Consider the following 72,089-nt stretch of genomic DNA (forward strand, 5'->3'; position numbering starts at 1 on the left):
CGGTGCCTAAATAGGATTACATGATACCACGCAACGAGTTCGTCTGACCGTAAGAGACTTATCCATATGGTCGTCCAAGATACTTCAGCGACGGTTCGTAGTGGTAGGGATGTTATTCATATTTTACGTGATAATGTAAGATCGGGTCCCACAAGAAGCATTCCTTTGAGAGATGTCTTAGGATGGACCGATCGATATAAAAGAATCATTAAAAGATTTAATCGGCTAACCTCGGTTAGTGTGCATACTCATTATAAACAACAAAGTAGTGGAGAGGAAATTTACAGGAGACGAACGAGCCCCATGATGTTGAGAGGGGCGGTGATGACAGTGATTCGTCAACAAAGTCTTGAGGGTGATTCTATGTGAGACGAGTCCCTTGTATTCCTGGGTGAGGTATTCTGTTGGATTGGATAGCTCTCATAGCGCAAACTAGACGATCTCTCACAATCTCTCTTTGCAATTAGGATCGATGAGAGGGATGCCCAGAAAGTGTTTGATACGACACCATCCTAAAATAGACAGTTCTTCGGAATAGATCGATCATATATCCTTGCAAGGAATATTTTTGGTGCGTTCAAATCGGTTTATTATGGGATCTGCACTCCCGATTATTTCTGAATAGTTTATTGGGAGAATATGGGTGTAAGGATGGATGAAATAAACATAACATTCATACATTGAGTTTATGTATATTGATTCTCATAGTTTGAGATATAATATCATTCATCATTTGCATTTATGTATACGGAATATATTGTGTATATTATGCGTGTCTATGTGGATGTAATATTCTGTGTAATTTCATGTCGTCAATGAATAATATTCAATAAAAGTCTTACTGCCTTTTCTTTCTGCTTGTTTTTGGTTCACGTTCTCATTTTGATGGACCATACCGCGAGGATTTGGAGCTACCGATTCTCGATGTCTCAAGAGGGGACATGGAGTAGTGAAGGACACTGGTATACCTACACAAACCTTTGTGCCTTAGAGCTGCACCATTCATTTAGTTTGTGATTCCTCACGGACCCAATACTGCAAGGCCATCTACTAGGAGACGGAGTTGGGACGACGTGCTCAATTCCCTACCATGGAGGAAAGCTGCTCGACGGACGATGCCCAATCTTCAGGCAGATACGGGAATGAGGAGTAGGTCGTAGGGTGCATCCAATGACCCAAAAGAGGAGATGGAGGCTGAAGAGGAGGAGCTGGAAGCCGAAGAGGAGGACTTTTTGGAGTTAGTCTTAATAGAGGACTCCATTGAGGTGGTAGACCTCTCATCCGATTATGAGACGGAGGAGTACCCAAGCGAGTGCCCTAGCGCACTCACGAACACTGGAGCTAGTCACTAGTAGCCATTTCCATTTCCATTTTGTATGTTTTCAGTTTAGACAAAGATTTTATTCCGCCTTGTTTTTCGTACAAACTTTTCGTTATTTGAATGAAGAATTATTCTACGATATGCTGAGTTATTTTTTATTACCATCAGATAACGATTGTTGTCTTTTCCGCAATTTAGGTTACTTAACGTAATTTCCCGAGAAGGAATCGAATGTAAGGAAAGGAATTTTATATTACAAAATTTTTTTACCCATTTTTTGGGTAATGTTGTTGGAGTAATTTTCGGGGCGTTACACAAGTGAGTTTCCATGACCATACACCATTGATTCTTTCCCCCAACTCATTGATATATGCATCTTTATCAATAGTCACTTGAAATAGTCTAGGGAGCAAGGTCATGAAACTTATTTTATTTATATTTTTTCTCATAATATATCATATTTTGTTTAACTTAATTATACTCATTATTTTATTTTATTTTAAAAGATCACACTTATCTTTCTTGAATCAGTGTAATTATGTATATAAATTATGAGTAATTTATGTAAGTACAAAAAAAGGATTTAGTATGTATGCACCAACAATGTAAGTATTTTTTACATTGTAGTAAATCATCCGCCATTCATATGTGAGAAAGACTTGTGTGGAGATGAAACCATGTAGAGACAACCAATAAGATCATGACAACACATTAATATTTTAATTTTAATTAAATTTTAGCTTAATAGCATACTAAACCATAAAATGCACTTGTCTTCATATGTTAATCATCATGGACTCACTACATTAGAGTTGTAGTTCAACAACGCTTATTTTAGATGTATAACAAGACTTTCATGCACTTTGTGTTTGAACGCAGTAGTATTGTCATCATTAACAACGTTTCTCAAATGTTGTTGTATTGAATATGTACCATATCGCATTACACAAAAAGTGTTATCATATAGTGCATAAATACAAGAGCGCATCATCCACAAAACGCTATCATATAGGTCTTACATGAATAACGTATTTTATAGGTATTATTAACAATGCTTATTGTTGTGTTGTTGTAGTGCATATATATAACAGCACATTATCAGAAAAGCGTTGTTGTGTAATTCATAAATATTCTCAAACAACACCTTAATACAATAGTGCACAACACACATATTGCGTTGTTGTATTAAGTATGTACAACAATGTTGTCTATACAAACGATGTTGTATTAATCCTTTACAACAACGCATGTCAGGGATTCCCTAGAATTCACTGTTGATTTGTATAAATAAATACTTGTATGTACATTTATTAGCAGAACAGACATTCTCAACAGCATAACATTTATACATTCTAAACAGCACAGACACATTAATACAGGCCGTAAGTTTGTTTTATTAACATCCATATAATACAAACTATAAACAATGAATATCATGACAATTATATTTTGACAGAGTACATAATTACAAATTAAAAAACTAAGCAAATTACAAAGAAACAAAATTATACAAATTACAAACAATCAAAATTAAGCTATAATTATACAAAGACTACTTGCATCTACTTTTTCCTTTTCTTTGATTGTTTTTGCCTTGTAAGACCATCCTTGTTTGGAAGAACATATTGATTCACTCAAAGTTCTTCATCGTGATAATCTCTTGTATATAAATCATCATCCGTAGTTGGTCCGCTCTCACGCAACTGATATGTCCCACAAAAAGGATCATCTTCATCAATATCATCATATTCTTGGTCATCAATATTATTGATGATTATTTTGTTCATTGAAAGAACAATGAACCATTTCATATGAGCTGAGCCACTAACATAGAATATTTGTTAAGCTTGTGATGCTAGAATAAATGGCTCATCTTTATATCCTGACATATTAAGATCCATATGCATGAATCCTAATTCATCAACTCGGAAATCATTGTTGTTATCAACTCACATACAATAAAAAATCGGTATCTGAAAGATTGAGTAATTCAATTCTCATATGTGTTCAACCACTCCAAAGTATGACATGTTCGCATATATTGAGTTTCTATCTTTTGCACTTGACATGTGTAAAGTTCGAGTAACAAGAGTCACACTACTATTTTGCATTTTACTTTGATCATCTTGTTTTTTCGTATAAAATGTGAACCCATTAATTAGGTAACCAATGTAGGATAAGACATGAATACTTGGACCATTGGCTAATCATTTCAATCTTTCAGAAATCGAATGTGCATATATATTCAACTCATCATCAATGTGATTTTTTAGCCACTTTATGAAACATCGATTATTCGCTTTGGAAATCCAATTTTCAATCTTACTTTGGTAAGACTTCCTTAGCATCTCCTTGTGTATTTCAACATATAGTTCAACCTCATCGACATTATGTAAAACATATAAGCAATGTTATTAAAACCGGACCGGTCATCAAACCGATGAGGGTACTGGTTTAGTGGTTCAGTAATTAAACCGCATGGGATTAAACCGGTTAAACCGGACGTACATGCTTATATATATATGTAAACCTATAACAAAAATTATCTAATATGTAGATACTCAAATTTATAATCCATATTTATAGTCAAAGTAAGAATTGTCATAAACAAACAACTTTAATAAATCCAAAGTCTAATTCTATGTGGTATGTGTCTATCTGGTGTTCTTTAAAATTACATGTAGGAACCGGCCGGTTCAATCAAATTCCGGCCGGTTCACCGATTTTGACACGGTTCACCGGTTTTTCTTCAGTTTACACCAGTTTTGATGCTTAACCGGCACAACACTTGTTTCGTACCGGTTATGAGACCGGTTGGCCGGTTCTCCAGTTGAACCGGCCGGTCCGAACCGGTTTTAATAACATTGTATATAAGTGCACTTGCTCCAATTCGGTTCTTGTTATAGTCAATATTTATTCCCAGTAATACATTCACCAAATGTTTTTTTGCACATCGAGACTTTGGAATGCCCATGAAATCACCATCAGTAAGGTATCCGGTGCAAAAATTAAGAGCTTCTTCAACAACATATCGCTCGACAATACAACCATCTGGTCTTGATCGGTACTTCACATACATTTTAATTCTTCATATAATGCTCAAAGGGGTTCATTCATCTCATATATGAAAGATCACATAGTTGTGTCTCTTGAACAAGATGAATGCTTAGATGAATCATTATGTCAAAAAAGAAGGTGGAAAATACATTTCAAGCTCACACAAAGTCAAAATAATTTGTCTTTGCAATGTAAGTAATTTCTCAAGGTGGTCAATCACTTTGCTAACAATTGCCTTGAAGAAGAAGCATAACCTAGTTATGGTTCCTCAACTTTTTTAGGTAGAATTGACCGCATTCCAATAGGCAAGAAATTCTCCATAAGTACATGACAATCATGAGACTTAAGACCTTTTAACTTGAGGTCTTTCATTGATATGAGGTTCTGAATGTTGGAATAGTACCCATCTGGAACTTTAACACCATGAAGAAATTTACAAAATTTCATTTTCTCCTTCCTCGACAAAGTATAAGCTACTGGAGGTAGAAATGTACATTTTCCCTTCATTATCGGTCCCAGTTCCTTTCTTATTTCCACACTAACCAAGTTCAACCTTGCATTCAAGCCATCTTTGGTCTTACCAAAGGCATTGAGTAAGGTACCAATGAGACTTTCAAACACATTTTTTCAATATGCATAACATCGAGGAAATGTCTTACATATAATGAACTCGAATATGACAATTCAAAGAAAATTGACTTTTTCTTCCACCTTTTGTGACAATTTCTTTTGCAAAAGGTACCAAAATTATTTTTCAAACCCTTTAGCTTTTGAAATAATTGGTCACCCATCAACATCAAAGGAACACGATCTTCTTCATTATTTCCATCAAATACTTTTCTCCATCCTTAATAGTAATGATTTGAGTGCAAAAATCTACAATGACCAAGGAAAACATTCTTCTTATAGTGTTTCAACCTCATTGAATGAGTATTGTCTTCACATAAAGGACATACAAAATGTCATTTTATACTATATCCAGACAGATTACCATAGGTAGAGAAATCAGTGATTGTGCCGAACAACAAAACCCTCAAGTTGAATATTTCTTCCATATGCGCATCATACACGTTTATGCTCGTCTCCCACATTTCCTTCAAGTCTTCAATTAATGAAGCCAAATATATGTCATTTCCTCATTGTTTAGGTCCAGAAATTAACATAGATAAAATCACATATTTGCGTTTCATGCATAGAGAAAAAGGTAGGTTGTATATCACCAATAGCAGTGGCCATATACTGTGGGAGTAACTTTTAACACTATGTGGGTTAATTCTATCCATTGACAATGCAATGCGTATATTTCTTGATTCTTAACCAAAACTATGATAATCATGATCAATTTTTCTCCATTGAGGAGAATCTATAGGATGCCGAAACTTGTCAGTGTAAAAAAATTGATGTTTAAATTTTACACTGACAATGAGAGCAATAGTGATGATACACTGATAGTATAAATTTTTTACGCTAATGGTGCATAAGTTTTAAAGTAAAAAAAGAATGATGGTGTATTAATTTCAGTAAAATTAAAAAAAAAAATACAGGATTAATGATAAGTTAAAGTAAAAAATTAATTTATAACGAATTTAAAAAAAATATTTTAACAAACACAAATATCAAAAGATATTTATTTTATAAGGCTAAAACCATATATTTACAATTAAAAATTCATGGAAGATCTTAATCATGAGTTTTTTGGTGGGAAAAATAATCGAAAAAAATAATCAAAGTACGAATAATCGGAAGAAATTTATGTAACATAATGGAAAAATCATAAGATAAAAAAATACTAAATTTTCCTAGTTAGAATATCATGAGTTCCGTTCTTATCATATCTTCATAAGAAATATATTTAATTCATATCACATTTATGATAAATAATTAAATGAGTTTGATTCTAATTATTTTATGAAAAAATATTAAATGAGTTTGAATCTACCATGTTTATAAAAAGTAATTGGTTGGGAAATAGTATAACTAGTTTAAAGTTTAAAGATATTTTAGTCATTGAACATGTGATAAAAAGTGGTTTTACTTCTATGCTTAATGATTGTTTGATATTGAAAGTTTGTATATTTTGTTTGTTTATTTTTTTCAAAGAAAAAATAATTTAAAGTTGAAACACAAATATGTTGATTATAATCTCAGCTTTATTTATGAAAAATTAAGTAAAAAATGATATTATCTTTTATGATGGATTTTTTTATTACTTATTTTAGACCAATTGCACTTCTTATTTTACCTCCCATAGTTCAATAACACTTCATCCTTTTCTGATTGATTTTTCATTGAATTGTTTATTTTTTCATTAGTACACTATTTATTTTGTGGATTGTCTTATTTAGTAATTTTTATTTATTTTTGTGTCAACTTGTTTTTTAAATATTGTTATTTGTTTTTATATTATTTTTACTAGCGTGTTGATCGATACTTTGTGTCTATCGACCCGCTTTCTTATTTATTTTTTTGATATGTATCATTTTGTGTTACATTTTTTAAAGAAAAATAATTTAATATAAAAAATGTTACATAGAAACTTAATAGACCAAAGATGTAAGAAAATTAAGCAAATATAAAATTGAAGAAGAAAAGATAAAATAAGAAAAGGTGTGGAAGAATAACAATGTATTGTGAAAAAGAATAAAAGTAATATTTGGAAGTTTAAGATGATTATTAATGGAGGAGTTACAAAAGGGTAATTTTGGATGTGAAAAATTATGTCATGCTAGTTACGTGTAGTTTTGGCTTTATATACAGTAAGTATATAGATTTTAATATTTTTTAACATTTGTAACGAGACATTAAAAGTTTAAAAAATTATAGTAAAAATATATATGATAATAAATATTAAAAATGTATACTTTAAAATTAATATGAAACAATCAAAATAATCATAACATAAACAAATAACTTTATATTATTTTTTTATTATTTACATTGTAAAAATAACCTTTCTACTTTAGCTAAACAAAACATTATTTCAATTTCAATTTTCACCCAAATAACCAAACATAATATCTAACAAATGAAAGGTTACTGTCACAAGATTTGGTGGACCAATATAAGCTAATTATGCTTCTATTAATTGTATTTAAGGAAGTGTAGGTAACTGTCCCTATTCATCACAAAATTATCCTTTAAATCCCTTAACATCATAAAATATATATACACATGTTAGGTATAAATTAATTATTACAGAAAAATATATATACTTGAACAATTTAAGAATACACATTGATAGTGTAAAAGTTTTTTATGTTATTAGTGTATTATCTCAACTTTAAATTATTATTGATTTTTAGATAAAAATAGTATAAACGAAAGATAGATAATATATTGCTTATATATAAATCATTTACACTATCAATATATATCACGCTCTAATTATTAATAAATAAGATAGTACTATGTGACATTTCTAATGGTGTATGTAAATTTGTAAAAAGAATGTAGAGAATAAAAGAAAAAGATGTATATAGTGACCATATATTAGTTTTATGTATTATTACTATAATATACTAGCGTGTTGATATGCATTGTCGTACCTGTCAACCCGCTTTTCTATCGTTTGCAATGTATAGTTTGTATTTTATAAATTCAAATATAATTTTTTGCGCTAAATTTACGGTAGAATTTATTCAATTAGTCTAATATTCAATTTTTTAAATACACTTTTAAAATAAGAAGATATTAAGGATAAAATAAGAAAATAATATTATATAGTTTTTTGGTAGAAATAAAAAGATAGTGATGGCAAAATAGGAAAACACAAATTACACCATGATAGGTAGTTATTTTGTGTTTTCCTTTTATTAATAGTATAGAAGTATAGATTAATAGTATAGATATAGATATTATTCATATTTAATTATCATTGACTTTTTTAAAATATAGTTTAAATGAATGGTAAATAATATAATCTTCACACTAACTATATATATATTATACTCATAATAAATATATTTTTCATTTATCAGATTTTTATTTATTTATTACACCAATAAAAAATTTATGTACATTTAAAATTTGAGAAAAATATGTAGTACTAACAGCATAAAAGAATTTTGTATTATCATCCACAATTTGTCAATCATTTTTTATTAAATAAAAGTAATACAAATGAATGATGATAAATAATATATTGACCATATATCAAATTTTGAGAAATTTTTTTTACTCCGTGACTACATCATCAACCATTAATTTTTAATTCTTATTGACTTTTAAATAAAAGTAATACAAATGAATAGTGAATAATATATCATATAAATTTTTACACTGTCGATATATAATATTATATTCTAATTTTGTACATTGTTACTGGTATTATTTTTTACTTCGTTACTGGATAGATATTTTACTTTTTAAATTTTTTTATAAATTATTATTGCATCATATTGATATTTAATATAAGAATAGATATTATAATGTTATTATATTATGAATGATATAAGTAAAAGAAAGTATAAATCATAACAAGATGATAGACTATGAAGAATTGGGCATGAATTAGGCATTGGGCAATTTGTTTCATTTTCTTAATAAACAGCATTCCCCACTTCTGACTGACGGTTACTCCTTTTTTTCATGGCTTCCTCCCCTCCTACCGCCGACACTTCCGACGCCGACCGCCGCCTTCGCGAGGCCGAGGAGCGCCTCCGTGACGCAATCCACGAGCTTCAGCTCCGCCAGCGCCGCGCCGCCGCCTCACAACACCACCATAACAAACTCGACTCTCCACCTTGCGATCACGGCCCTGACGAGTCTTGCGTCGCTCACGCCATCGGTAACCTCTGTCAGACATTCCTTCTCTCCTATGGCGTTCGCGTTGGAATCGGAATCCTCCTTCGCGCTTTCAAACTTGCTCGCAGACAATCCTATTCTTCACTCCTTGATCTCAAGGTTAGTTACTCGTTATTCGTCAAATTTAGTCGAATTCGGGTTCTGATTTTCCGGTTTTTTATGCTTATTTGTCGCATTTATATTTTAATTTAATCACCTCTTTGCATATGTTAGAATTGTGGTTTTTCTGTAAAATAAAATGTTCTCTTTAACGCGTTGTTCTACTGGTGGTGTAAGAGTTGGACTCCTTATAGTGACACTCCCCAAATGTGATTACTTCCTTAACCATATAGTGAGGGATACCCTTAGGCCTTGGTTATACCAAAAAATGTACTCCTTAAATTCAGTGATCATTTTTTAATTTTGTACCTGGAGTAAGTATGGATTGAAATAATCGTCTTCGAACGGAAGAAAGCAGAAATAGGGATTTTGTGGAACAATTTAGTGCTTCATTGTTGGGTTTTTTGTTTAAAAAAAATAGTGTTTATTTTATTTTATTTCATTTATTTATTAAGAGATTACTTTTAGCATTCACATGCTTGTTTTGTCTGACTTTCACTAGAAAAGATTATCTGGGAAAAACAAATGTTGAATATGCTGAACTTTTTAGTTTCTCACATAAATGTTTCTGCCGAAAAAACATTGCATATTTTTAATTCCATAAACAAGCAGACCCTTAAAATATTGCGCATTTGAATTTGTTAATGTTGAAATCGATACACCAGGAATACTATCCAGTTCAGTTTCAGTCAATATTTTTGTAGCTAATGGTCATTCAATGGCTTGGTTGGTTGCAGCTTTATAGCTTTTCATTTGTTGTTAGGTAATATGTATGTTGCATGAAGGTATTGATCATTATCTATTTTACGTTTTTTTGCTTTAAAACGAAGTGGAGAGAGCATATGATATATTATTTTGTTTCTAGCAACTTGTTTCAGAAAAAGATCTAATAGTAAGGGAAGAAGCGTGCCGGATTGGTTTACTTTTTGGTGGTTTCACTGGATCCTATCATGCACTTAGATGCTTGCTAAGAAAGTGGAGAAAGAAAGAGACACCGGTGAATGCGTAAGTTGCAACACAAACTGTCTTTCCTGATTTGTTTTTATAGCCATTTCAATTAACCTCTTTTTTATCAAATTTTTGTTCTGCTGTATATGTATGCTTGGATGTTGCTTTATGCTGTTGACATTTGCACACCTTGCTTATTTATGACTTTGTTTGAGGGGATGATGGAGCAGAATTTTAGCAGGTTCAATTGCTGGGTTTTCAATTCTTGCATTAAATGATAAAAATAGGAGGCGCACACTGGCTTTATATCTGTTGGCTAGGCTAGCCCAGGTATTAGAAAGCATATCCCCATAACAATTTCTAAGCACTCTGATTTAGATGGACATATCTAACACATTTTTATTCTCTTCAAAATGTTCTGCATACACCAGTCTAATACACATTCCTATATATCAGTGTGCATATAATTCAGCAAAATCAAAAAACAAGTTTCATTTCTGGGGAAGTCATTGGAGACATGGAGATTCTTTGCTTTTTGCCGTAGCCTGTGCACAGGTATTCAAATCTCATTCTGAACTTTCTTGCTGGGATACTATTCTTAACTTATCTTCCTTGTTATCTTTATGTGTCTAATAATTGACATCGGTAAAACAACCATGAAACTCGGGGGAATAATCTTGTCAATAGCCTTGACAAGCTACATGGGAATGTTTATTCTATTTTTATGTTAAAATTATTGTAGCTAGTATTGGCAGTAGATTAGAGCAGTGATGACTTCTTAGTATATTTCTTTATTTTTTTTATCAAAAATAGGAAAAATATCCATCTTAGTGAATATGTTCACATCCTTGTAGTATTGATTCGTAAATTTGAATCTGGTTTACACTGTATATTCTTTTTTACGAATACCTTGTGACCTTTCTGTGTTCAAAATATTGAACTCAAGTTTCTTTATTTATTAACTTCTCTCAGCATTTAGATTGCTTTTTAATCAATCAATTCTCTAGGTTCAAGAGTCACTAACTCCTCTATTGAAAGATCCTGAGTTTTAGGATTGGTAGTAACTAAATGGAAAAAGGAAAAGCCAATGGCTGTTTATTATCCTCTTATCTACTGTTATGTTCCATTTAATTATTTCTTATGGTTATATCTATAAAACTATTATTTCAGGTTATGTATGTCTTTGTGATGCGTCCTGAGAGCTTGCCGAAAGCCTATCAAGACTTCATTCAGAAGACAGGGCCAGTTGCAGAGCCTGTATACAAGGCTGTAAGGGATAGCTGTAGAGGCAATTCTGTTGATGTTGCTTCGTTGCATGCTTACCTATCTCACATAGGAAAATCTGACTATGTAAAGCTGGAAGAGTTTCCCTCCATTATTCCTTGTTCCATTATTCATCCAGGAACAAATTCATGCTTAGTTCACCAAGGAAAAGCAACATCAGCAACATTCAAGAAGACATTCCCACTTTACTTCTCTTTGACTTTTGTGCCTTTTGTTGTCCTGCACCTACAGAAGGTATTCCCTTACTGTTTTTTTGTCACTAGTATATCAGAAAATCAAATGCTTGCATAGAGTCCCCAATGGTTAGCTCAGTTGGTAGAGCTGCCGCAGGAACATTTAAGGGTGAGCACCTGAGTTCAAACTTGGCAGCTGCGCTCTCCCCCCACTCCTTAAAAAAAACTCCTATAAAACAATGCTTGTGTAGATCAGCAAAAAAGAAAAAAATAATCTTGTGTAGAAGGAGCATGTCCATAGCTTGTAAGCTTCTATGGGAATTGTCCCTTCTATGTATTCTGGAAGATTGCTATGGTAAATCTTGATCAAATAGCTTGTTGGAAGCTTCCATATAGTTGACTGTTTCCTTTAAGTGTAAAGTTCTTAGGTGCTATTTGGCATATGGAATTGAGCCTTGAAACTGGGATTGGAAAACAATTCCGATTGTTTTGTTTGGTGTGTACATTAGAAATAAAATTTTAATTTTGTCCTATTCCATGGAATTGGGAAAGAGTAATGCTTGTTGGTATGAAAAGCATTTCTACAAATGTGTATAAACAATATGGGTGAGAGAAATGTACTTTATAAAGTGTGCTTTAGTTGTGGATGAGAGTGTGGCTTCAAATTTACAGGGATGTGATTTGAAATCAATTCATGTTAAGATTTTTCATACTATATAGCATCGTTCCTTGGAAAATAATGATTTTATACTATTTTCAATTCTTTTCCAAGGTCCTAGGAATTACAAGCGAAGCACAAAAGTTAAAAACAATCTAAGACTGAATTGTTTTTGTACCAAGAATAAGATTATTACCCTGATAAGTGATTATATGTATATTGTCTTCGGTCTATGTCAACCAATGCTACAGCCCCTGGCCATTGTTATTATGGACATTAATTTTTCTGATGATGATTCTATTTTCAGTTCACTGCTGCTCCTTTCCGGACATTCTGGTTTGCCATTAAAGGCGCTATTCGCTCAACATCGTTTTTGTCTGCTTTTGTTGGACTCTTTCAGGTGTATATTTGCTGTAATTGTTATTATTATTGTCACAATATTTACATTTCTATTTGATAAGTACATCATTGATGTTCCTAATCTCTTTCTGGTTTTGCAGGTAGTCATATGTTTACATAGAAAAGTTGCTTCAAGAGATAACAAGTGGTAGAATTTATTCAATTAGTCTAATATTCAATTTTTTAAATACACTTTTAAAATAAGAAGATATTAAGGATAAAATAAGAAAATAATATTATATAGTTTTTTGGTAGAAATAAAAAGATAGTGATGGCAAAATAGGAAAACACAAATTACACCATGATAGGTAGTTATTTTGTGTTTTCCTTTTATTAATAGTATAGAAGTATAGATTAATAGTATAGATATAGATATTATTCATATTTAATTATCATTGACTTTTTTAAAATATAGTTTAAATGAATGGTAAATAATATAATCTTCACACTAACTATATATATATTATACTCATAATAAATATATTTTTCATTTATCAGATTTTTATTTATTTATTACACCAATAAAAAATTTATGTACATTTAAAATTTGAGAAAAATATGTAGTACTAACAGCATAAAAGAATTTTGTATTATCATCCACAATTTGTCAATCATTTTTTATTAAATAAAAGTAATACAAATGAATGATGATAAATAATATATTGACCATATATCAAATTTTGAGAAATTTTTTTTACTCCGTGACTACATCATCAACCATTAATTTTTAATTCTTATTGACTTTTAAATAAAAGTAATACAAATGAATAGTGAATAATATATCATATAAATTTTTACACTGTCGATATATAATATTATATTCTAATTTTGTACATTGTTACTGGTATTATTTTTTACTTCGTTACTGGATAGATATTTTACTTTTTAAATTTTTTTATAAATTATTATTGCATCATATTGATATTTAATATAAGAATAGATATTATAATGTTATTATATTATGAATGATATAAGTAAAAGAAAGTATAAATCATAACAAGATGATAGACTATGAAGAATTGGGCATGAATTAGGCATTGGGCAATTTGTTTCATTTTCTTAATAAACAGCATTCCCCACTTCTGACTGACGGTTACTCCTTTTTTTCATGGCTTCCTCCCCTCCTACCGCCGACACTTCCGACGCCGACCGCCGCCTTCGCGAGGCCGAGGAGCGCCTCCGTGACGCAATCCACGAGCTTCAGCTCCGCCAGCGCCGCGCCGCCGCCTCACAACACCACCATAACAAACTCGACTCTCCACCTTGCGATCACGGCCCTGACGAGTCTTGCGTCGCTCACGCCATCGGTAACCTCTGTCAGACATTCCTTCTCTCCTATGGCGTTCGCGTTGGAATCGGAATCCTCCTTCGCGCTTTCAAACTTGCTCGCAGACAATCCTATTCTTCACTCCTTGATCTCAAGGTTAGTTACTCGTTATTCGTCAAATTTAGTCGAATTCGGGTTCTGATTTTCCGGTTTTTTATGCTTATTTGTCGCATTTATATTTTAATTTAATCACCTCTTTGCATATGTTAGAATTGTGGTTTTTCTGTAAAATAAAATGTTCTCTTTAACGCGTTGTTCTACTGGTGGTGTAAGAGTTGGACTCCTTATAGTGACACTCCCCAAATGTGATTACTTCCTTAACCATATAGTGAGGGATACCCTTAGGCCTTGGTTATACCAAAAAATGTACTCCTTAAATTCAGTGATCATTTTTTAATTTTGTACCTGGAGTAAGTATGGATTGAAATAATCGTCTTCGAACGGAAGAAAGCAGAAATAGGGATTTTGTGGAACAATTTAGTGCTTCATTGTTGGGTTTTTTGTTTAAAAAAAATAGTGTTTATTTTATTTTATTTCATTTATTTATTAAGAGATTACTTTTAGCATTCACATGCTTGTTTTGTCTGACTTTCACTAGAAAAGATTATCTGGGAAAAACAAATGTTGAATATGCTGAACTTTTTAGTTTCTCACATAAATGTTTCTGCCGAAAAAACATTGCATATTTTTAATTCCATAAACAAGCAGACCCTTAAAATATTGCGCATTTGAATTTGTTAATGTTGAAATCGATACACCAGGAATACTATCCAGTTCAGTTTCAGTCAATATTTTTGTAGCTAATGGTCATTCAATGGCTTGGTTGGTTGCAGCTTTATAGCTTTTCATTTGTTGTTAGGTAATATGTATGTTGCATGAAGGTATTGATCATTATCTATTTTACGTTTTTTTGCTTTAAAACGAAGTGGAGAGAGCATATGATATATTATTTTGTTTCTAGCAACTTGTTTCAGAAAAAGATCTAATAGTAAGGGAAGAAGCGTGCCGGATTGGTTTACTTTTTGGTGGTTTCACTGGATCCTATCATGCACTTAGATGCTTGCTAAGAAAGTGGAGAAAGAAAGAGACACCGGTGAATGCGTAAGTTGCAACACAAACTGTCTTTCCTGATTTGTTTTTATAGCCATTTCAATTAACCTCTTTTTTATCAAATTTTTGTTCTGCTGTATATGTATGCTTGGATGTTGCTTTATGCTGTTGACATTTGCACACCTTGCTTATTTATGACTTTGTTTGAGGGGATGATGGAGCAGAATTTTAGCAGGTTCAATTGCTGGGTTTTCAATTCTTGCATTAAATGATAAAAATAGGAGGCGCACACTGGCTTTATATCTGTTGGCTAGGCTAGCCCAGGTATTAGAAAGCATATCCCCATAACAATTTCTAAGCACTCTGATTTAGATGGACATATCTAACACATTTTTATTCTCTTCAAAATGTTCTGCATACACCAGTCTAATACACATTCCTATATATCAGTGTGCATATAATTCAGCAAAATCAAAAAACAAGTTTCATTTCTGGGGAAGTCATTGGAGACATGGAGATTCTTTGCTTTTTGCCGTAGCCTGTGCACAGGTATTCAAATCTCATTCTGAACTTTCTTGCTGGGATACTATTCTTAACTTATCTTCCTTGTTATCTTTATGTGTCTAATAATTGACATCGGTAAAACAACCATGAAACTCGGGGGAATAATCTTGTCAATAGCCTTGACAAGCTACATGGGAATGTTTATTCTATTTTTATGTTAAAATTATTGTAGCTAGTATTGGCAGTAGATTAGAGCAGTGATGACTTCTTAGTATATTTCTTTATTTTTTTTATCAAAAATAGGAAAAATATCCATCTTAGTGAATATGTTCACATCCTTGTAGTATTGATTCGTAAATTTGAATCTGGTTTACACTGTATATTCTTTTTTACGAATACCTTGTGACCTTTCTGTGTTCAAAATATTGAACTCAAGTTTCTTTATTTATTAACTTCTCTCAGCATTTAGATTGCTTTTTAATCAATCAATTCTCTAGGTTCAAGAGTCACTAACTCCTCTATTGAAAGATCCTGAGTTTTAGGATTGGTAGTAACTAAATGGAAAAAGGAAAAGCCAATGGCTGTTTATTATCCTCTTATCTACTGTTATGTTCCATTTAATTATTTCTTATGGTTATATCTATAAAACTATTATTTCAGGTTATGTATGTCTTTGTGATGCGTCCTGAGAGCTTGCCGAAAGCCTATCAAGACTTCATTCAGAAGACAGGGCCAGTTGCAGAGCCTGTATACAAGGCTGTAAGGGATAGCTGTAGAGGCAATTCTGTTGATGTTGCTTCGTTGCATGCTTACCTATCTCACATAGGAAAATCTGACTATGTAAAGCTGGAAGAGTTTCCCTCCATTATTCCTTGTTCCATTATTCATCCAGGAACAAATTCATGCTTAGTTCACCAAGGAAAAGCAACATCAGCAACATTCAAGAAGACATTCCCACTTTACTTCTCTTTGACTTTTGTGCCTTTTGTTGTCCTGCACCTACAGAAGGTATTCCCTTACTGTTTTTTTGTCACTAGTATATCAGAAAATCAAATGCTTGCATAGAGTCCCCAATGGTTAGCTCAGTTGGTAGAGCTGCCGCAGGAACATTTAAGGGTGAGCACCTGAGTTCAAACTTGGCAGCTGCGCTCTCCCCCCACTCCTTAAAAAAAACTCCTATAAAACAATGCTTGTGTAGATCAGCAAAAAAGAAAAAAATAATCTTGTGTAGAAGGAGCATGTCCATAGCTTGTAAGCTTCTATGGGAATTGTCCCTTCTATGTATTCTGGAAGATTGCTATGGTAAATCTTGATCAAATAGCTTGTTGGAAGCTTCCATATAGTTGACTGTTTCCTTTAAGTGTAAAGTTCTTAGGTGCTATTTGGCATATGGAATTGAGCCTTGAAACTGGGATTGGAAAACAATTCCGATTGTTTTGTTTGGTGTGTACATTAGAAATAAAATTTTAATTTTGTCCTATTCCATGGAATTGGGAAAGAGTAATGCTTGTTGGTATGAAAAGCATTTCTACAAATGTGTATAAACAATATGGGTGAGAGAAATGTACTTTATAAAGTGTGCTTTAGTTGTGGATGAGAGTGTGGCTTCAAATTTACAGGGATGTGATTTGAAATCAATTCATGTTAAGATTTTTCATACTATATAGCATCGTTCCTTGGAAAATAATGATTTTATACTATTTTCAATTCTTTTCCAAGGTCCTAGGAATTACAAGCGAAGCACAAAAGTTAAAAACAATCTAAGACTGAATTGTTTTTGTACCAAGAATAAGATTATTACCCTGATAAGTGATTATATGTATATTGTCTTCGGTCTATGTCAACCAATGCTACAGCCCCTGGCCATTGTTATTATGGACATTAATTTTTCTGATGATGATTCTATTTTCAGTTCACTGCTGCTCCTTTCCGGACATTCTGGTTTGCCATTAAAGGCGCTATTCGCTCAACATCGTTTTTGTCTGCTTTTGTTGGACTCTTTCAGGTGTATATTTGCTGTAATTGTTATTATTATTGTCACAATATTTACATTTCTATTTGATAAGTACATCATTGATGTTCCTAATCTCTTTCTGGTTTTGCAGGTAGTCATATGTTTACATAGAAAAGTTGCTTCAAGAGATAACAAGTTTGTATATTGGATAGCAGGGGGAGTAGCTGCCCTTTCAGTGCTATTGGAGAAAAAAGCAAGGCGTGGTGAGCTAGCTTTATATGTTCTTCCCCGTGCCGTAGATTCATTATGGTATATTTTGGTGAACAGGCACCTGCTTCCACATATTAGGAATGCTGAGGTATGCCTTCAAGTAACTTTGCATTGCATTAACATATACACTTGTTGTTTTTGAAATTGAAATATCTACCCAAAATATGTGTCTGAAACTATAGTGCCAACCTGACATGTTATGAAATGAAAGTCAGTTTTACTTTTTAGGCCTCTTTTATGTCCATCCATATAATCAGAGAATGTGAGAATATATAAAAAGAGATAGGAACATGATGAGTCAAAGGAACTAATGTTTCTAACTTGTTTTCTTTTTATATGACAAAAATGTAGAAAATGTCTGATCTCATGCATTGAACTGGTACAGGTATTCTTGTTCTCTATGTGTATGGGAGGGATAATGTACTACCTGGAACATGAGCCAGAAACCATGGCCCCATTTCTTCGGGGTCTGATCCGCCGCTTCCTTGCTAGCAGAATAAGCAATCCAAGCCCACCATCTAATACAACTGCTACTACATACCTGCAAGCTCTTGATGACATTACAAAGCCAAAATTGCAAGAGAAAAGGAGTACTGAATCTTCCTCAGAAAAGTTAAATCTTGAATCTATTCCTGGGCTTTGACATTGATTTTGAGCTGGACAGAACTCTCTCCCTGGACTTCTGTTTCTTAGGTTACAGGATATTTTTGCTTATTTTCAGATTAAAAGGGAAGCAGATTCTATATTTAATTTCACCATTGGTTTTACATTTCTTTATTGATTTTTAATGAAGGACTATATTAGTTTTGCACTCTACATTTCAATTGTTTATGAACTTATAATTTATATGGAACAGAACGGAAAACTGCATACAATCTTGTTAATATTGTACTTTACTTGGTCTAACCAGTGTTTTACTAATTAAATTACAAACTAGTGAAATTATATATATATATATATATTATATTAATATTAATATTAATGTCAACAAACTTATAAAGAAGTTGATAATACTTTTACTTACACAATTTGATAAAATAAAATGTGATTTTATGATAGAACACTTTTTAGAAGTATAAGAAAAATTAGTGATTGTATTTGATCCTCTACCATAACACTTTTTGATAAAATTTTGTTTAATAGAATATTGTAATTTTAAATGAAATTTGACCAATGGGTACGATTTAATTAGAAATAAGTAGGTATAACCGTTTTTGACATGTTTTAGTCGATTTGTATTGTTGCATGGTTGATATAATTATTTTATCATAGTGTTAAAGAGATATAGCTGGAGTTCACTACTAGAGCAAGAAAAAGGAAATGAGGCATGCTATGGAATGAAGATGAAGATCACATGTCCTAAAATTATGTCTCCAACCATATCTCATCCAATGAAATTTTAACACGTAATAAAAATAATATATAACTTTAATTTTATTTCCCACTACTCAAACTTTTGTAAGAAATGTCAAAATTTTATTAGATATGACATGGTTAGGGATAGTTTTGGAATATGTGATCTTTTGAATACATGATGCCCCTACGGTATTGAGTGGTCATGTGTGAAAAGAATATAACCGTGAACAATGTACATCTTATAAATATGGTTGAAGCTAAGTGAACTAATCCATCTGAATAAGTAAGCCTCACAATTCTTTCTACAATAGGATTACACATGCGGTCTCTAGGATAACCCTATTGGATGAACTTAACTGCGATCTTTGAGTTCAATCTCAAAGAAAATATGATGGTAACCAGAATCAAAAGCCAATTCTAGAACATAAAAAGCAGCCCATAATTTAACTAAAGAAATATAACATATTCCTAAATTATTTGTGAATCCATAAATAAAACCATTACGTGATTAGCAAATGAGACCACCACAGGAAGCCTTGCCATTATGGGTGATAATAGAACCATCAACATTTACTTCTAGAGATTGTGCAGACAGAAGAGTATATGGGTCTGCTTTGGTGCCTATACAGTTAGGCAGGTTTAGTTTTTTTCATTTTTTTATAAAAATCTGAAAGATTGGATCAGTTGGAACCTCACAAATCACGAATTCTAACTATACAATTTAATTTGAAATCATGCAACTAAGTTCGTTCATATGTCATAAAAATATGTGTAGCCGATGTATATAGTTAAGATAAAAATTGATTTTGTCATAAGTTTAAATGTTAGAAATCTTTAATTGTGTCAAAATATGGTGCTCATGCGGATCAAGAAGACATAAGCAGGATCAAGATTAAGAAGACATAAGCAGGATCAAGATCAAGAAGACATAAGCAGGATCAAGATTAGTGACCCTGCTGGCCAAAATTTAAGTAGCAGAGTTCACTTAGGCATTACATCAAACACTTCTCACAAATTTGACCATATTGCTTGGAATTCAAGCAACTATAATCTCACGTGACTAATTGTATTTCTGCTTTGTCATTTTTAGTTAACAACTTTTAGTTGTGTTAGTTATTAGTTTATTTTAAGAGGATGGTGTATTTTTCATCCTATAAATGTACATTCTAAGTGATTTTTATTCAATCAATGAACTACATGCAATTTTCACTCTTCTTTTGATTCTATTCTACAAATTCTCTTGTTCTTCTTCTATATTCATCTTCTATCATATCATTATGGATCACCATGTTCTAATATGGTATTAGAGCATCAATTGACGCTCTGCTGTGCATGAACAATCTTTTCCTTCTCCTTTTCCTCTACATTTCTTTTTGTACCTCATTTAGAATGGTCCAATACATTAACCATCATGAATTCTCTTGCTGATCCTTTTAGTCATTATTTCTTGCATCCAAATGAGAGCCCATGATGCAGTCTGGTCAAGGACCACCTAACAGGAGCAAATTATCATTCCTGATCAAGGGACATATTAATGGCTCTTAAGACAAAGAACAAGCTACAATTCGTGGATGGTACCTTGCCCAAACCAAGTCCTTGATGATCCCAATTTTGGAGCATGAGATAGGTGCAATACCTTGGTAATGTCTTGGATCAATCACTCCATGGATCGTTCTATTGTGCAGAGTATTTCATGGCTTGAGACTGCATATGACATATGGAAAGATCTCAAAGAAAGGTATTACCAAGGTGAAATATTTCGCATCTATGACTTACAAGAAGAACTATACACTACAAGGCAGGGGAATCAGTCTATAGACAAATACTATACTCAATTGAAAGGCCTTTGCCAAGAATTAGACAACTTTAGGTCTCTCACATCATGCACTTGTAAAAGCAAATCCTACATGGAAGAAGACTACGTGATAAGATGTCTAAAGGGACTTAATGAGCAATATTCGGGTGTAAGATCTCAAATAATGTTCATGGATCCCCTACCAAGTATAAATAAGGTTTTTTCTTTGCTTATGCAGCAAGAAAGAAAATTTGCTCTCCCCTTGGATGAACCAAAAATCTCCAATAACACCACTAATAGCTTTGTTGGAAGAAGAAGATAGGAAGAAGTTTACGGGGAAACATCAATCAATCAGGAATGGGAAGAAGCTCTAACACTGGTAGCATAAGAGGAAGAGGATCAAGTTCAAAGGTATGTACATTCTGCAATAAACCAAGCCACATCATAGATGTATGCTACAAGAAACATGGCTTCCCTCCTCACTGCAAGTTTAATAGGAATATCAACAATGTAAATAGCTCTGCTGATAATGATACAATAAGTGCACACAATGGAGAAGGCAATCACATTAGCTTTACCCCTAATCAACACAAAGCCATATTGGCTATGTTAAAGGAACTTTCAAATCACACCAATAATCAAATCAATACTGTTTCTTTGGGTGACTTAGGTAAGCAACAATTTCCAGGTAATCTTCACAATATAGCTAATACATTACATAATGATGATTGGATAATTGACACAGGAGCAACAGATCACATCTATCACTCCTTGTCAAGATACCAATTATTCAAGAAAATTGATCCTATTATCATTAAAATGTCTTATGGAAGTCAAATTACCACCACAATATCAGGAACTGTCATGTTCTCTAGTGATCTCTACTTGACTAATGTGTTTTATATACTTGAGTTCTCTTTTAACCTGATTTTTGTTTTCAAGCTTACCAAGAACCTCAATTGCTCTATGATTTTCTCTAAAACCAATTGCAAAATATAGGAGAAAATGACATTGAAGATGATTGGTGCAGCTGAAGAAAATGGAGGACTATATACTCTTAATTCTGAAAGTCTATCTTCACTGCCTAATTAGTGTGTAAACATAGTGACTTCTATGAATAGTGATATTTGGCATAATATGCTTGGACATCCCTCTAGTGCTAAGATTTATACTCTCAGTAAACAATTCTCTTTCATTCATCAGGATTTTGTAAATAAACCCTGTGATGCTTGTCATTTTGCTAAACAAAAGAAATTGACTTTTCAAAACAACACTAGCATGTCTGAGTTTGTTTTTGATATTATCCATGTTGACATATGGGGACCTGTTTCCATTCCCTCTACATTAGGCCAAAGATGCTTCTTAACTATTATAGATAATAAATCTAGACATACTTGATTGTTTTTCATGAGAAATAAGTCTGAAGCTGCAACCTTCATAAAATCTTCTGTTACTCTAATTGAAACTCAATTTGATATTGTTTTGAAGTGCATAAGATCTGATAATGATATGGAATTCAAAATAAATGAGTTCTATAACTCAAAAGGGATTCTACACTAGACTAGTTGTGTTGAGACTCCACAACAAAATGGTGTTGTGGAGAGGAAACATCAACACACTATTGGTGTTGCAAGAGCCCTGATGTACCATTCTTCTATGCCTAAATGGATTAATCGTATGAGGTTGTTGACATTACTCCCAATGAGGATTAGAGTAATACTGTTAGGATTTCTAGCCGACAAAGAAGACCTCCTAGACTTAGAAGACTATCGTTGCACTTTGACGAACTCTTGCAGTAATGACACTCATATCAGATACCCTTTGTCATCTGTCATGTCTTGCCAAAAGCTATCTGCTACACATAAAAGTTTCATCCTTAACATCTCATTCATATCTGAACCTAGTGATTATAATGAGGCCACTCAATACCAACACTGGATAAATGCTATAAAAGATGAATTACAAGCTCTAAATAAAAATAAGACCTGGATCATTATAAATCTCCCTGAGAAGAAAAGAGCCATAGGGTGTAAATGGATTTTTAAAACTAAACACAATCCTGATAAAACCATTGATATGCATAATGCCAGATCAGTGGCTAAAAGTTATACTCAAATAACATGCATAGACTACTTAAACACTTTTAATCCTGTTGTAAAATTTACTACTATTGAAGTTGTTGTTGCCTTAGCATCCATCAAGGATTGGTACCTTCATCAACTTCACGTTAACACAACCTTCCTACATTGAGATTTACTTGAGGAAGTCTACATTAAAGTCCTTGAAGGCCTAAACATTGCTAATAAAACTAAAGCATGCAAACTTCAAAAATCCTTATATGGATTAAACAAGCTAGTAGGCAATAGAATATTAAATTAAGTGATGTTTTGATGCAGAATGGTTACACTCAATCTAGAGTTGATTATTCAATGTTTATTAAGAACTCACACCATTCTTTTACAGTCATACTAGTATATGTAGATGACTTAGTTTTATCAGGTAATGACCTGAAGGAAATTCAGTTTGTTAAGCAACTTCTTGACAAGAAGTTCAGTATTAAGGATCTTGGAACTTTAAAGTACTTCCTTGGAATGGAAGTTGTCAGGACTAAAAGAGGGATTAATCTCTGCCAAAGGAAGTACACTCCTGATATTCTTCAAGATGCGGGGCTACTTACAGCCAAGCCTGCTCCTACACTTATGGACAATACTACAAAACTTCATAGCAATTTTGGACCCAATTATCACAATCATATTGCTTATAGGATGTTATTAGGAAGACTAATCTACCTTACTCACACTAGAAGTGACATATCCTTTGTAGTGAGTCACCTAAGCCAATTTTTATCCGAACCCACCATGGATCGCTATAATGATAGGCTAATAATTCTTAGATACCTAAAAAATGCTCCTGGAAAAGGGTCATTTTTACCAACAACACATAAATTAGCTTGAAGGGCTTGCATTGCCACCAAAAGATCTATAATTGGTTTCTATTTCTACATTTGTGAATCCCTCATTTCATGGAAAAGCAAAAGGCAGAGGACTGTTTCAAGATCCTCTGCCAAGGCTAAATACAGAGAGCTCTTGCTCTTGTAGTCTGTGAAGCCCAATGGTTATCTTATCTTCTCACTGGTGTACTTATCTTAAACACTAATCCTATTGTTTTGTATTGTGATAATCAGTCTGCTCTCTATATTGTAGCCAATCATGTGTTCCATGAAAGAACAAAACACATTGAAATGGATTGTCACTCAATTAGAGAAAGAGTTTTGGATGGTATTACTCACTTGATGCTTATTTCTACTAAATTTCAGGTTGCAGATATCTTCACTAAGGCCATTGTTCCTACCAAATTATATCCTCTATCATCCAAGCTTGGCCTTCATGACATATGTAATCCACCTTGTAGGGGATGTCATAATATGATGCTCATGTGGAATTAGATGTGGCTCAAGAAGACTGCATCAACCTTGGACAAAATAACCAAGCCAACTATGCTCAGAAATCAAGGAGACAAAACATCAATTGTGACCCAGGATTGGCAAGGCTGATTCAAGCATTGGAGAAGCAGACTCAACCATACAAAAGGCTCATGACCAAGACAATTTTACCTTTGATCAAGAGGACATAAGCAAGATCAAGATTAGTGACCAAGCTGGCCAAAATTTAAGTAGTAGAGTTCACTTAGACATTGTATCAAACACTTCTCACAAATTGACCACATTGCTTGGAATTCGAGCAAATTTGCTTTGTCATTTTTAGTTAACAACTTTTAGTTATGTTATTTGTTAGATTGTTTTAAGAGGATGATATATTTTTTATCCTATAAATGTACATTTTAAGTGATTTTTATTCAATCAATGAAATACATGCAATTTTCACTTTTGATTCTATTCTACAAATTCTCTTATTCTTCTTCTATATTCATCTCCTATCATATCAATATGGATCATCATGTTCTAATAAATTGAGTTGTATTATGTTAATTAGTTAAATTAAATTGATATAATTCAAGTAAAATTTATGATCAATGAACATAATTGTGTCTTAAAAATTATTATGTATATAACAAATGTCTAATTTCTATTTTCATGATGAACAAAATTATAAATAAGAAAAGTGTGGAACATCAATCTTCATTAAATAGTTTGAATCTAAAGGAAAATACTTTACATGAGTGTAAATTCAGAGAAAGTGAATTCAAAGATATATCACCATTCATGAAAGAAGACATACTTCTCATAAATAAGGTTATGGTCCACAAGTCATATGCATCAATTAATTTTTTGTTCTAACATCTCATCTTAGAGATGAGAGAACTTAAGTCATCAATAGCAATTATGCCTAAATAAAACTTATATGTTCTAGACAAAATTTGAAGTTTATTCTTATATTTTCTATGAATATATTCTAAGTATACTTTTACTTTATTAAATTATCATCTTGATGATTTGAGATGAATAATATTAATTGAAAGATGATAGTATTTATCTTTAAGTAACTTCCCCATCTTTAATTTTTCAACATAAAAAACTTGGTGTGGAGAGTTCTCAATAATGCTCTTCAGGTGAGAGCGAACCTGAACCAAATAGGTGTTTATGTTCCCAAAGAATGCCTGCATGGCTGCATTTCGAACCTGAACCTGAGACCATTGAGCACTTGTTCATGATATGCAATTTATAAAGTGAATGTTGATATTGCATGTTTCTTGCGTTAAGTTGAGGAATTCATATTGCAGTGGATAAAGACTTGCTAAATCTACATGTCAAAACAAATTATCTCATTTTGTGTAATGCCAGCCTTCAATAATTGGTACAAGTCTAACAATTTTGGTGGTTGTTGCCCTAGTTTGGTTGGCCTTGGCTAGTAAATTTAGCACTTGTAGTATATCCATGAACCAACCCACTTCATTGCTTCTTTAGCTCTATGTCTCTATTTAATCAAATTTATAAAAAATTAATTTATATTTTTAAGAATTTTTTTTAATTAAATCCTCACTCAAAGACAATTAGAAAGTCATGAGCTAAAGCCATTGAAATAATAGATCATACTTTAAGTTTAAGAACACATCTATAATAATCTAGAACCTCTTTGTGGTGGAGAGGCCAACACCTTCCAAGATGATAACAAATGACAAGAGATAAAAATCAATGGTTATTATCAGTGTTGTTAAAACCGTACCGGTTATCAAACCGGTCAGGGTACTGGTATAGTGGTACAGTGGTTCAACCAGTGGTTCAGTAATTAAACCGCATGCCGGTTAAACCGGGCATACCTACTTATATTTATATATATAAACCTATAACAAAAAAAATTCCAAATAGGTAGCTCAAATTTATAATCAATATTTATAATGTACTCAAAATTCACATAAATAAACAACTTTAAGTCTTTAACAAATTCAAAGTCTAAATTAAAAAACATATATCAAACCAAAAGTATCACTTAACAACCGCAAAATATAAATAAATGACATAAGTTCACAACTCATTCTACAAAACAAATAAATTTGGAGTTTTAACATTTAACACCAATGAGTCAAAGTTGTCTCATATGAATATTATACTTTTTCTACTAAATCCTATCTTCAGACAGTACTCCAAGATTACACAAATGTCACGTTAGGAACCAGAATGTGTAATCTAAGTATGTCTTGGAAGTATGTGCCTTGAAGGGTTGAAAAATGGTTGGAAAGATGTGTCAATTGTAATGAATTTTTAAGTTTTTAAGTTTTTTTTTAAAAAAAAAAAAATATGTGTATAAACCGGCCAGTTTAGTAAAATACCGGCCGGTTCACCGGTTTTGATATTGGCCGGTTCAACACCTGTACCGTACCGGTTAGAGGCTCGGTTCACCGGTTTTCCGGTTGAACCGGCCGGTACGATACAGTTTTAATAACTATGGTTATTATTCTACAACAAAAATAAATTCAAATTTTAATTAAAAAAATAAAAAATCCCTAAATCACTTCCTCATTTTCTTCACATCAACACTGAAAGTGAACTTACTCTAAAATTCCTAAATTCCTTCCTCAGTACCTATAGTTGCAAAGGATTTTTCATGAAGTTCACTTTCATTGTTGAAGATAAGGAAAAGAGAAAGATATTTAGGAATTTTTTATTTTTTTTTATTAAAATTTGAATTTATTTTTACTATAAAATCATAATCAATGATTTTTTTTCTTAACATGTATCACCATCTTAAAAGGTAAGTAAATCCAGATTCATCTACAACACTATCGGTGCACACATTTTACACTCTTTCTTTAGGGAAAAGATATATACATTGACAGTGTAAAAGATTTTTATACTGTCACTACATCATCCACATTGATTTTTAGTCATCATTGACTTTTAAATAAAAGTATTGCAAATGAATGATGGATAATGCACTGACTGTGTATAAATCTTTTCACTGTTAGTACACAAATTTTATACTCTTTCCTTAGGTAAATTACATTTTCCAGAGAGTAAAATACAATGTAAAACTCAAATAAAGACTTCTCGTATTAGGTTTAACCGGTTAAACCGTTTGATCTGACCGAATGATTTTACACATAATTAATACTTTTTATCTATAGATATATAATTATATATAAATGTAAAATTTTATATAATTAATAATCATGTATAATAATTGAAGTAATGTCTCTTCTTTTTTTGGACTGAAGTGAAATAAAATATTAGAGTAGAGTTCAATTTTTTAATTTTTAAGTGAACCGTCCGGTTTACTTCCAGTGTTAATATGGTTTAATTGGGTTTAACACGATTGAACCGAAATTTCTCCGGTTCAAAGTGGTTCAACTTTCACTCGATTAAGACGATAAACCAAGTCGTTTTCAAGTCTGGTCAGCGGTCAAACTATCGGATTGTCCAATACGGTCCATTTCTTACAACACTGGTAAAATAGCCAATAAATTAACAATAAAGGATAGTTACTAATTTTATATTTTCATATAATTAAAATATGGAAAAAAGTTTTTCAGAAACCTATATTTTGTTATTGTCACTTATCATTTTACAAATCATTTAGGAATTGATTTATTGAATAATTAATTATTTATTATAGTTCTATTATTCCGGTAATTGATTTATTGAATAATTAATTATTTATTATAGTTCTATTATTCCGGTAATTGACCAGACTGTTGTAACAAATAAATAAGAGATAACCACGTGTTGACCATGTCATATCCACATCACAGTTTTCTTATTAGACCATATCTGCAGCCGTTGTTAATGACATGACGTCACTTCAGTTGGTGTTTATAGTAGAGTGTTGTGAGAACGGGACTGGACCGGACGGTCCGACCAGTCTGACTGCTGACTAGACTTGAAAACGGCTTTGTATTGCAGACTTAACTGAATAAGAGTTTGACCGCTTTGAACTGGGGAAATTCTGGTCCGACCATGTTAAACCGAATTAACCCGAGAAGTTAACCGGACATTCACTTAAAAATAAAAATAAAAAGGAACATTATTATAATATTTCTTTTATACATAATTATTAACTATATAAAGTTTTACATTTATATATGACTATATATTTATAGATAAAAATTATTAATTATGTATGGAATTACCTAGTCAAACTAAACGATTTAACTGTTTAAACCTAATATGAGACATCTGCCGGTTTTACATCCGGCTCGGATTTTACAACCTTGCATAATAGAATTCTGGAAATGAAAGGTACCATTACACGAGAATTTACAATTAATAAAAATGTCAAAATGCCATTTTAAATAAAAAATTAAAGCTAAACGTAGTGAATGAATTGTCAAATTTACTGTATACAAATTTTATTATTATGTAATGATTATTTTTATATAATTGAATATTACCAAGTATACAAGTATATAATTATCTTTAGTTTATTGGGGTATGCGTACACTACATGATACACACAAATTGATGTGAATATGGATATGAATAATAAATCCTAAATGTTCCATCACTATGGATTACTATTATTTTCTAGTAATTTGTAAATAATATTACTTAGACTAAATTGGATAGTTCAACTATTCCAATCGGGACCAAATAGGGAAAGGACTTTGTAAAGTCCAAAATATTGTCCTGCTAGTCGATTTACTTAAACTATTAAAAACTCAGTTGAACTGCTTCAAAACCAGCTAGTTGGTTCAACAATTTTGCTCATATAAAAAAGTCAAAAAGAACAGATATATTAAAATCAATCGCTCGTCTCAACTCTCATTCATTATTTACTTAGAATCTTAGGGGTGAACATGAGTGTGGTTGAGTCAGATAATGTTTGTTCCTTATTCAGTCCTAAATATTTATCGAGATATTTTTTAAAAGTCTGATCCCAAATATTGATTGGATCTTTGTACTTGACTCTAGAACCAATGAAACTAACTATATTCAAATCCGACTAGTTAAAATATTAGGGTCAAATTATGCTCACCAACCAAAAAATAGTAACTAGTTAAACTAAGATAACTTATATGAATCCTCTCTATGATATGATGATGTGGAGTTCTCAAAAATATTTTAGTAAATAGTACATTCCGAAGGAGGATAATGGAAAAAGGTTTTTGAACCCTAAAAGTAAAACCTATAAATAAGGAAAAAGAGATTGAACGGTTGTGATTGAAGAGATACGCCAAAATAGGGAAAAATCAAAACCCTCTTGATAACCCAGATCCACCAATCACCTCTCTCATTCTCAACGCGCCAAATACAAACCCACCACCACCTTCACCATTCAATTTCACCCATCAATTTTCATTTCAGGTATCACCATATTTTAATTTCCATCTTTAATTTCATGCATCAATTTACTATAAAAATCATTTCTTTATCTTCATATTCATGATTTCTAATTTGAATTGATTTTAGGGTTTGTGTTATGGCGGAAGCGACTAGTCCACCACACGATGATCACGAAAGCGGAGGTGATCAGAGTCCTCACGGTTGTTCCTCCGCCGCAAGGGAGCAAGACCGGTTCCTGCCAATTGCCAACATCAGCCGCATTATCAAGAAAGGCCTTCCTGCCAATGGAAAGATTGCTAAAGATGCTAAGGACACTATGCAAGAATGTGTTTCTGAATTCATTAGTTTCATTACTAGCGAGTCCGTCCCGGAATCTTTCTTACTCGATGTTGCTATAATTGTGTGTTAGTGGCATGATATGATGTTTGTTTATGTTAATTGGTTTGCAGGGCGAGTGAGAAATGCCAGAGAGAGAAGAGAAAGACTATAAATGGAGATGATTTGCTATGGGCTATGGCCACTTTAGGATTTGAAGACTACATTGAGCCACTTAAGGTGTACCTGCATAGGTACAGGGAGGTAATTTCTTATATATAACCTTTCATTATATAGATACTGCATAAATTAATATGAAAATATTTTCTATGGTTTTTTTTTTCCTTTTCAATATTGAGGTGGTTAATGGGGGAATTTTCAATGAAAGGATTCATCAAGCTTTCTTTTTTTATTCTCTCATTGTAATGTTGAAGTTCTGATAGTGTTTCTTATGGCTTTATTTTTATGTGACTGTTTCCTTTTCCTTTTTATCCGGTTGGTGATTTTGACATGTGTGCGATTATCACAGATTGAGGTTAGTTAATCCTCCCCTTTGCTTAATTGTGTTTATTTATCCAATATAAATGGCAGTGTTGATAAACCATGAATTTTGATAGGGTGATACTAAAGGATCTGTGAGAAGTGGTGATGGATCTGCTAGACGAGATCAAGCTGGCCTTGCAGGTCAAAATTCTCAGGTGTGATAGCATAACCTTCATGGAATCTTTTTTGGGCTTAAAAATTTGTATTCTGGTGATTTTCAAATAAGGTTTAGTTCATTAATTAGTATGATTTCTCTCGATCTTGTATATTATTACAGCTTGTTCATCAGGGTTCACTGAGCTATATGAATAACCAGGTACTACTCTCTCATTGTCTCTCGTGAGTGCATGCATTTTCAATTTATTTTATCTTCAGGACACATGCATTGTCATTCATGGAGATTCAAGAAATGAAATGAAATGAAGACATGTTCATAATAAAAAAACAGCCAAGTATAGTGTTATAATATCAGGAGTGTAATGTTTTGTTGGTTTTATTGGACTGAGCTTGTAGTAGTTGTTCTACAGTAGTACTTGACCTAGATTAGTAGTAGAAATATGTTTTAGTGGTTTATATGTAATATATAACACAATTTCTTTCAAGCCTTTCCTTTCTCTCCATCACCCTCCTAAAACCAACTCGCAAACAGACCCTAAGCATTACTATCCTTATTTTCTTTGAAATGCATTGATTCCTCATTTTGTCTTCTATGTCCATTTATTCTTTGCAACTTCCTCATCTCTGCAACACTGAGCTTCTGCCCTCCTTAGCTCTTTAATGCTCAACGTTCATTACCATAAGCATTGCATGGCTTATCCTTCAAGCTTGAGTCCTTTGGTTTTGAATTTTGCCTTATTTCTCTATAACTTTGTATGATAAACCCAAAATACCTAAATTGTTAACATGTGTTATGGTATCCAATCTTTACCTATAAGCTAGAGTTGATATGCATCTTGCTAAATTCACATTCTAGACGTAAAATGCATGAGAGCTAATTGGAGTCTGTGTGACAATGTAAGGTTAGAAGATGGTTTGTTTCTATAATTTTGTCATGTTCAAACCGAGAGGTGAAACATAGCTATCCTTCCACCATTAATAAGGCATAAATGATTTCAGTTTTTTGATGCTGCCCAACATTGGACCATGTCCTGCCAACAACCTAAACATTTTCTTTGTGTTTATGTTTGTCCTTCACCAAAAATGATAGCTTTCTTGCATGAGCTGAATTATATTTCATAATGAGTAAAATCACATGACTTAACAGTTAACATTGCTGTTTCTGCATGTTTTATTGTTGGATCCCTCTTTTTAAGATCATAAATATGCTGATGTCTTTGTTTTGTTGATCAGCATGGTTTTTAGTGTAATGGTCATATGTTGTTCAACTGAATGAGCTACCTATGTTTTCTTTTGCTTTCAGATTTAGTGAAAGAACATCTTTGTGACTTTGTCTATTGGGGTATGAAGGTGAATTCACATATGGCTATTCCTTCAATGCAAAGCCATGAATAAATGGTTCTAGTGATCTACATAAAGGTTTTTACACCTGGCATGGACGGAAATAATAGTTTGATGTTTTAAAATTTAGGTTCTTACTTAGGGTAGAAGTCATGAGTCTTAGAATTTTGTGGTTGATTTACATATATCAAATTTAACTACTTGAAGGGAAAGAAATGTGTGGGGTGCATGCCATGTAGCTTTATTATGGTGACAAGCAATTTATTTGAGAATTAAATCATATAATCTTTCCACGTGCTGCATTTATTTGTTTGTTATATAATATTTTCACAAACTACTTTTTATTAATTTATTTAAATTAGGGTAAGTAGATGGTTTATCATATCGTTAGTGACTCACCGGCATTCTTATTTTTTCTGCTATAGAATGTATCATCTTCATATTATATTATTTAAGAAAAACAAGTTAAATATAAGAAATGTAATATAAAAACTCAATAGAGAGTGGAGATTTAAGAAGATAACTTGTGATAGTTGATATGATATATATAAAACTTATCCAGATTTCTCATTTTGTGCCTTTAATAATCATTACATAGTTGTTAGATGTTTTTTTATGTTATTGTGTGTTCTTCTTAGCTTGAGAAAGATAGAATGTGTGGAAGATTAATGATATATTAAATTATTAATATAAAAAATCATACCAATAGAAACAAGAGTTTAAAATCTACGTACTTACACTGTCAGCATATCATCCATTATTGATTTTTATTAATAGTATAAGTATAAATAAATATAGATTAAGAGAATCAATTATGGTTATATATAACAAATATCTTTATGAATCTCATATCCCCTGCCTCCATCAATGAAGATTTTTGGAAGGTAACTAAGATAACTATAATACAAAGTCTCTCTATATATAATTTGTATTATACATATAAGTAGATATCCAATTTAAATAATATCGAACTCTATTTCATAAACATAGAACATGCTTTTCACCCCAAGATGACAACTTTTAAGTAATTATATCCCATTTAGTATACTATTTCTCCATTGAAAAATGGAAAAAAGAATGTTAAATTAGAAGACTTATTTGATGACTTATTATATTCATAAAAATAAAAAAGCATTAAAGTCGTTGGTTGAGAAATATCATACGTGCTAAAGTGTAAATGAATAAAACCCAGTTGAATACTTTAAGCTCATATTTAACTTATCTATAGCATAATACTTAATATTAACAAACATTATACTAGAAGACCACATAAAATTAGAAATGATATATAATTTGATATTGATAATTATAATACAATACATAAACAATTAACAACAATGTGACACTTCCTGGCATTAAAAAAAATAAAGAAAATTAAGATAACTTTTACACTCAACAAAGTCCTTTTAATTTACTCAAAATAAAATAATAATTGATATAATATATATGCATATAATTTAATAATACATATATGAGTTATTCACGAATCCTTAACGTCTAGCCTATAAAGATCAAACATAGTTCAAACTTGTTAATTTGATCCAATATTTAGCGAATCAAACTCAAATAACTCACAAATAGTTTAGCTTATTTACACCCTTAATTGATACACCAAAAATTACTGATTACTACCTCATCATGAAAGTATTCTAATTGAACCTAAAAGCAATTCAATCCAACTGCAATTCACAACAAAGGTTACAGTTTGTACTTTCTTGCTTTAACCCCTTTAGACCTATAACCCCACTGTTCCCATTGTCTCTCTCACTTTACTTAGATGCTTGCAGTTTATGAGGTTCATAGTGCTGCACAATGAGACTGGACATTAGGTTGAGCAAATATGTTTTAACATGGAATTCTTATGAAGATTTTTTAATATTTTGGCTAGAATCTAAGTAATAATGATTGTTATTCCTGGTTTGACTATGTATTGAATTATATTTCTGACGTTAAATGATTGGTTTCTTGATATTTGTTGGTTTAATTGACATGAGAAACCAAATGATTGTTAAAGGGGAAGGAAAGCACCCATCTGAAATTTTAATGGCAGCTTATTCTTTTTAAAAGAATTGGACTAATTGCTAGAGATGAACATGGCTGTTTACTTAGCTGTGAATTCTTTGCCCTGTGGACCTGTTATTCCCCAACTGTAATTGAAGCTCTTGTTGTAGAAGGACTATGTTTTGGTTCTCATCACAATTGGAAAAAGATCATTGCAGAAGGTGATTGTGAAAGAGGAATAGAGGATTTGGCAAAGATGTGTCAGATATGTCTGAACTAGAGGGATTATGATGATATTAGTCTGGTGAAGACCATGTTTGATGAATGCAGGTTCTGTTTTGTGCCTAGAAAAGGTAATAATGCTGCTAATAGTAATAGTGTAATACTATTGCAAAATAGGCAAAGCTTAGTTATGAAGGTTTAACTTTGCATGAGTTGATGTAATTTATGGAGATTTAAGTTCTGTTTGAATGAATGAATTTCATCATTCCTTGCAAAAAAAAGCATCTAACTACGTCTGCAATCTTCTCTGGTCCTTGTTCATTTAATCATAGTTTTTTTTTCAGAGTTTGATGTTGTTGCCTCAACATCTGAGCAACAACTGAATGGAAAATTTCTAGTCAGAAATTCTCAATAATTATCATAGGATAGAGCAAGGAAATAATATTGGGGTTGCAACCAGAAATTGTGGATGTGCTTGCTACCTTTGAGGAGATCCTGAACTGAACATCATACATGACATGGAAATGAACACGATTATGGAAATTTCAGAGGAAGGTGGAAGTAGATTAGGATAATATTATCAAGAAGAAAAGCAGTAAACCTAATCTAACTCAGAAAAATCTAACATGGTAAACAAAGTAACTCAGAAAAATCTAATCTCATATAAGGCCACCATACAAGAAACCAGCTAAGCAACATGATATTGAGTTGTTAGACATGTATGTGTATTCAACAATCTTCATGACTGCCATTACCACATTGGATCCGAACTGTTTTAGATCATTAAATGGAAATTTCCAAGACCCCTAGCATAAAACGTAAAACTGTAACATGTGACAGATTTTCACAAGATGAATATTTAACTTCAATGACTATTGTACAAAAGTGTCTAAAAAGCATGGCAAAATGGTTCTCTGGCCTGGTACTACAACGCTCCAGTTAGCACGTAATGTTTGGTGACAGTATCTTGATGAACCATAAAAGTGAAATATCAGGATAATATTCAATCAAGACATTGAAATGTCAACCAATGGAAACCACATCGACAAGAAAATTCAGTAAGTTGGTACTCCTTTTGCGGCCGAGCAGTGTGTATATACTCCTGCTTCTCCCAACTCATCCCAGCAATGGGCATCATTGGACAGGAGAAACTAATCCCTGCAAACCAACATAAAGACACAGGCCTTAGTAAACACTCATATTCGGAAACTAGAAAGTTAAATCAAGACAGTCAGTTGGTATAGATTTATAAAGAATAAAAGCAAAAGGCGTGTATGTGTGGAGATATATGACTACTAGATGTCAGAAAGTGGTAACAAAGCTGTTGGAGGAACACCCTAAGCAGGGATCAATATGTCAAATCATCTATCTTATTGTGTATCATGATTTTTCAGTATCATGGAGTATTAGACAAATCAAAACATGTGCCTACTCACTGCAAACAAACTTCTATAATGACAAGTATCACTACTCCTATTTTATATCACATTGTGTTTTGCTATGTATTAAATATCAAGATTAATTAGTACTATAGCATATAGGACTATATGATTCTCAGCCGGGATTTTAAATTTTAAAAGTAACATTCTGAAATGTAAACTAAAGGGTATGTCAATCAGCCAATGGTAAAATAAATACAGCCGATGATGATACACGCTACTTGTGGTCTATTAATTAAAAGACAAATAAATCAGAAGCAGTGAGCTCAAACCTAAGTTATTTATGGCACACAATATGCTGGTGCAACAAGAGCTGACAGCGGTCACAGCGCTGTTGCACACTGTGAAGCAAGTGGCAACATTGAAGTGCAGGTGTGCAAGCACACAGTATATTAAATATATTTTAACAATCAACAAAAATTCAGATGTATTAAACGTAAAACATAGAAATGTCAAAGTTGCAAGAGTTCAAGTATTAAGAACCTACATATACATTTATACACCCATCATAAGAGTTCAATAGTCATTACACTCATCATCATACCAGTCAAAAGACACAATAGAAACATAGCCTTATTTTCTACAATATGGGTACATAGTTTTAAGCCCTTAGAAAAACCATCTACATCAGCCATAAAGCACACCTGCTTTCACATTCATAGAGAAGAGACAACAAAGAAGAAATGAATAAAAAAGAAGAATAGAAGATGAGACAGATTACACAAATACCTACATAAGTGTAGAATGGGTTAGGGGTTGTGCTCCTAATGGCTAAGTGTTGCCAATGTGAAGGTGGTCTAATGAGCTACTACTACTAGCCAGGTGATTAAATTTACTTACTATAGGTTTTAACAGATTTCTTTAACATTGATGTCATTTTTCATGTTGCCACACAACATACAATATTACAATGGCACATGTTGCATGCGCTAAACAGAGGCAACATGAACCCTGCACAACATGAGGTTTTTGCTGCCCTGTGGCAAGCACTATTGCATGTCCAACAGTGTGTCATTAACAACTATAACCTAACATGAGAAGGAGGAACAGTTTGAGTATGACAGGAGGACCACACAAGTTGAACAAGGAGAGATTTTTCTTCTGTGACCTCACCCAGTAAAATATTAAATATCTCTATTCAAAGACCTTCCCAAGTCTCCTACAGACTATTTGACCAACAAGCTGATAACGACCATTCTGGCCCTATTATCATTCAGTACTAATAAATCAAAAAGAGATATCATAAGGAAAATAAAGTCTAAACTTGAGAAAGAGTATATAATTAGCTAGAAAAAACAGAAGAATGAAATTCTAAAGTAGACAATAGAGAAACTGGCATAAATGAAGCAACTATGATAGCATAGTATATCTAAAAGAAAACCATACAAGATTCTGTAATTAAATATGGCATAGCATGAGAGATAACTTACCAGTACTTTATCAACCCATCCCAGCCACATGTTGCTACCTTACTCTGCTCTAGAGGATGCCACTGGGAACCAATGCAAACACCTTCATGACACTTCAGAGTTCTGAACACTTTGCAACTCTTCCAATCCCAAAACCAACACTTGCCCTCACCATCTCCCGACATAACAAAGCGTCCATCCGGTGAGAAATTGACTTGACATGCATAACCAGCCACGATATGTCCAGCAAACCTCTTCTTCTTGTTAAGTTGGAACTTCTCCCTGGTACTATAAATAAGTATCTGGTTATCTAAGCTCTGCGCAGCGAGCCAATTGGAGTTGGGGTGAAGTGAAATGGCCGGCATAGAGTGCATGTGTGGCTCACTAATATACTTTATAACAACAGGAATACCGAATTCCCATACCCTCAAAGACTTATCATCACTAGAAGTAACAAATCTTCTGTTGTTATCAACAAAAGTAATCGTATTCACAGCCCCTAAATGTTGATCATACTCCTGAGTAATTTGTCCCGTATTCATATCCCACTGAACAATCTTTTTATCACTCATACCAGCCAGCAACACATTCTGCTTATCATCATCCGGATTAAGCTTCACCACATAAGGAATCTTCCCTGTCGAGAAAGTCGATATCACTTGCCCAGTTTCAGTATCCCAATACTTGATATTCTTATCATAACTCGCACTCAAGAACTTAGTCCCATCATTACTAAAACAAATGTCCCTAACTGCTTTTGAGTGCCCCATGTAAGTCCTCATACACTTGCCCGAGTTAAAAACATCCCAAATCTTCACTTTGGTATCCATGCTTGCTGACAGAATCAAATTCCCATACTTAGGGAAAAATCGAATTGCGGAAACACCCTTAGTATGTCCACTCCATGTATGAACCAATCTCTTAGGTATATAACAATGATCATTACTCGCTTTTGCATCTTTCGGCGGCGCAATCCAAGACCTACCTTGATAATCCCTTTCTTCCTTCCCATGAAAAGTACTCTGATCCTTAACAACCTCACCCTTTTCACCTCCAAATCCACTCTTCTCTTCTCCCTTCTTCTTCGCATATTCTTCGGCGTATTTCTTCTGTTCCTCACTCAATTCACCTTGCAATCCTTCTTTCTTCCCAGCCCAAGGACTCTTCTTGTTCTTCAATAACCACGCTTCTGAAGCCGGGTTATCCATTTCTTCTCCAACATCACCCTCCTCCTCCTCATTCTCATCATTTTCCTGCTTCGACTTCTCCTCGATTTTTCGCCTCTTCTGCTCGTGTTTTGGTATATTGTAAACCGAGACAGCGTTGTTTTTGTGTAAGGCATCGAAATCGCCGACATAATTGTTGAAAGCGGAAGCAGAGGGGTCAGCAGCATAACCGAATTTCTGGAAAGTGTTGTACTGTTCGTCGAATAGGAAGGGTGCGATGGCGGCGTCTTCGACGAAACCGAGCTTGTGGTTGCGCATGCCCTGAGCGATGCCGTCCTTGGCGTAAGGGTGGGCGGGGCCGACGATAGGGGACCAGAGCTGGTCGTAGGTAGGGTTGAATGCGACGGCGTGTTGAGTGGGGTCGATGGGGTTAGAGAGGGATTTATGGTTAACGGCGAGGGAGAGCATGGTGTCGTCGACGGAGGGGGCGGCGGAGCGGGAAGGGAGAAGGCGGGGAGGGGAGGAGTCCGGTGAGTTAGGGTTTTGGAGAGGGGAGTCAGGAACGTCGTCGTTTTGATATTGGTGGAGGAGATCCATTTCGGGAAGAAGGGTTTAGAGGATTGAACTACACCAGATTTTATAAGGAACAAATAGTTGCAGCAGCTGCAACAATTTGTGGGGGCTTAGTGAAACATTGTTTTTTGAAATTTTAAATTTGAAAAAGAAATTTAGAATTAAGTGGAACTCTTTTTCAATAATTATAAATGTACATCATAAAGAACTAATAATAGATTGGTCTAATAGTATAAGATATGTTAGATTTTTTGGATAACCAAAAGGTCAAATATATATTGGAAGTAAAGAAGGAACCAACAATGTGTTGGTCTAGTCGTCTCTACCAATAAATATCACTATCGGGAATCAAATGCTACCATTTTGTTTTTTCACGATGTAGTAAGCCTCAATCCACTAGATGCTTTAGGTAGATTAGACATTATTTGAGACACCTTGAATAATATGATTTTAATGATATAGTTTTGTGATTATGCTTTTTAATATTTCCTCATTCACCATGCAAGTCCTTTTAATGGAGAAAACATGGATAACCAATTAGGCAGAAGGATCCTTTATATTATATATATATATATATATATATATATACATTTGTTTTATTTATGAAGAGATTGACCAACCTCATTTAGTTAGAACTTAGAAGTGAGAAACAGAGTTTGTTGAAGATGCAATGCAACAAAGGTACACCATTTTGAATTTTCCAAAAAAGTTTGTGTGGAGGTTTGAGCCAAAAGTTGAGTTTGGATAAAACATTTGCTTTAGTTTAATAATTGGATGTTAAACACAATACAGAGCATAAGAGCTATGCTTGTTGTCAGGTTTTTGACTTGGAAAATATCAGAGTGTTCCTTTGCGTTAAAAAAAGGAAACTAATAATCAACTTGTGAAGAAAACAATGTACGGCTACAGTATCTATTATTCACAAGAAAAGTTACTCTTACTCTTCATATAAAAATAGAGAAGGTGGTCTGAATGATGTTCCTACAAGGTGAATGCATCAATGATTTGGAAATGCATTTGTGATAGTTGGAGATATGTGCAAAATGGAATGCTTTGCTAACCAAGAATGGTAATACGATTTGTTTATGATCATATAGATGATTGTGCCCCCACTATTTGCTGTAGTGTTATGGCAAATCGCCTCTATGATTTATCCAAGATAAACTGTGCTGTGAAGGGACTTGAGTACAAAATAGTAAATACTGCAATCTGCATAACAAATTTTTTAATTTGAAATAACACCATTAACACATACCAAAACTGTTTCACTGACAATAATAACGAAATGACCTTTATATTGGAGAGTTATAGTAAATATATCTATATTACTAAAAATAATTGTGAGCAAAAGTTATAGGTTTCAACTTGCACTATCACCAAACTGATCACATTTTTACTTGTAGTTTTATAAATTATTTTTTATAAGCAATTGATAGTATTTTGTGGTGGATGAGATTTGAATTTTATCACTCCATTCCTTTAAGTCCTCCACCCTGATCACTTAACCACTTATTACTCCCTTGTAGGTTTACAAATTTGTTCTAGGTTTTGTAGCCGCAGCAACGCGCCTTGTCACTGATCTCATGGTAACGAATTCTTCTGCAGCAGATGGGTGTATTCCCACCTACAGGAAAGAGTCAAGTGATGCAATTAGGAATATATATTAGCATAAAAATAGCAGTATAGAATTGAAAGAGTCAATGCCCTATTGTGTTGTATGATTTATTCAAGATACTTAAATCTAATGACTTGTGCTATGGGGTGATAAATGTCTAATAAACTTGTATGGGCCAGTGGTGGATGCTTGTGTGCCATTTAAAATTCAGGACCTGAGTTCAAACACCCTAAAACTGTACTTATATTTGCTAACTGCAAGTGGCTTAGTAATGAGGCCCCAGTATTAAAAACAAAGCACCCAAGTTTAGTGCACTCCAAAGTAACATGGGTAATTTATGGATAATAACCTGGTCAAGATCATCCACTAAATTGTGCAAAGTTTGTGCGGCTCACAGGTTTTCAACCAGTTCAGTTGTTTGTCGCCCAGTTTTCAAATAAGCAGTTTGTTTAACTTGACTGGACTTGCCAGATGGTATGTTTCATGGTTGAACCAGTCTGACTGGCCCATCCAGTCTGTTTCTCATAGCACTGCTTTTATTCAATTGCTATCGCAGTGAGCCAGTTACAATATCCAATCCCTACCACAAAAAAAGAAAACAAAGAAGGTCCCAGAAGCTGGAAACTTACAGTGCTGTCAAACTGTGCCTTGGTAGCTCCAAATTTCAGCGCAATAGCAATACCCTATTGATCGCCAACATCCATGTGACAAATTAGAAAATATAATCATCTTTGCAAATGAAATACGGCGAAGACCCAAAGAGCAGTAAATGCTAGAAGCATACAATAAACCAATAGTGCATGAACACCAGAACATGGCATAGCTTACAAAACACACAAAAAAGAAAGATATAAACTGAGATTATTGCTATTCAAGGGAGGGGATAGGGCAATGTAAATAGCAATTAATGATTGAATAAATATAATTGAGACAGCTAATAGATGAATCTCAAGATTATATGACCAATACAGACTATCTTCCTAGTACTGGATATGACAAAAGTCTATAAGAAAACAGTCTAAGCTAGTAAAAGACTGAAGAGCAGATTCCGCCAACAAGGGTTTCTCGCCTGCTTAAGAATCATCGATAAGAGAACTTTCACCTCTACTCTTCCTCTAACAATTGTTGTTTACATTTCCATTAGTTCTTTCTTCCTCTATCTCTCTGTTTGTTTAAAGCAATTGGAATCATGGATGTAATTCATTTGTTTTCGGCTTTCTCTATGCCTCTTTGCATGAGTACTTAATATATTTTTATTTTACTTCTTTAGATGGCATAGCTTGAAGCCATCAAACCATCCACAATGCTGCATAAGCATAATGCGCTAGGCAAGATCTGGACAACAAATGTTGAACACTTTCTTGACACTTAAACACTTTAGCTTATTTCAAAACAGATAAAAGATAAATATTTATTGTTTTCATGAGAATACTAGACCTTATATTATAGTTTCATTGTCATCCTACATCATATACTTATTGACCTCAAAAAGAAAGAGCCAGCAAAGTACCATTTCAGATTCAATCCAATACTTTAAATAATTCAAAAACAGAAAGGCACTCATTCTACTACTTCATAGCTCACCACTTTTATTTTTGTCTTTCTCTGTGCCATATTTAAGCCTAGGACAGGATAATTAGAGAACAAACTCTAGACCAACAAGCCACTCGGTGAATCAGCTTTATTTTTTTTTGTCTTTGATTATTTCCACAAAAATGCTGTGAAACCAATATTTTCAGCATTTTTGTGACTAGGAGTCCCTCACAACAATTGCCCACTTTTATTTATTAATGCAATTTGACCTTGTTGAAAGAAACACCCTGACTGAAGCTTACTCTATTCACAATCTACATTGTAGTATACTCCCTTGGGTAACAAATTTGTGAGAGAAGCACAATAACAATTTACTTGAGGAAAAAAGAAAACAACTAAAAATTTAATGAACAACATAAGAAAACGCTCAATTGGCATTTCCTACATAGCAGCCAGTGTGAAGGCATTAAGGTACCTGCATAATTTCAGGAGCATCTGGTCCACACATAGATGCTCCAAGAACCCTATCTGTCTCAGCATCAACAACAAGCTTCATAACAGTTTTTTCTTGTCGCCTATTTGAAAAAAAACAATGCTAGACTAATGTGAAAATTTTGATTTTTAAATTACCAAAAGGATTCTTTCTGGTTTATAGATAAATAGAAGCATTAAAGGATTGACCGAAAAACACATCAGTAGAACTAAATGACCAAAGGTCCACATCATCATGAATTCTGCAATAGATTGGTTTACAATAAATGCGAAGTGAATTCCAAAATCACTATACATACCCAGAGATGGTATTTCTCAAAGGATTGAATGATGATGTGAAAACCAACAAATCGCCATTTGCTTGCTCTATTGCCTTCTCTTCGCTGAGACCAACTACAGAGAGTGGTGGAATGCTGCAGAACAAAAAAGTGTGATTGTATTCAGCCAACAAAGCAAAAAATAGTAACATCAGAAGAAGGGAAGTACACAAATTCATGACCTGTCAAATTCAAAATAGTTCATAGCTGCCAAATTGTCATGCAAAACCAACAATACCTGAATACTGCATAGGGGATATTACTGTAGTCGGGCTTGCTTGGCTGGCTACCAAATACCGTTTTCTGCACATAGAAAGAAAATGAGTATACTAGAAATGGACAAGTCAACATAATTGTAAGACAAGGGATATTAACACAGCAGGAACACTTACCGCAAAGCATGTTCCTTCCAGCAAGGCCACTGGGGTAAGATTGAATCGATTTGTTACATCACCCACAGCCCATATGCTGGGTATGTTTGTGCGTGAGTACTCATCAACCTAAAAAATTGAATACATAAAATTTAGAAATTATGAGTGTCATAATCATTCGTTAGTTCATCAATTGTCAATCCAGCATCCAGCCAATGGCAAAAGCATCTCATATATCATACAGATTGCTAAATGAGAATAAACCATCCTTAGTTAAATCAAAAAGAGATGATAGAGCATGCAAAATAACAAGCAAAAGATGGAAAGAGGAAGCTGCAAACCTTTATAGCTCCAGCGTTGTCAAGCTCCACACCTACAGCTTCTAAATTTAACCTCTTTGTATTAGGAGCCCTGCCTGTAGCCAACAAAAAAACACTTATATGTAGTTTTTTTGACAAGGCAAGCAAAAAATACAATGAGATAAAGTTGCAGAAAGCATTATTCATCAGTTTTATGCAAGAGACTAGAAAAACTGATGGGCCAATTCTATGCTAGGAATTAGGATATAAAGGGTCATTAATCTTTAACCGACAAGATTATCAACAAACAACCCCACTGCACACCAACAAAACATTGATCTAGTGGTGTAAGGCTCCACTAGATCCTCAGGATGTCCACTAGATCCTCAGGATGACCAAAAGGTCAAGGGTTTGATTCCTGAGAGCGACACTTGTTGGGAGGGGTAACCATGCACCCCGAAAGAGATTAGTTCCTTACTCAAAAGGTAAGGAGATACCCTTAGTAATGGCAAAAAAACTACTGCACGATTATATGCAAAGATTCCATCAAATGTTTAAGTTAATAAAGACAATAAATCAATAATAGTGAGTGTTTAATTTTTAAGCCAGAAAAACTAAGTTATTACCTAAGGAGTTTATGGTTGCAACTTGTAAATAGTAACATTTTTAGCCTCTGAAAAACTAATCATTAAAAAGTCCATGTTATATGTATCCTTACCAGTGGCAAATAGTACAACATCAGCAACCAGCTCCTCACCATGATCCGTGATAACTTTAATTCCATCCTCTGTTTTGATCAACTACAAAATAAAATTTGTTGCCATCAGCTAACCACCAAGAGAAAAAATGAATAAGAATTTGTACATTTTAGAATTAATTCATTACGATAAACCTGAGTTGCAAATTCCAAAAAGGAAATACCTGTGTCAAACTTGTCCTTGGGTGTAAATTAATCCCCCTGCCTTCAAGATTTCTTGCTACCACTGCTCTCATTTCATCATCAAACCCTCTACAACAAACTTCTATTCATAAAGGGAGGGTATTCCACAGACATAAAGAGTAAGACAGTGATGCTAACAAAAAACGAACGAAAAATGCATCCTATTAATAAAATGTAGTGTAGTGAGCGAAGAAATAATATCACAAGAAAAAAGAAGAAAATCTACGTATAAATGACACCAAAAGAAACCAGTACTCTCAGCTTTGAAAACTGAAAGTTTACTTAAATAAATCCCAGCTAAAGAAGTTTAGGATGTCATCACATGCTTCAAGAAACCAAAAACCAACAAATTCATACACACTAGAGAAACCCATATTATCTTTTGTAGGCACACAAATATTGTTGATCATAAAATTCAGAATCATTAACCAAATTTGGAAGATGAAAATATCATTGTTCAAAATACACAAGAAGCTATAAAATTATTGTAATTTACTATTACTTTAGTCAAAGTACACTTATTTGGTTTTAGCTCTTTTTTTCCCTTTTTAAGATTATACCACATCGAAATGAAATATGCATATCAGAGCCAACCTCAACGGCAGTTCCTTTCTGAAGACTAGATTGACTGTAGAACCCATCCCTTGCCATATAGATGCAAACTCAACAGCAATATAACTGAAAGCAAAATTTTATACATAAGTAATCATGGGATAACAAGTAGTTGAACTAGCACACATCTGACTGAATAAGACAGAGACAAACCCTCCTCCAAGAATCACAGCGCGTTTAGGAAATTCCTCCAAACTCAAAGCCTCGTCAGATGTTATACCCAACTCCTGTGTAAAAACGCCCAAATGGCAAGAGATGACATCAGGAACTCGTTGCATAACAACAACAACAACAGCCAAGCCTTAGTCCCAATAGGTGGGGACGATAGCATGGATCGAGCAATGCCATAATGCTCTATCATGTATCACGTCCATTGATAAAACATTGATTTCTAATTAGGAACTCATTGCACATAGGATAAAAATTAATAATTTGTATATAGAAGATTTAAAACGAACTTCAAAAAAATATATGATCAACATTTCTGAAAAGAAAGTGATGATGGCACAGATGAAAAGTGGAAAGGTCATAATAAACATTCCAAAGGAATAGACGATTCCTGTAGCTCAAGCATTGGAAAAATAATAAAAAAGTAATGCACTAACTTTGTTTTCCTAAACCGTGAAATAAATATACATACATGCTTCCATTCACTGCTCAAGTTTTCATTCCAAACATTACCTAAGATATGCATTAAACATAGAAATTCATAATCACCATGTATTAAAGTACATGCAAGATGAAATAATATCGCATAATATGCATATCACAATATTAAAGCTATAGGCCAGAATAGTTTGCAGCAGTATTTCAATATAAGCAAATTCACCTGTCCTGGAATATTTGGGACTTGAGCCCTACCACCGGTAGCAATCAGAATGTGCTTTGCTGAATAGGACAACTTGGTGCCATCAACCTGGGTCACCTCAACTTCATTTGGACCAACTATCTTTCCCTCGCCTTCGAATAATTTAACCCCAGCATTAGCTAACATTCGCTTGTAAATTCCATTTAATCGGTTTATTTCGTTAGTCTGCACTTTTGTGAAAGAACTTTGATTACTGAATGACATACAGTTAAACAAATTTCATGCTTCTCTGGTACGAATAAGTTGCTCTCAGATTTAATAAATAACCATAAGCTGGGAGAACAAGCAAAACATGTAGACTTTACAAATGAAGCAGTATCTAGAAAAGGCAAAGATAACACAGACTTCACCTTATGTAATAGTTTACTTGCATAATGTTTGTAGCCAAATCAAATACATAATAGGTTGAATGATATACCAAAGTTAGCTGTTAGCTCTTCTCATAATCTTTAACCTTTATGTAGCATTTTCACTTAGTCCAGTTTCACTCTGATATTTATTGGCTCACAGCTCACAAACAATATTTTCACAGACAACAGTTAATATCTTTTTAAATTTTGATAGAAGTGGAAATACTATACATTGCATAGACAGAAAAATAATAATTCTAATAAAAACATAAGAAGCTTAAAATACCTTCTTTTCCAAGAGCTTCTTCCAATTGAAATCAACCTTCTCATTCAATTCCCATCCATAATTTCTCGCATCCTACCAAACCAGTCAAATTTGTTAAATCAGAAAAAAGTGAAATAAAAAGATGATCCAAGAAAGACTGAAATAAAAATTAAGCAATTGACATATATGTAGGGAGAGAGAAGTAATAGATCGATCAACTAGCAGTGCAATGCATCACATACTTCATGAGATATTGAACCACTCCTATTGCACTGCATCAGATATAATCTAATGTATGAAACTAGTAAAACTAACTCCTCCAAGCTTGGGAGAGGCCTATGTTCTTTGAAATAAAAGCCAATTCTTTTATGCTACAAGCTGAACTGTTTTCCATTTAGTTCCAAAAACTCAAATTAGTCATCCATAATTCAATGGCAAATTAAAAGTGATACTCTTCCAATAAAAAAGGTTGATACAATGCACAAGGCTCCCACTTAGTGGGGCCTGAGAAACGTAGATGTATACAGTCTTACACTTGTACCCCCGCAAGCGGAGATATCATTTTCAGGATTTAAACCAGTGAACTCATGGTCACTAAGCAACAACCTTATTGTCATGCCAAACTTACCCGCTAAAAGTGATACTCTTAAAATAGGGAGAAAAAAACATTTTAACCGAGCAATTCACAATAGAGAAAACACCAAAATACAAAAACAAGAAAAGATACACCAAATGAGCAAATCATGTCAATTGATCTATATATCCAATAAATAGTCCTTACAAAACACTATACTTACTTCAATGTCACTTCCAAAAGACGCTCCATAGACCAAAATCTTCTTGGGAACGCAACCACGAATAACACACCTTTGAAATAAAAAATTGTAATCTTATTTCAGAACTACATAGGAATTGAAGGGGTATTAATGAGCAAAAAGGTGAATGAGTGAAAACAGGACAAAAACTGTATTGAATCACACACAAACTGCAAGTCACTCCATCATTGTGACCACAAATTATCATGCAAGTTCATCAAAATTAAATCTACAATATTCGGCAGCAAAACAAACAGAAAGACAGGAAAATATATTCATCAATAGAACCAGTATTTTCAAATATTATGAATCTATTTTACATTAACCATAAAATTCATGATTGGACTATGACTCCATCCTACTCATTACAAGTTTAGGTTGAACTTACGTTCCACCAACACCTCCAATCGTTTCTGAACTAATCGGATGATATGGAAGCTCACACATCCCAACCTTTAAACACAACACAGGTTCCACAACATTAATATCAGAAAGATCAAACAAATAAGTCAATATTAATATCCAAAAAAAAACTACATCACTTCATAACATAATCAACAACGAATATGAAATTATGATACCTTGGCTCCATAAGTAGCTGAAAATCTAGAAGCACGAACTCCACCACTACCAGCACCAATGACGAACAAATCAAAGTCGAAATCAGTGCCTTCTTCACTGTGATTCTTCAATTCAGTTTCACCACCATTCCTAGCCATCGCTACGTACAAAATCTATATCACAAGTATCGTCACAATTATTATTATTATTATCAACGATGAATTCGTTGATGATGGTTTCAACTTAAAGCAGTGATATAATCGAGATGCGGTTTACATAAACATGATCACTGACCTGTGTTGTTAGTTGGAAATAGACAGCGAGAGAGAGAGAGAGAGAGAGAGAGAGAGAGAGTCTTAGTAGTTAGTTAGGTTCAGTTTAGAAGAATGAGAGAATTGAAGAACATGATATGATGATATCAAAATGGATTTGGACACATTTTCATTTCAAAGTCAACGAAGAAAATGACGTAATGATATCAAAATGGATTTGGAATGAATAAAAGTGTAGTTAAATATTTATATATTTATCTCTGCCATTCATTTCAAGTACTTTTAATTAAGATATTCAATAATTATTAAAAATAAATAGTAAATAATATAATAACTATATAAAATATTTTAAGTCCATATATCTTTCTTTTTTTCAAATGAATTTGGACACATTATCATTTCAAATTAGAAGTCAATTAAGTCTATTATTCATTCTATATTATCATTGGCTCATACTAAAGCTTCTAGTACCAATAGCTTATTTTAGTTTCTAATTTTCTTGAATATAATCTTATTTTATATTTAAAATATATTTTAAGATAATTAGCTATTAAAAATTATTATTACCGTAGCTTGCAACAATTCTAAATGACACGAAATAATACAATCATACCGGTCATTTTAAGACGTTCCGTAGTACTGCAAAATATGTAAGCAGTCTATCAACCACGTCGTTCCTAAGATAAAATAGCTCAGATCTATGATATCAAATTCTTAATGCACTATAAGAACCGATCTCAACTACACCTCATCATATGACTACTAGTGTCAATTTTCGAAATTCTCACAATGGCTACCAGTGTCAATTCTCGAAACTGTCACAATATGACTACTTGTGTCATTAAGAGTACTCTTGTAGCCCAGGTACTCCACTCCAATTGGAGTATAGATCTCATTAAGAGTTTAATTCATCCATACATATGCTACACGAATCATGTTTCTCATAATTTTATAGCATGTTCATTCTCATATCATTTCACAACTTGTTGCTACCCATTGAACCTATTTCTTGGGATCTCCAGTCAGTTAGGTCGAGTTATCATCATGAGTGATCCTCATACAAGTATAATTATTTCACATTTTCAGAAAGATAGTAACTTTATGAAAAATAGAAAAATGTTACGATTTTTATTGAAATAATTAACTCCAGATTGAAGCAAAAGAGAACAATTCACAATTACTTCATTTTGTAACAATAAGTTTATTGTTCCAATTTAGTGTATTCATGATTCAATTCTAGAAATACAAGGAATGTCATAATGTTCCTAACCTGATGCTCTGATACCAATTGTTAAACTTTTAAAACTTTTATGAGTCTTTAATGGTTCATAAGAACCCCTTAATCTAAGACCTTAACATTATGACATTCACATGTGATAAAAGAATAGGTTAAGGAATATCTGGTTCCATTTGTGTTTCCCTTTATGCACTTTCTGGTTGCTTTTGTTCTCACATCTTCGCCTTCACTTTATGCGTTGCTTGATGATTAGGAACTTAGTTTTCTTCATTCTCTATATGGCACTACACTTTCCTTACTCAAACACTAGTGCTTCTATAATTCTCTCTTTATATTTCTATTCATGAGATAGCAAAGAATGAGATGAATGAGATGTTTTCCAATGCATGAGTGTTTCTATTTATATAAGGGTTTAGGAGAGGTTATTGGAAAAAGTAATTCTTCCACTTTCACGGAAACTACCCATGAACTAAGAGGGGAGGAAGTTAACAACACCCCCACTAGTTTGATCCTTCAATTGCCATCCATTGTCACATTAGGCACTTTCATTCAAACTAGTAACTTCCAAGAACATGGACCACTAATTAGAATTAATCTAACAACACTTCCTATAAAATTTATGGATATGAGTGTTGTTGACAAGATCCCTAAATAGCTTATTAGTTAACTAACTAGTTTATGTGGCACGAAGTTATGTTCGCAATGGACCGAACCAACTCAGTATTCGTTCGAAACATGACTCATTAATTAGTTTGATAAACTTGATTTATAAACCAAATGAGTCGAACTTGAGCTGAAAATTGAGCTCGTTAAATAAACGAACCGAACTTAAGCTGAATACAGTACGTCTTGTTAGTTTCATGAGCTGGGTTGATATATACATAAACTATTTTCTTATGTTTATTGTTATATATAACCTTGTGCAATATATTTTTAAATGAAATAATTATTTGAGTTGTCTAAATAAACCGAATCGAACAATTCGTGAACTTAAACGAGTCAAACTCGAGCTAAAAAAGTAACGCATATCGAACTCGATTCGAATTTTGAGCTGAGCAAATCCTTATTGAACTAAATTGAGCTGAACTCTGGTTTGCCTCGATTCAACTAGCTTATGATATCAGAGATACCTTTAGCCTTAATTTGGTTGTATAGAGAAAGAGAGGAAATGAGTTGAGAGGAGAGAAGTTGTAGAGATGGTAAATCTTTTTCTCATTTGGTGGAGAAGATAGTAAGGGAGAAGAGAAATGAAAAAGTGTACGAGACTGATCAAAATTTTTTCCCTTTGGTGTAAGGAGAAAGTGGGAAGGAAAGTGAAATGACAAAAATAATCTCTTTAACCACTCTCTTTAACCTCTTTCACAATTTTTATTCTACGGATAATTTTGCCATTCCAAAATTTATATTTAATTTCTCGTCTTTTTTCTCTATTTTTCTCATATCAAACAATACAAAAATCTACTTTGTTTCTCACATTTTTCTTTCTCACCTCTCTCTTTCTCCATTCTTTCTCTTTTCTCATTTTCTACTCTTCAATCAAAGAAAGACTTAAATTCAATAAACACATTTCAATCAATTAGTTACCTTATCATATTTGGACTTTCAATTTCTCAATAATGTCATGCAAAGTGGTAACATGGATTTTTCCATAAAACTTTGTTATTATTCAAAATTCATCAAACAAAAGTCTCCAATGTCAAACTTTATTTTGTTGTATTATGCTAGTTATAGTATCTTCTAACTTTTGTTTATCATCTTTAAATAAATAAATAAATAAATAAAGGAGACTTGATCAAAAATCATTAAGACCAATGTTATGATATTTGAGTTAAACAGTTTGGTCAAATTTGACAACGTCTTATATATAAATAAAAGATATATATATATTTCAATTTAATGATGGATAAGGATTGAGACATAATAGGGTTTCATACTTAACGTTAGTGCGTCTATTCAAATTTTGGATATTTTTAAGTTGATTGGAGCAAAACGGTCATCCAACCACTCAGTTTAAAGATTTCAAAACGATTTTATTAGTGTAGTTCAGTTTCAGTGTAACTGATTGTATGACTGTGTAACTGATTTACTTTATTATCCATAAAGAAATAAAAAGTCAGATTACATATTTCTCTCTCTCCCTCTCTCTCTTTTTTCTTTCTCTATCTCTCTCTCTTCTACTCGATACTTTCTTCTTCTCTTCACTATCACTCACGGTGCACACTTTCTTCATCTTCTCTATTTCTACAAAACAAACATGGTATCATGAGCTTATAGATCGAAAATCACCATGGATTTTCTGCCGGAAATGACGTCGCTGTCTCCTCGACCTTTCACAGTTGTTCCGCCATCAACAGTGACCTTCTCTCAAGTCATTTCAGCCAAATTATCTGAGAAAAATTACTTCATTTGGAAGCAGCAAGTTGAAGCTATTCTTGCTTCACATCGGCTTGAAAGGTATGTTGTTAATCCTCAAGTTCCTCTCCGCTTTCTTTCTGAAGAGGATTGTGAATCTGGACGGTTGAATCCAACATTTATTTAGTGGGAGGAGCAAGACCATCATGTGGTTTCATGGCTACTTCAGTCACTCTCTGAGTCGGTTCAGTCCCGTGTTCTAGGGCTCCGACACGTGTGGCAAATTTGGGATGAAATACATACGTTTTTTGATTCTTTAATTCATGCTCGAAGTCAACTTCTTCTTTCTGAGCTTCGCACTATCAAGAAAGGAACTCAAACTGTTAGTGAGTTTGTGTCTCGTGTTAAGGCACTGATTCACTCCCTTGCTGCTGTTGGTGAGATCATCTCTGGTCGGGAACAGGTTCGTTTAATACTTGAAGGTCTCCCTTCCGAATATGAGTCTTTCGTCACCTCGATCAACAATAGAGCAGAGGTATGTTCCTTTGTTCAACTTGAATCCCTATTAATGGCTCATGAGATCTATCTTAAGAGGATTCATCCTCCAACACATGAGGTTTTCTCTGTGAATGTTGCTCGGACATCTCCTAAGAACCATTTTTCCACTGCTGGACAGCATCAACAGCAGCGCAAGAACTAGTTTTCTGCCTACAATACTGATTCTGTTTTTCCTTCTCACGTGGAGCAAGATTCTGTAGAAACAGCAGCGCTGTACCAGTCTGGTGCTCCCTCTTATGCTCGAGGTCGTGGCAATTATTTTGGTCGAGGCAGGGGTAACCGGTTTGGACGTGGTCGAGGTTCTGTCCAGTGTCAACTCTACTACAAGCGTGGACATGAGGCCTTGCAATGCTGGTACCGGTTTGATTTAGTAATACAATCAAAGCTGCCTTGTTCCTCTGCTCATTTTGTTCAAAAGTCATAGATGCCTCCTTCCACTACTTGGTTTGTTCAGCCTGCTTATGCTCAGATTATGCATGCTTATGCTCCTTCTCAGTTTCAGTGCCCATATTCGGGGCCTTATAGCAACAGCACCCCTCATATGTCGCATCTTGGATGTCATCAACCTTTTGTATTGGGACCAACGCTTATGTCTCCTGCACAGTCCTATATTGATTCGTTCCATCGCACAAGGGCAACCTAGTCCTCAGCATCATCCCATTGCTATGGAGCCACATGCCTATAACTCTCAACTTTGGTATCCTGATTCGGGAGCCACACATCACATTACCCCAGACTCCTTCAATTTGATGCACTCTACTAGTCTTCCTGGATCTGACAATATTTTTATGGGTAATGGTTTCGGTGCTCCTATTACAGGTATTGGTGATTCTGAGTTTAATTCTCCTTATGATCCATCTCGCGTCCTCACTCTTAAAATTTTACTTTTGGTTCCTTCTATAACCAAAAACCTTATTAGTGTTAGTCAATTTGCCAAGGACAATGCTGTTTATTTTGAGTTTCATTCTCACTATTGTTGTGTGAAATCTCAGGTTAATGGTACCTTACTTCTAGAGGGAACTCTCGGTCCTGAAGGGTTGTATGTCTTCACCAATCTCCAAATTCTAGCCTCATTGTCTCTTGCTTCTGTTTCGGTTTCCACTTGTTCGAATGTAGCTTCAAGTTGTAATTTTTTTTGTTTCTGCCACACATACATACTATAGAAATGAAAACTTGTATTTGTTATGGCATTCTCTTCTAGGCACCCACATAAAGGAGTTGTACAACATATTTTGAAACGCTGAAAACTTCCTCTCATTAATAAAAACAACACTTATTTTTGTAATGCTTGTGCTATAGGTAAATCTCATCGTTTACCTTCACAACCCTCTCACACGGTTTATTCCACTCCCTTTAAGTTGATGTTTATTGACCTTTAGGGACCTGCTCTGGTTTTCTCGGTTTCAGGGTTCAAATATTATATGTCTATTGTTGATTCTTGTACTATATATACTTGGGTTTTTCTTCTTAAGCAAAAATCAGAAGCTCTTAATATTTTTAGACAGTTTCACAATATGGTTGGAGTTCAATTTAAGGGAGTTTTGAAGTCTGTCCAAACCAATTGTGGTAGGGAGTTTCGTCCTTTTGCTTCCTTATTAAGCTTTCTCGGTATTCATCACAGAATTATATGTCCCCATACTCATCATCAAAATGAGGTGATTGAAAGGAAACATCGACATATTGTAGAGATTGGGTTAACGTTGCTTGCCCAAGCTTCTCTTCCTTTAAAATATTGGGAATATGCTTTTGACACTACTGTTTATCTCATTAATAGACTACCCAGTCAATCTATTAAGGGTAATGTGCCTTATACGCGTCTATACAAATCCTCTCCCGGCTACACCTTTTTGAAAGTCTTTGGTTGCTCGTGTTTTCCGTGTTTAAGACCTTATACCAAACACAAAATGCAATATAGGTCAACCGAGTGCACCTTTTTAGGGTATTCCTCACATCACAAAGGGTATAAGTGTCTCTCCTCTATGGGTAGAATGTACATTTCTTGTGATGTTGTCTTCAATGAGACCAAGTTTCCTTTCACTATCTCTCCCATCTCTACACTCAATCAACAATCTAGTAGTAGTGTGTGTATACCTCTTACGGTGGTGTCTCAGTCTCCTTCTTCGAGTACTCTCCCACATTCCGCTACCTCAGCTACTACTTCCAACCCTACTTCATTCTCTACTACTCATTCTCAATCTTTTAGTCAGCCTCCCTTGGATCCTGGTCCTAGTCAAGGTTTTCCTCTTAACTCTCACCCTATGCTTACTCGGTCAAAAACTATTCGGTCTAGGAGTTTGTCTACTCCTAGTGCTCTTACTGCCTATGTTGAGCCAAAATCTGCCAAGGTTGCTTTGTCTCTTCCTGAGTGGCGGAGTGCTATGGAAGCAGAGTTTGATGCCTTAATAAATAATGACACTTGGAGTTTGCTTCCTTTAGCTGAGGATGGAGAGGCTATTGGGTGCAAATGGGTGTTCAAGGTAAAAGAAAATCTTGACGGTACCATTAATAAATACAAAGCTCTGTTGGTTGCTAAAGGGTTTCATCAAAAACCTGGGTTTGACTATAATGAGACATTCTCTCCTGTTGTAAGACATGTTTCTGTGAGAGTTGTGTTAACCTTAGCTTTAACCTATGGATGGGATGTTCAACAAATTGATGTTAATAATACTTTCCTGAATGGAGTTCTTGAGGAGGTAGTATACATGCAAAAACCAGAAGGGTTTAAGACTTCTTATAGCACTTTAGTTTGCAAGTTGAATAAAGTCATTTATGGTCTTAAGCAAGCTCATCGGCCTGGTTTGACAAATTGGTTGGAACACTTTTGACCTTTGGTTTCCGAAAGTGTGGCTGTGATCACTCTTTTTTTCTATTGACTACTTCTACATACAAACTTTTTGTGTTATGCTGTGTTGATGATATTATAATTACGGGTACCTCTCCCACTTTGATCAAGCAACTTATTGAAAAGATGAATTTTGCTTTTGCTCTAAAAGATCTTGGTGCTTTGGATTATCTTTTGGGCATTGAAATTAAAAAATTATCAAATGGGTCTCTTCTTGTTACTCAGTCGAAGTACATTAAGGATTTACTACAAAAAATTCATATGGATGATATGAAGAGCCTACCTACACCTATGGTTGGGGGTTGCAAACTTACTAAGCATGGAAGCAATTTCTTGGAGGATGAAAAAGTGTATCGATCTCTTGTTGGGGCCTTACAGTATATCACGATTACCAAACCAGATATTTCTTATAGTATCAGTAAGATTTGTCAGTTTTTCTCTCAACCTCAAGAAGAACATTGGAAAGCTCTAAAAAAATTGTGATATCTTCAAGGGACTATTACTCATGGTTTACTTTTAAGATCGACATCTCCTCATCATCCTCTTCCTCTCTATACTTGCTATGATGCAGATTGGGCTTCTGATCCTTATGATAGAAAATCTACTTCTAAGGCCTGTGTTTATCTAGGTCCTAATCTGGTCCCTTGGTGGTCAAAGAAGCAAGAATAGGTTGCTCGATCTACAGCCGAAGCAGAATATCACAGCTTAACTATTGCTACCAGTGAGATGATCTGGATTCAAAGTCTTCTTCAAGAATTACAGTTTAAAAGTTATGTTCCAATTGTATACTGTGATAATATGAGCATTTTTTACTCTCCAGAAATCCAATCTTACACTCTAGGACCAAACATATTGAACTTGATCTCTTTTGGGTCAGAGAAAGAGTAATCAGCAAGCAGTTACTTGTTGAGCATGTTTCCTCTGAGCATCAAGTTACAGATATTCTCACCAAGCCTCTCTCTACTTCCCGTTTTACTCTTCTTCGAGACAAACTTCACATCACTGATCTTCACACTGCTCAACGTGATCATGGTAGCTCCAAATTTAAGGGAGAATACTAGTGTAGTTCAGTCAGTGTAACTGTTTTACTTTTATATTCATAATGTATTTAGCCCCCTTTATGTCCATATACATTGCTGGTTATGTTCCCAAATTTCTATAAGTAAAGAGCAAATGCTCTCTTTGTTTGTATTAAATCATAAAGAAATCAAAAGTTAGATTACATATTTCTCTCTCTCCCTCTCTCTTTTTTCTTTCTCTCTCTCTTCTAATCCATACTTTCTTCTTCTCCTCACTATCACTCACGATTCACACTTTCTTCATCTTCTCTATTTCTACAAAACAAACAGATTCAGTTATATTTTCACCAGTTTAGAATAGATTGACTAATTGAATAGGTTTCTGGATATACATAATTATTCCATATTCTGGTCTATAATTGGATCAATCAGACAGACTATCTAGTTCGGTTCAAACAATATTGATTAAGACAACAAAACTTACTAAAAAAACTGTAAATTTTTGTAACAAATTTGTGGGTGCTCTTGCAATATTTTTTGGACAAAACTTATGTGCAGTTCAACAGGTACTAGTCATACTAGCTTTCAATTAAAATTTGCCACGCAGATAAAAGAATTTACAACCGAAACACGTGATTATTATCTTTCTTCTTTTCTATTGTTCATTCTTAGTACTTCTTCCTCCCAAGTTATAACATATCCAATAACTCCATTTTTCTCTTGCAAATCATGTGATTTTTTCTTTCATTTATGAAAGGTATCAGTGTGATTAATTTTGTGCAATATTTAGTTTATCGAACCATTATTAACAAAACAGAACTGATTTGATAAAAACTTTAAAGTCCAATATTATTGTAATTGATACTAAACAGAACTGGTGTGATAAAAAACAAAGGAATCTTTGAAAATTTATGTGTATTATTTTATGCAATCCCAAATTTTCAAATTTCATTTTCTATTTGTAACAAAAACTTTCCCCAATCTGCGAAAATATTACGAATGAAAAATGCATACACAAAGGAAGAATTTGATGACGAATGAAAATGCAACAAAGGAATCTTTGAAAATTTACCTGTATTATCCTTGTTTTTTGTTATATTATTGGTGAACATCATCACCTAAGGAAGAAATATTATGAATGAAAAATGGAAAGAAGAAAGATGGTAATCACCTGTTTTTGGTGTAAAACAATTTATCTACGTGACAAGTTTTAATTGGAAACCAGTATAATCAGTACCTATAGAACTGCATATAAGTTTGTCCTATTTTTATTATTTTTGGTAATAACAATGTTATCTCCTCACCTTATGATGGAAACTAGTCACTTTTTCAGGATTTGTGACTACCTCTCCTAACAAGTGTCACTCCCAGAATCATTCTAGAATCTATAGCCTTATACCACTAAACCAATACATTATTGATTATCACTGAGAACTTTTATCACACAATTAGTATTGTAATATTTAAAGATATGCATTATTCAGTTATAGATGTCCATAAGTTTGAGACACATCAACATGAAATTTGAGCCAAACATATAACTGGAAGTTGTCCTGTTTAAACCTTCACTTTTGACTTGATTATTTCATACATATAATTAATAATTATCTATAAATATACAATTACATATAAATGCAAAATTTTATATAATAATCATGTATAATCATACTAAAGTAACGTATCTCATTTTTTTGGACTCGAGTAAAACAAAAAATTATAGTATTGTTTGATTTTTTTCTCTAAATCTTAAATGAACCACTTGGCTCATTCTCCAAGTTATTCCGGTTTAATTAAGTTTAATATGGTCAGGACATAATTTCCTCCAATTCAAAGCAAATTCAATCTATCATTTGATTAAGATTGCAAACTATAATTGTTTTCAAATCCGGTCAGCAATCGGACCAGCAGAACCGCGAGGAATAGTACGAACATCACAACATTGCACGGGAAAGCCTAATTATTCAAAGATAATTGTCAAAAAGTCATCACATCCATCCAGCATTCCATATTTATTTATCCTGCTGTAAACAAAAAATGATGACTGAGAAATTGGTAAGTGCCAAATATATATCACATCTTAAGAACTTAAATAATAATGTTCAGTAATAGTAAAATGTGCCCTACATTGTTTACATTAACAGACTATAAATTACAACCGAACATTGCTTAGTTCCAAAATGAAAAAACTACACCCAATCTTTGACTTCTCAAAGAGGGTTAAGGAACAATGTGACTATATTTACCTATACAAAAATTTGAAGGTTACAAGTTAATAATCAGCAGGCACAGTGAAACATGGTATTGCTAAAACATCCTGATTTTGTTGCAATCTTTCTCACACCTGTTTCATTATGAGATAATCCTCCATTAACAGGAGATAAGTGGATTCTGTCCATGATGTTAACTCTTGGGGCCTCAAGCATTGCCTTAGGCATAGTTAATGCATATTGCATGCCCCAAATTGAGAGTGGCCTCATATATATGAGTGAACGGTAGTGCCCATCCATTGTCCACCCCTCTGGAGTCTGAAACCAGTATCTGTTATGGAGCAGAGGGATGAATTAATTAGTTTCACAATAGAGAAGGAATTTAAAATTTGACACATTTATACCGCCTAGTAACTTATGGAATTTAATTTTCAACAGTTCCATCATTGAATTAAAATAAGAATGAAGTCCCAAATTGGTCCCTGGAAAGATGCACGGAGACACAATTAGTTCCTAAAAATGAAAAGTCTAATTGGTCCCGGAAATTCATCCTAATAGACTTTTTGAGGATAAAAGTTGGATTTTTCATCTCCCAGGGACCAATTTGGGTTTTTTTTCCTAAAATAATTATCATATTGAATCATAAGTACTATAGCTAACGATTGAAAAATCTTGTGTGTGAAGGCTGAAGAGTGTTGTGTGTTAACTTTATGATATCAAGAAATATGCACACAAAGAAAAAGCAAAAATGCAGGTAAACTACACACAATTATGGATAGCAGTGGACATAAGAAGTTACCCATATCCTTCTTCTGTCCAGCCTGCTAGAAATATGCCCTCAGCTGTTGTGAAGGCCTCTTCTTCCATTCCAGCAAGGATCATTGTAGCAGCAACACCATAGGTCACACCGGTCCATATTTCTCGAGATTGCATGCATGTCTCGTCCACCTTACCGTTGGGATGCATGCCATTTACAGCACCCATCCTGCCTCCTTTAACTTTCATGACATTGAAATCGTAAACCTTCCGGAGAGCACTTTTGATCTTGAAATCATCGAAAAGGGAGGGAAGACCTGAGGATGCTGTATACCACTGCCCAGCTAATTGATCTGCTTGAATGGATTTACTATTACCACTTGATCCACTGTCATAGTTAAAATAAGATCCGTTCCAGAGTTTTTCTTCAAATGCCGGTTTAGCCTTCAAATACTTCCTTTTGCATGTTTCTGCAAAATCCCTGTCACCTAGTTGAAGGGCCATTGCAGCTGCAGCTTGAAGAGCAGCAAGCCAAAGACAACCACAATAAGCACTCACACCATGGACTGTCCATGTATCATATGTTTGATCAGGGAACCCATCATTCTCAATAAGACCGTCGTTATCTCTATCAAATTGGTCCATGTACTCCATTGCAGTACGAACAGCAGGCCAAACATCAACTCCAAATGACATATCACCCGTTGCAGCAAAATCTCGATACACCTGAAGTACAAATTTTGGATTCAAGTCCTTCCACTTGCTAGTATCATGAATATTATAAGCATTCATTTCATGCCATGGATCATGCGTCCCCAAATCATGAGGCACAGCCCCTCTAACCTTTCGAATTCCCCAGTTTCCCTCTGCCAAAAACTTTACTTTTCTTCCATCTTCGCACAAGACAGCTTTAGCAAAATCACGCTGTATATTTAATTCAATCCTGGGAAAGAGCTCAAGAAGGGCAAATGAAGCATAGAAGTGTACATCATATGTGCACCACATGACATACTCTACACCTTCCAAGTACAAGAACCTTCCAACATCATTTTCATATTCTTGGTCTGTCATTGTTAAGGAGTGCAGAGCACTTGTGGAGTTCCCTTTTCTAAAAGTAATCACTGACTCATTTTCATCAGAAACATCTCCAACATCTTGTTCGTCCAGATTTGGTCCATTAATAGAGGTAGAATCATAGGAGTTATCTTCCGTACTCTCAACATCTGCACCTTGTCTGCAGTCTACTCTAACTTCAGTTACTTTGACAGTTGAACATTCCAACTCTTTCGACTGACCCTGGTCGTTAACCATATTCGAAGCTAGCAGAGGAGAATCTGGCACAAAAATCAAAGAATTCTTAATGGTTTCACTATGACTAAACTGACAATAGACACCAGCAATGACATGCCAGACTTTCATCGAAGATTACTCAACTGCAATGCAACACACTTATATGCATACATACCAATCCAAATTGTTCCTCCAGCAACGAGAAAGTAGAGTTCATTAAATAATGTAAACTTGTACCTGTTAAAGAAAAATTAAATGCATTATCTACTCATACAGAGGATAAAATAGACAAGAGCACATATGCCATGCTCAATTCAAAACATAAAATCACAGCATATTTTGGTAAATAATACAAGGGGCAGCCGGTGCCTGGTTGGATCTGATGTTTTGTGATTCCTTCTGACTTATGGATCCTACAAACCTAACCCTGAATAGAGGAGACTAATACCATGAAATACATAATATAAGTAATGGACACCATGGACCTACTGAAGTTTGTCAACAAATTTGAAATGTTATTCTTTGTAGACAAAAGAGCTCGACGTTAGCTACGAAAAGTTTTGCTTTATGACTTCTACAATACACCTCTACCTTGAAGCTTTTAGATTATTTGATTGTAAAATAGTAAATTACCCAGGAGTCATCCATAACACAAACAACACACTTGGTGATATTTAATACTTGAACTGAGGATTTATTTTAATTTTTTATATTAGGTGGCTCAGTGTACGAGACTCCAACTTAATAGGGTTTGGGGAGGATAGATATACGCAACCGTATCCTCAAAAATAAAGAGGTTGTTTTCAGGATTTGAACTCATAACTTCCAATTCACAAGGCAAGCAACCTTGCTCTTGCGCTGAGGCTTACCCTCAAAAGAAGAAACTCATTAACAAAAAGAATATTACAAAAAATTAGAAGGAAAAGAGATTATCCTAACAAGATAAAAAAATGAACAAACATAGAACAAAGAAACAACAATGAACCAAAGCTACCCAATCTCTCAACATTTTGTAATAGAAACCCTTGTAATAAGACCATGGGCTTTGCATTAAGTAGAAGCCAAATGCCCTCCTGATTTCCCTAATGTTATCCCAGGAGAGCAGCTCACCCAAAAATAGTTAAATGGAGAATTACCATTCTGGTAGTTTCTCGTCCTTAAGAACAGGATTTTGCCATTTCTCAATCTCTTCTTCCCATCGTTTGTAATCTGTTTAGAATTCAAAACACAACAAGGTCTTTAGATGCCACAGAAGAAAATCTCAAATCACTTAAGAAATGTTCATGTCCTTCCTCTTTTGATGTGATTAAATTTAATAGGAAAACAAGTAAACCACAGGCCTAAACCAAGTTTCAAACAAAACAGACAACATACGTGTTAATGCATCATGGGCCAAGTCCACTGCTGCTCCCTCAGAAGCCCCATAAAATTTTGTGTATCTCCTACAGTAAAAGAACTGAACTAATCAACACAAAATCATACGAAAGAAACATAGGTTGTAGGCATGCTGCATTTCTTACAATCTTATATAAAGGAAATATTATTGTTTTATTATTTCCTACAAAGATTCCATATATGAAGAAGGCACAACTCTTCCTTCTTCAAAAACATTTGAAGGGTATTAAAAATTTAAGTTGTTCCAAAATCAAGCAAGAGTGATGCTAATAATTTGAAGATTTCGTGGACCTTTATTTAGGAAAATGTTGTTTTACAAAGATCATGTAGTGCATAACAACAAAGCAATATAATCTGATATACTGAACCAAGAGCAGGAGGGCAAGAAGACCTTAATATCAAGGGACATATTGCTCATTTTTGCCAAATGTCCTTAAAAAAGGGCGGCTGTGTGCATGAGGCTCCCACTTAATGGGGTATGGGGAGAAAAAATTATTCACTAGGATAAAATACTGTTAACGAAACATTCATTGATTACCTGTGGTATGTGCTGCCTTTGGAGAACTTCACTTTCGGAGATGACCATGCAAGACTAAATGCAACAGTGCATTTTCCATGGGGTTCCACCCATGCTGAAGCTGAAACAGCAGCACATAGTGTCTCTCCAGGTGATGATGGCATGCTAGGTCCAGAAGAGAAATTCTCCCGGTCAAATTGTCCGTCCTTAATATACAATCATTTCAATTAGAACCAACCTCGTATACTTTTCAGAACAAAAATAGTTGGAAGAAGGTAATGGTGAACTATAAATATTATTTAGAAACCCCAAAACACAAGTGGTCAGTACCTGCACCATCTTACGCCACATGTCTTTCGCTGTAATGTTACTTGCATCGGACAGCCCAAAACATGGCAAAACAGAAACACTAACATTCTGTGTTTCACATGCAGCTATTGCAAAAGTAACAGGAGGGTTGCCTTTCGCAGTCCTGCAATATTGGAATAACCTTAAGAGTTAAGAGTATTTCCCTTACAATCATCATTTATATACATTTTGGAGACAGGAGACCCCAACTAAAAATACATATATATGTATGTACAATTTATATATACAAGCATACAAAAGTGACAAGCCTGAATAGTGGGAATTTTCTGCACAGCAACTAGATACGAACAGTTTAAAAAAACATATTGCATGGGGGAAAATGAAAAACAGCATTAAAGAAATTGAAATTCCTTAATAAGTGGTCACTCCCAAATGATTGATGAATCATATTAGTGGTGACTTCTATTCTAATCAATGATCATTCATATGGTGATTTATGTGGATTATTATATGAAGGGTGAACCGTTTATCATAAGCGGGCACCTCTCTCCCAAGCTTTTGGAGTCGAGGTAGGCCCAATTATTTTAATATGGTATCAAAGCCTTGTCATGTAAAAGCTATAAACAGAAAGAAAAAAACTAGAGAGGGAGAGAGAAGTTTTTGTAACTGTATTTCTGTTTTCTTAATTGTTAAATGATTACAAAAGGATCTAGATATTTATACTAGCTTCTAGATAACAACTGCCAACACAGTTGCCAGCTCTTAACTTTCAGCTCATCCTAACTAACCAACTATTGAAAGTTATAAACTATTTCCTACTCTCTAATTTGTCACGATGTTGGGCCACTGGCAGATGTCTAATCCTACAAACTTCATGCTTCAAATGTCTAGTCCGGGGCGTGACCGGGGTGTGTTAAGTGTTCCCCACATTGCTGTGTGGAGTTAGGCCCAATTATTCTAATAGTTATGACTCATAAAACATATTTGTCCCAGATGCATTTGCTTTGCCTCCGACACAAAAGTGGATGTAGACCTTAAGTTCAATTTCAAAGTTCTTGGGTTTCTTATGTTGTTTTTTGATGCCTCCAAATGTGATTTTGATAAGTTCTGACCTTGCTACGCTTGATCATCCTAGCTATCTTGTTGAGTTATCTTTCCAGCAATTTTCTCAAGTGTCTAGCATTTTTGAGTTGCCTTCGAAACTGGTGTTTTTGTGCAGCTCAGTGTTCTATTTTTGTTATTTTCATTTTCAAAGTTATAATTTGTAACAAACATAAAGCTTCATAATCTTTACCTTGAGGGGTGTCAGAATATTTGAAATATCTCATAGTATCTTATTTTATTTTAGGGATAACTGTTGGAATCTTATTTTTAGGAATCTTATCTTTTTAAAAGTCTCATTTATGCTTAGGGATTCTATCTTATCTCGAGTAAGTTATGGATCTCCTTAATTAATTAGGATTAGGGAAGTTTAGCATTAGTATAAATAAGATTATTGAGTCTGTCTTACATAACAAATAATAATCACATCAACTGAATATCAGTCTCACATTATTTTAAGTTTCTGTTCTCCCCTTTCCTATTCCATGCCTAAACCCCTCTAGTTAAATATATATCATAGCAGGCTCCCTACAACATTTTATTCCTTCTCACGATAGTAAGTCCATACCTACTTTCATGAAGGCAAAGCAACTACTGATAAAAATGCAAACCAACCATCATATATAGCTATAAGGTTTGATAACTTGCTTGTGATGTAGAAGTACACCAGAGACTCCGTCTTCAGCTCTATGAATGAAAAAAGAAAAAAGTGAGTAAAAATACTGTTTAGAGCTTATGCCATAGATAAGCATACATATATCAAATTAGGAGGAAGGGACTTACATGAACGGTTCATTCACATGGTCTCCTGTCAAATGTGAGTTTCCACCGATGGAATTCTGCAGAAAATTAATGTAGACGATTATTTATCCATGGCCCAGTTATTGCATGATTTAATTTACAAATGAGCATCGTGTGTCTTTTGTGACAAGTTGATAGAACAATTTACAAATAAATAATATCTTACCGCCCAAGTAAATAGAAGGCTGACTTTAGCTCTTTCCTTACCTGTATTTACCAACTGCAGAAAAAACAAGTAAAACTCTTCAATAATATATGTTGCTTCATATAAAAAAAGTGTCAAAGAATATGAAAAAATGCAATGCAGAATATTAAATTCTTTACACACTTCAAATAGAAAATGAATTGTAAAATTCAACAAAATGCAAGAAAAAGGAAGCAACCTTAACTTAGAAAAATAGGTTGTGCAGAAAAGAAATCAGGAAAGAAACAAAATGAAATCTTTCCTCCATTCCTTTCCCCTCCTCAACCCTCATATTCACCCCAGCCAAAATGAGGAAAACAGGAACCGAAGAGGTAGTACAAAAATACTATTACAATCTATCCTTCATTTAGAAAGCAGTCACTAGTCACCCATCAATAGCATTTTCCTTCTCCTCTTATCAGTGTATTTTTTTCCCTTCAGAAAAATTTGTCATAGTGGAATGGTAAGGTTGCTTTCATTGTGACCCGGAGGTCACAAGTTCAAATCCTGGTAACAGAAATTCCACACTCCATACAGATCATTCATGGGCTTGAGAGGGTGTGTAACTTGGATAATCATCTAACAACATGAATGAAGAGCCATTATAGTAACTTGGATAATCCCTGCTCCAATGAGCTAGCTTTTGGTGTTGAGCTAGGCCCAATTATTCTAATGGTGGCTTTACACTACATTGGGAGTGTGAGGGATAGTGGTTTTCACCTAGATGGAGAGTGGCTTTATTCAGAAAAAACACCGCGAACGAGTCAAACTGATGTAACTAATTTGTGAATATCAGCTGAATACAATGCATGCAACTCAGTTCTTAATGAGAGGAACATCTAATTACTCTTTTCAACTAAGAAAGCTAAACTGCAGCAACACTAGTCTGTAATTTCTATAACAGAACATATCAATATAACTGTGGAAAAAACATCAAACAATATTAAGGAAGTCAACCATTCCTTTTTTGACAGATAAATCCAGTGTAAATTACACACCGTATAAACAAAAACAGCAGCAGGTAGACTGCTTTCTCTATAATCATGTGGTATGAATGGGGATATCTGCCGGCATGACACTTTTAGTTCTGGATCTGGCTCACCTACAAATAAGAAAACTATTAAACAATAATTCAGAAAGATCATACACATTTAGAAAAGCAAGAAAAAAATGAAGATACCATCATAAATTGTCCAGGCTCTTGGAAACAAAGCATGGTAAGTTGAGTGCTGGCCATTTAGATTCCATCCCCATGATGATATACCCTGGTCATCGGATCTCTTGCGAGATCTGAATAAAATTAACATTAAAAATGAGTACATGGATAATGTTCTATATATATAAAGCATCCAACAACACCAAATAGTCTTGTTAAGCAGAATCTAGACTTCAGAGTATACTTATTGCCAGAAACATAGTAATGTCATGATGACTTGGACACTTAGATACTTTTGTCACTCCACGAAAACGTAACATCCATGAAACATTGTTTTCCAACTTCTTATAAATTCTTACTTACCCTAAACCTTCATGCTGGCCAGGAGCCAAAACTGATGCAAAACTTTTGTTTCCTCCATCTCTACTTACAAAAATCTGCAACAAGAGAGGTAAATGAATTTATAAAATAGATTTTGAAACAGAGCATTTGAATGTAAATCACAGTTCAAATGGACATAAATATTAAACATCATTCCCCTTTAACAGGGGGAGGAAAAGGCCACAGGTTCCTCTTAAACAAGACACTCAGACCAACAAAATATTGAACACGGGAGGAAAATACACCCAGAGAAATTTATCTTAAACATATGTACAACCACTATTTATGATGTAGAAAATGTAACAACTATCAAACTAGAAACTTAGCTCAGTACTTCCGTTCTCTTTTTGAGGTGCAGGGATGAGAGAGAGATAGGAAGATAAGAGATAAAAGTGACAAAGAGATAGAAATGAAGATAAGGTGTGGATGAGGGTGTAGAAGGAAAAGTGGTAAGAATATAAGGGTTTTTTTTCTTCTTTTTCTCTGGACAATAGCTCAAGGATATCACCAAGTATAAAGCCATTATAAAAACGATATAGTTAAGATGCTCAAAATACATAGAGTTACTTTGGACTAACTTCTATTTCTTTTTGCACAGCAACCCTCTGGCTCCTCACGTTGCCTGTTTACTTTCCAGATTTATTCCAAATTAAGATGTAAATTCTTTACTTTTTTTGCCCGATTAATTTGTGATTCTTGTCATTACAACTAAAAAGATTCCACTTGTTTAATTGCAACATTCTTGGACATGACACAAACATTCAGAAGAAAAGAAAGCAATTACAATATGAGCTCAGCATTTTCTGATTCACATCTCATCCCAACAAGTAAACCATGTCCCAAAAATTAAATTAAATAAACATGAAAGCATTTTATTGTTACTTTAACTTTTCCCTAACTTCTTCAGGTAGTTTACAGACCTGCTATCTACTGAGGTACTAAGATTCCTTCAACTGACAAACAGGGAAAGTGCTACAGCGAGATCCTTGTACATAATTGATACCATGCATGTGTGTGTGTACGCGTGCAAAACTAACATCGTAATTTGATACAATTCAGTTCTGAAGTTGTACTCTAATATGTCATGAAATTGTAGCAAGATAACCAGTAAAATAAATCCACACATTGTAACAGTATACAATTACAGAATATGACAGAGGTCAGGAGTAGTGGGTGGGAGAAGAGAGCTTACAGAGAACTGGTTGGCCATGACAGGTGAAGGTTCACATACACCAGGAATGATTTGCCATTGCCGGAACTCACCTCTAAATCCCCTAGATATGCTGCCACTTCTGCGTAGGTGAAGACATGTTCAAATCAATACAAGTTGAAAAAGGCTTATTTATTCTGGGGAATTACTACTAAAAAATTTAAGAAGAATGGCCCATTAAACAATTGAATGGTTAATCTTATTGTAAAAGAACATACAGGATTAACCATCCAAGTGATTAATGTGTTCCTTTCAATTGGACCACATCATACCCCATTCCTCCAAGTGGAACTCCTTGAGTTGCAGATGGCTTGCAACTTTCTCGAGTGAAAGGATCTATAGGTGCTTTCTGCAAAAACCAGACAAAAGAACTTAAGTATGGGATTTAAATTTCTACATTCTAATATAAAGTGTGTTTTTTACGGGAAGGGGTCCACTTGCTCTAGGAGTATGTTTTTGACACTTAAACCGTTGAATAAGTTTTTATAGAATGCAAAGATAACCAATCCAACCATTGAATCAATGTGATATTCTCTTGAAGATCATGCATAACAAATTTTAGATAAATTAAAAATTCATTCAACAAAATCTAATAGTAGTGATTCACTTATATTTAAAAAAACAGATTATATGTTAAAATAAAGTAATACTAATATGATGAAGTATCAACTAGATTTAAAATTGAACAAAATTATATGAAGTTGGTCACCTCACGAGAACATCAATTCAAAGGTTCGATTGACAAAATTATTCAAAAGGGTGAGTAGGCCCCCACCTTATATATACACACACACACACATATATATATATATATAGATAGATATAGATATAGAGAGAAAGAGAGCAATGAATGACCACAGGATGAAGGATTTATTTGAAATTTACCCTTCCATGAGAAGCCTCTTCTCTAACATATGACCACATGCGTACACCTAATTTAACCTGGAATTTTGAAGTTCATATCACAGAAGACATAGGAGAAACATTAATATGTTGGAAACAAAATAATGCAAATGATTCCAAATATGAAACCAGTTAGTCCAGGATAGTAAAATTAGAGAGAGAAAACACTTACCATCTTGATAGCTTCCATAAAAGTGACACTAAATTCTTTAAGAAGATTGGCATGGCTGTTTAATTTCCTTCTCCAAGCTTGTTCAGGTGGAGCTGCATCATCAAAATCAAGCTGCACAAAGTACACAAATCACTTCAAGTGTAGTAGCACCAGTTATTGCTTAAAATAAAATATTCACATTTAATGGTAATTAGTGGTATTAACTCATGTATTGAAAAACTCAACAATCAGAGTTCCACATCAATTTTTCAATCAATACCCAACGTATCATCAAAAAGCATAAATTGTTAGGATCAAAAGATGCAAGCTGCAAAATTTGAGTCTTAGAAAATGCAAAATAAATGAATTTCCAAGCAAGTTAAATTATAAAAACAAAACAAATTCCAATAATTTCTATTTAAAGTCCGGAACCCGGAGATCACGGGTTCAAATACCGGAAACATGGAACATGTATCTGCGTAAGTGAAAGGCTCGTGCACTGTGTCGCCGAGGAAGAAAACAAAACAATGAAATAAAATAACACTTACGAGGTGTAAAGTGGATTTACTGATATACTCCTGAGCAGGCCATGAATTCTTTCTATTATGAAAAAGGTTCCCGGTAACCATTCTTCTGCTTCCTAAATAATATATCCAAAATCTCAAACACAGAAACTTCTTCGAATAAGAGATAATCGGTTTTTTATTCAATTGAATTGAATTGGAAGAAGAACTCAAATATGATGTTTATGATTATTACAATTACAAGCAAAGTCCAAAAGCGAAAGAGAGAGAAAAGTGTGTTTGAGTGAGTGAGTTTGAAGCAACGCGGTTATGAAAAAGTGATTCTGTTATATGAAAATTGGAGATTCGATTCGATTGGGAGAAGAGAAGATCGGAGATTATGACTCGTGGCGGTTTCAGAATTTGGCGTCTGTCTCTGTATCCACTGAGTCAATCACTCGCTCTCTTCAATTCAGTTAATAACTCGGATCGCTCAGAATAACTCTCATCAAATAATAATATTAATAATAATGAAATACGAGAGGACGAGCTCGCTCTGGGACCAGACTTCTTTATTGTTATTCTTATTATTACGATTGAGTTTAACATGTGTGGTATTTTATATTGTCATTATTACATTATTAATGTTTATACTAATAAGATGTTAGTTAGGTGTCTTGTTTAAGTGTCTTGTTAGATTTTAAAATAATTGAAAAGTCAAAAGTTTAATTAATGTAGGTTACATTTGTTGGAAATGATTATCACATAACTTGAAATAAGTTAATTATTTAAGATGAGATAGTATTTTTGGTAGTACAAAAAATATTAATATTTGATTGACATGAATATATGAATATTAATGATAGTTAATATATAAATGGATGGGAAGTTAATAAACTTTAACTTTTATATTGGTGGGCTATAAATACTAAATAGTTTATTGTTTATAGACTTCAAATATTTATTATTAATGTCAATTAGGTCGGTAAGGACTAATGATTTGGTTTATATCTCACGTTCTCAGCTGTGGCCTACCCTAATTTGGTGAGTTTTGCGAGCAATTTATATGAATTTTTAATTAAGAAATTTGAGAAAAAATGTATACTGATAGGGTAAAAAATTCTTCATTCATCACTTTGATTCCGAAGAATAAAAACCTAATAAGATCCAAGATTTTAGATCGATATCTCTTGTGGGGTCTTTGTATAAGATTTTTGCAAATATCTTAGCAGGAAGGCTTAATGGAGTTATCAGTTCTCTAATCTTCCCTACTCAGTCAGCTTTTATCCATGATAGGAGTATCCTGGATGCTACGGTTGTGATTAACGAAATCATTCATTCGGCTAAGAAGGATAAGGATGGATGTTTGTTGTTCAAGATTGATTTTGAGAAGGCTTATGATTCTGTTGATTGGAGTTTCCTAGATTATATGCTTTCTAGGTTTGGTTTCTCTTATAAGTGGAGGAAGTGGATAAAAGGTTGTCTCTCTTCAACCTCAATATCTGTGTTGGTAAATGGGAGCCCAACGGGGGTTTTCTCTGTTTTGAGAGGCATTCATCAAGGGGATCCTATGGCACCCTTCTTATTCCTTATGGTGGCAGAAGGTTTTGCAGGTTTGATGCGCAATGCTAGAAGTGCTTGGTTATTTGAGGGTTACAAAATTGGAAGTTGTGAAGTGGAGGTGTGTGATCTTCAGTTTGCTAATGACACTATTCTTGTTTGTAAGCCTAATGTCAAAAATCTTTGGTGTATCAAAACCATTCTCAGGTGCTTTGAACTAATTTCTGGATTAAAAGTGAACTCCCACAAGAGTTCTTTGTTTGGCATTTCGATTTCGGATTCTTTTCTTACTGGTGCAACTAATTTCCTATTGTGTAACCTTGGGTCCTTTCCATTTCTTTACTTGGGAATTCTAGTTGGGGCTAATCCAATGAGGCTTTCTACTTGGCAGTTTTTAATTGAGGTGGTGTCAAAGAGGCTTGCCTCATGGAAGTGCAAGCTTATTTCCTTTGGAGGAAGGCTTATTCTCATCAATTTGGTGTTGTCAAACATTCCTACATACATATTGTCACTCTACAAAGCTCCTAAGAAGGTCTTGGCAAAAATTGTTTCTTTGCAGAGAAATTTCCTTTGGGGTAACAAGGATGGTAATAGAGGTATTGCTTGGGTTCCTTGGGATGATGTTTGTAAGCCTAAAGAGTTAGGAGGTTTAGGTGTGCGAAATCTCTCGGTGTTTAATGATTCATTGTTGGGGAAATGAAAATGGCGGAGAATTATTGGTGTCGCTACCCCTTTTTTATAGATGCGATGAGAAACATGCAATTAAATGCAATGGAGTCGCCATCGATGTTTTTTTTTAGAGGGAAAACATGAAAAACCGATTTTTGAAAATATAGTTGGTTCACTCAAAAATAAAAGTTGAGTTCGGGAGTCGGTTACGGATGAGGGAGGTATTAGGCACCTCATACCGCCCGTTGTAAAATAATCTTACCCTCACATTATTAAACAAAATAAAGAGAGAGAAAATATTTATTTTTTTATTTTTTTGTGCCTGACAGAGAAATAACTGCTCCTACGTATCCCTAGCTGCAATAGAGAAATCAAGGCTACGTAGTTCTTTCTAAAATAAGTTTGATTTGACTAAATTATATTTTATTTTAAAAATGTCAATTCAAGAAAATGCGACAGGGAACTAGTCCCATACACCACCCCTTATTGATTTAATTTAGAAAACGTCAATTCAAGATAATGCGATAGGGAACTAGTCCCATAGTGCACTATCTCTTATTGATTTAATTTAGAAAACGTCAATTCAAGATAATGCGATAGGGAACTAGTCCCATAGTGCACTATCTCTTATTGATTTAATTTAGAAAATGTCAATTCAAGATAATGCGACAGGGAACTAGTCCCATAGTGCACTATCTCTTATTGATTTAATTTAGAAAATGTCAATTCAAGATAATGCGACAGGGAACTAGTCCCATAGTGCACTATCTCTTATTGATTTAATTTAGAAAATTGTCAATTCAAGATAATGCGACAG

At 33.8% G+C, this 72,089-nt stretch overlaps 6 protein-coding genes across 10 annotated transcripts; 3 read left to right on the forward strand and 3 right to left on the reverse strand.

The window, feature by feature from the left end:
- Positions 8,877-12,894, forward strand: LOC109359794. The gene is made up of 7 exons (XM_019604490.1): positions 8,877-9,280; positions 10,146-10,285; positions 10,459-10,558; positions 10,685-10,783; positions 11,399-11,746; positions 12,651-12,743; positions 12,844-12,894. Exons 1-7 carry the CDS (start codon positions 8,966-8,968, stop codon positions 12,892-12,894), a joined length of 1,146 nt encoding a protein of 381 aa, XP_019460035.1. The 5' UTR covers positions 8,877-8,965.
- Positions 13,761-18,715, forward strand: LOC109361254. Of its 2 annotated transcripts, XM_019606649.1 has the most exons (9): positions 13,761-14,165; positions 15,031-15,170; positions 15,344-15,443; positions 15,570-15,668; positions 16,284-16,631; positions 17,536-17,628; positions 17,729-17,935; positions 18,233-18,488; positions 18,578-18,715. In XM_019606649.1, coding segments are annotated over exons 1-9 (1,560 nt in total). In that variant the 5' UTR covers positions 13,761-13,850; the 3' UTR covers positions 18,580-18,715. The 2 variants fall into 2 exon arrangements, with proteins under 2 accessions (XP_019462194.1, XP_019462193.1); XM_019606648.1 differs by having other exon boundaries at positions 18,233-18,660.
- LOC109359123 (nuclear transcription factor Y subunit B-1-like) lies at positions 29,578-32,353 on the forward strand. Of its 2 annotated transcripts, none has more exons than XM_019603667.1 (7): positions 29,578-29,756; positions 29,858-30,095; positions 30,185-30,314; positions 30,580-30,585; positions 30,668-30,748; positions 30,871-30,909; positions 32,014-32,353. In XM_019603667.1, the coding sequence occupies exons 2-7, from the start codon at positions 29,872-29,874 to the stop codon at positions 32,017-32,019; spliced, it is 486 nt and encodes a 161-aa protein (XP_019459212.1). In that variant the 5' UTR covers positions 29,578-29,756; positions 29,858-29,871; the 3' UTR covers positions 32,020-32,353. The 2 variants fall into 2 exon arrangements, with proteins under 2 accessions (XP_019459212.1, XP_019459211.1); XM_019603666.1 differs by having other exon boundaries at positions 29,579-29,756; positions 29,862-30,095.
- Positions 34,924-38,968, reverse strand: LOC109359456 (pre-mRNA-processing factor 17-like). 2 transcript variants are annotated; one of them, XM_019604129.1, is made up of 2 exons: positions 37,144-38,968; positions 34,924-35,432 (listed from the first exon to the last, which is right to left on the reverse strand). In XM_019604129.1, the coding sequence occupies exons 1-2, from the start codon at positions 38,883-38,885 to the stop codon at positions 35,426-35,428; spliced, it is 1,749 nt and encodes a 582-aa protein (XP_019459674.1). In that variant the 5' UTR covers positions 38,886-38,968; the 3' UTR covers positions 34,924-35,425. The 2 variants fall into 2 exon arrangements, with proteins under 2 accessions (XP_019459674.1, XP_019459675.1); XM_019604130.1 differs by lacking the exon at positions 34,924-35,432 and having other exon boundaries at positions 37,140-38,968.
- LOC109361339 (glutathione reductase, cytosolic-like) lies at positions 40,117-48,370 on the reverse strand. Of its 2 annotated transcripts, none has more exons than XM_019606797.1 (18): positions 48,194-48,370; positions 47,920-48,072; positions 47,727-47,791; positions 47,321-47,390; positions 46,545-46,616; positions 45,870-46,073; positions 45,194-45,267; positions 45,023-45,106; positions 44,410-44,497; positions 44,207-44,288; positions 43,531-43,604; positions 43,211-43,318; positions 43,057-43,121; positions 42,801-42,914; positions 42,485-42,584; positions 41,106-41,159; positions 40,393-40,485; positions 40,117-40,269 (listed from the first exon to the last, which is right to left on the reverse strand). In XM_019606797.1, exons 2-18 carry the CDS (start codon positions 48,055-48,057, stop codon positions 40,267-40,269), a joined length of 1,488 nt encoding a protein of 495 aa, XP_019462342.1. In that variant the 5' UTR covers positions 48,058-48,072; positions 48,194-48,370; the 3' UTR covers positions 40,117-40,266. The 2 variants fall into 2 exon arrangements, with proteins under 2 accessions (XP_019462342.1, XP_019462341.1); XM_019606796.1 differs by having other exon boundaries at positions 40,117-40,261; positions 40,384-40,485.
- On the reverse strand, positions 58,236-69,556 carry LOC109360623 (non-lysosomal glucosylceramidase-like). The gene is made up of 18 exons (XM_019605649.1): positions 69,089-69,556; positions 68,562-68,672; positions 68,372-68,428; positions 67,759-67,835; positions 67,469-67,568; positions 66,259-66,332; positions 65,920-66,029; positions 65,738-65,841; positions 64,722-64,775; positions 64,538-64,593; positions 64,403-64,441; positions 62,675-62,816; positions 62,366-62,550; positions 61,807-61,874; positions 61,569-61,641; positions 60,608-60,669; positions 59,186-60,476; positions 58,236-58,717 (listed from the first exon to the last, which is right to left on the reverse strand). Exons 1-18 carry the CDS (start codon positions 69,167-69,169, stop codon positions 58,456-58,458), a joined length of 2,946 nt encoding a protein of 981 aa, XP_019461194.1. The 5' UTR covers positions 69,170-69,556; the 3' UTR covers positions 58,236-58,455.

Source organism: Lupinus angustifolius, chromosome LG11 (assembly GCF_001865875.1).
Source record: "Lupinus angustifolius cultivar Tanjil chromosome LG11, LupAngTanjil_v1.0, whole genome shotgun sequence".
Taxonomy (NCBI): domain Eukaryota; kingdom Viridiplantae; phylum Streptophyta; class Magnoliopsida; order Fabales; family Fabaceae; genus Lupinus; species Lupinus angustifolius.

What these genes read in the sequence shown, in the direction of transcription:
- LOC109359794 (XM_019604490.1), top strand. Translation starts at nt 8,966, where the DNA reads ATGGCTTCCTCCCCTCCTACCGCCGACACTTCCGACGCCGACCGCCGC. An exon ending in CTTCACTCCTTGATCTCAAG is followed by an intron (nt 9,281 to 10,145) that starts GTTAGTTACTCG and finishes TTTTGTTTCTAG; the next exon opens with CAACTTGTTTCAGAAAAAGA. An exon ending in AAAGAGACACCGGTGAATGC is followed by an intron (nt 10,286 to 10,458) that starts GTAAGTTGCAAC and finishes ATGATGGAGCAG; the next exon opens with AATTTTAGCAGGTTCAATTG.
- LOC109360623 (XM_019605649.1), bottom strand. Translation starts at nt 69,169, where the DNA reads ATGGTTACCGGGAACCTTTTTCATAATAGAAAGAATTCATGGCCTGCT. An exon ending in GGCCAGCATGAAGGTTTAGG is followed by an intron (nt 66,030 to 66,258) that starts GTAAGTAAGAAT and finishes AATTTTATTCAG; the next exon opens with ATCTCGCAAGAGATCCGATG. An exon ending in CTGCTGTTTTTGTTTATACG is followed by an intron (nt 64,776 to 65,737) that starts GTGTGTAATTTA and finishes TTTTTTCTGCAG; the next exon opens with TTGGTAAATACAGGTAAGGA.
- LOC109359456 (XM_019604129.1), bottom strand. Translation starts at nt 38,885, where the DNA reads ATGGATCTCCTCCACCAATATCAAAACGACGACGTTCCTGACTCCCCT.
- LOC109361254 (XM_019606649.1), top strand. Translation starts at nt 13,851, where the DNA reads ATGGCTTCCTCCCCTCCTACCGCCGACACTTCCGACGCCGACCGCCGC. An exon ending in CTTTTGTTGGACTCTTTCAG is followed by an intron (nt 17,629 to 17,728) that starts GTGTATATTTGC and finishes CTGGTTTTGCAG; the next exon opens with GTAGTCATATGTTTACATAG. An exon ending in CACATATTAGGAATGCTGAG is followed by an intron (nt 17,936 to 18,232) that starts GTATGCCTTCAA and finishes GAACTGGTACAG; the next exon opens with GTATTCTTGTTCTCTATGTG.
- LOC109361339 (XM_019606797.1), bottom strand. Translation starts at nt 48,057, where the DNA reads ATGGCTAGGAATGGTGGTGAAACTGAATTGAAGAATCACAGTGAAGAA. An exon ending in TGTTGTACTATTTGCCACTG is followed by an intron (nt 43,605 to 44,206) that starts GTAAGGATACAT and finishes TGTTGGCTACAG; the next exon opens with GCAGGGCTCCTAATACAAAG. An exon ending in TGGAAGGAACATGCTTTGCG is followed by an intron (nt 43,122 to 43,210) that starts GTAAGTGTTCCT and finishes TTCTATGTGCAG; the next exon opens with AAAACGGTATTTGGTAGCCA.
- LOC109359123 (XM_019603667.1), top strand. Translation starts at nt 29,872, where the DNA reads ATGGCGGAAGCGACTAGTCCACCACACGATGATCACGAAAGCGGAGGT. An exon ending in ATTAGTTTCATTACTAGCGA is followed by an intron (nt 30,096 to 30,184) that starts GTCCGTCCCGGA and finishes ATTGGTTTGCAG; the next exon opens with GGCGAGTGAGAAATGCCAGA. An exon ending in TTGCAGGTCAAAATTCTCAG is followed by an intron (nt 30,749 to 30,870) that starts GTGTGATAGCAT and finishes ATATTATTACAG; the next exon opens with CTTGTTCATCAGGGTTCACT.